This window comes from Haemaphysalis longicornis, unplaced genomic scaffold (assembly GCF_048455015.1).
Source record: "Haemaphysalis longicornis isolate Haplotype H1 unplaced genomic scaffold, Haemaphysalis longicornis Haplotype H1 scaffold_10, whole genome shotgun sequence".
NCBI classification, from domain to species: domain Eukaryota; kingdom Metazoa; phylum Arthropoda; class Arachnida; order Ixodida; family Ixodidae; genus Haemaphysalis; species Haemaphysalis longicornis.
Window position 1 is genome coordinate 124451947 of NW_027526204.1, and position 69947 is coordinate 124521893.

Consider the following 69947-nt stretch of genomic DNA (forward strand, 5'->3'; position numbering starts at 1 on the left):
ATTAGGTAAGGCGAGCGAGTCGAATATTGGGCTTGTTGTCATTTTTTTGTTTTGTTTGCTGTGTTCTGCAACTGGTCTAACGATGGAAATGGTGTCCAACGACCCTCATTTGGAGTGTTGGGGGAAGAGGACACGTGTGAGACGCTGCCGTCTGCGACGTAAACGTGCGACCGGTAGCGCGCGTGTAGGTTCGACAACATCGGTCGAGGGATGTCGGTCGCTTCCAGGCAGACCGTATCAATGGAAGAAAAAAAAAAAACTCGCTACGGGTGACAAGAGACAGTACGCATTATAAGAAATAGACAAGACACAAATGGACAGCGCGTGGCACTTGCATGTACACTCAGTGATCTCTTGCTGGTCTTCGGTGATCAGTCGTGGCGGAAGTTTTTGTACGCTGCGGATGTTTTCCAAAAAAAAAAAAATGGCTACAAAGCTTGGGCAGAGTTAGTAATGCGCCTTCATGTCCGAATAAGCCCAGTATGAATGCTGCAGGGGAAGGATGGGTCTAAACGAGGTATCCGGTTCATAAGCTTTTCTCTTTCTTTTTTTCGTTGTGCAATCGCGTACTTACACGAGTCGGGCTCCATCTGTCGATCGCATAGTAGGTCAGAGAAGAAAAGGAGGGGAAAAAAACGCACATTATTCCCAGAAATTAACTGCAAGTTATAGCCGTCCTAAATTGCGTGAATTACGCTCTTTGACAATTGTTTCGGGTAGGATTTCCATGTAAAAACGATTGATTAAAATGCTTAGTGTAGCCATGTGAGCTCTGAAAGCTGCACGAGTTGGAATTGCGCTGCGAGGTACATTTATAAGCGGGATGAGGAGCACTGGACGTCGGCGGAATTGAAAAAAAAAACGCGTCAAACAGACAAGGTTGAGCTAGCTTTCTGCAAAGCACCAGCGCGGCGTCTCTAAGGGATGCCGTGATGCACTTATGGTTACCCACAGCTTTTATTTGACAGAAAGGCCGAAGCCAATGAGAGGGTGGTTGGGGCTGTAACCTATTAATCCTTTGCAAGAGCACACTAAAATATTCTTCGTCCATCTCGAACCCGCAACAACTGAGTACCTTGTAAACACCCTTGAATATGTGCAAAACCACGCCGCTCGTTTTATAACACCCGAATATAGCCCTCACCATCAGTGCAGCCAGGTTCAAGGGTGTTTGTAAGATATACTCTTGTTGCGGGTTCAAGATGGACGAAGAATATCCCAATTTGTTCTTGCATGCCAAAGGCTTCGTAGGCGAGTTATCTGGTGGACGGAGAACATGAGGTAAGGTATCTTCTGTTGAAACTTGACAGCAAAGGATTTGGATGCTTCAGCAGAAAGTTCTTTTTTTTTTTTTTTTTGATAGGCTATGACCATGACGAGTTTGCTCTAAAGTGTAGATAACGGTACGATTCGGTTAAGGAGGGGGTTGAAGCTTGTGTATGAATTTTTAAGCACTGGAACGTTTGCGAGATATTTCTACAACTTTGCATGCCGTATTGTGTAGTTTCGTTAGAGATTGAGAACATTAGCTTTCTATTTTGTTACTTTGCTAAGGTCCCTTTGAAATACTTCTATACATCACCGTTAGTTTCTATGCGGCGATGGAGGACACAATCGTCTGCAAAAGCAAAGGTTCACGAGGAAATGCTGTTATGGAGGTCGTTCGTAAAGAGTAGTGGGGCGAGTATATAGCCTTGAGGCACTCCGGAGATAACATACTAGCTGAGTGGTGAATTCTGACAACAGTCCGAGGTGGGAACGGTTAGTAACAAATGAGTGAGTCCACGATAAAATTAAGGGGTCCACACAGGCTTGAAAGTATGGCTAATAAATGCTGATAGGGATGGCGACCGAAGGTTTAGCAAAATTGAGATTGATGACGTCAGTTTGATGCGCAAAGTATAAATGGGGGGGGGGGGGGGGGGGTGAATCAGGTGAATTTAAAAAGTTGTCTTTCACATTAGTTCAAAACCGGACCGGAATCGGCACTGATTAGGAAAGAAGTCGTAAACGTCGAGAGGGCATGCGATTTTTAAACATCGCTACGAGAAGGCGCATGAACAAATAAGAGTATATTCACAAGGCAGTGGGAGTTAGCTTAGAAGCCGTTAGAATGCATATACACCGGCGCACAGCCAGCAATTTCTCCCTTCGTTCTTGGCCATCGTGGAAAACTTGACGTGTTGGTACATAATCTAAGCAAAACAGCGCAAAAAAGACAAAGACAGCGCGGACGCCACGGACTGCGCAGTCCTTGTCGTCCTCGCTCTATCGCTTCGTCTTTTTTTTGTGTTGTTTTGCTTAGATTCTTGGCCATCTAGTAGTTGTGCCAACCATGCATTATCTTCACCGCGGCCGACATTGCATGGAGATTTGTCATTCGACATGGCACAGCCAAACAACGTCGATTCGTCGTGATGTCACGGTATGGCTTGTGCTTGGGTCGATGTCGACTGGAGCGAACGTATTCAGAAAGTCGCGTCGATCAGCTTGCGCAGGACGCGATGAGGACCCCATGAGGCGACAGCAGTTTCGTGGAGAGGCCTACATTACGTGGGGCCGCAAGAACATCAGTGACAGAGCTTTGTGGTGGCCTTGCAAATTAGTGAGATGAATACGGGTTGTTGTTCGTCGGTTCGATAGAGAGTGAGAGAGAAAGGTGCGTTGCGGATAGTTTGTAGCCATTCATGAAGTAAACTTGAATACAATGCAGTATGAAAGAGTAGGTATCGGAGGAGAGAACAGGGTAGAGGAGAACAGAGTGTGAGTTAGCGAGCAGCGTAAATATTCAAGTTGGTGAAACTGCGGTCACACCGAGGGGCAGTGTTGGGTTTCAGCCGAATAAAATGTACACGGGAGAATAACTGGCGGTGTCGTGTCGTGCGGTAGAGTCTCGTCCTAGTCATAGTGATCAGATGAACCATATTGGGATGTTGCGATTTACACTCGGTGCGTCGGCTTGTGTTTATGGAAGGACGAGCGTGAAATGTTCTCGATAACTTTGAAGCCATCGACCACGGTCTGTGAATAGTTTTCCAGGGGCGCCGCGGTGAAGAATGTTGGGGTACTAACAGCCCGCAACGTCCTTAATCGAAGGGTTCGATTAAATGCGCGTGATGAGCGACTACAGCGGCCCACTTAAACGAAAGTGCAGAGAATCGAGCACGATGTATGGGTAAAAAAGTCTTGGATAAGTACGTCAGATGAAGACATGACGCCTTCGCATTCAAAGCACGTAAGCAGACTTGAGTACCCCGAGGAATATTTTACAGTATTTACAAGGCAGCAGCACGCGCCGAGACCGAGAGAGAGAGAGAGAGAGAGAGAGAGAGAGAGAGAGAGAGAGAGAGAGAGAGAGAGAGAGAGAGAGAGAACTTTGTTACACGCAATTCACGTCCGAATCGTGAAAGTTGAGGGGTGCGGCACAGAGTCACGTCATGCCGTCGAAGTCATCGGCGTGAACAACTCCTGCACGCAGCCAACAATTTCTTCTTCGTTATTGGCCATCGAAATCGGTCCTGCCGCTCAGTTGCGCCAATCGTCATCTTCACGCCGACATTGTCTGGAGGTTTTCCTTTAACAATGCTATATGTTCTAGTAATTTACACGCAATGCACCAACCAGTTATGCATCCTTCCAGCCTATCACCTTGCTCAGCTGCATCTGAAAGCTAATAGAAAAGATATACCAGGATGACATAATTTCTCGAGTGCTAGGAAGGCTTATCCCCAGGAAATGAATGGTTTTCGTCAGAACAGATTACCGATAGACAACACCATTGCTCTAGTTCCCTTCACTCGAAGAATCACTTAGTTCTGGCTGCACAGCAACCGCTATTTTCCTGGACACAAGGGCCGCCTTTGATTCGGTCATCTACACAGCAATTCTTTCCGCTCTTGAAGACCATATGGCTTTGGGGGCAAGATACACACATGGATAGCGGACTACCTTGACGAACGACACCTTTTCATGTCCACTTCGGAAGGTTCAACTTTTCATTACGCCATGAAAAAGGGTGTACCACAAGGGGCCGTACTAATTGTCCGTTGCTGTTCAACCTTACCCTAATTTCACTCAAGAGAATCCTGCCGCGTGGAGAGAAGAGCACGCTGTACGCAGATACCTGTGTGTGGTGTGCTTCTCGTTCACGACGGTGTACACAACAGCGTTTACAGAGAGTACCAACTACCTCGCAGCCCGCGGCCTTCAACTTTCTCCTGATAAGAGCGTGGCCATGGCCTTCACAGGGAAGAATATGCATCGCTATCCATTAATACTAGGCGGGCGCATACTTTCGTACGAGCGAGTTCAAAAATTTTTAGTTTTAACAGACCACACCTTGACCTAGCTGGTCACGCGAAGTCAAACGGATACGGAACCGCATTTCTTCTGCCGCTCAGGTTTTTAAACGTCTTATAGGTTCGCGCTGGGGCTGTGATTGCCATTCAATGGTTATTCTACACAAGAGCTATGTGGATGGAGTAATGCATTATATATCGTGCGTAAAATATCTGAGACAAGCAAGAAAAGCCTCGAGGATTCAAGAAACAACAACCTACGCACTTGTCTTGGACTTCTGAAGGGACCTTCGAGCGTTGGAACCGTAGCAGAGGCGCGTTGTTTGCCTTTTGAAGTGGTTAGACAACAGGAGACCCTTCGAGTGCACTTGAGGCATAGGGCGTAGTCTTTTTAGGGCCAATTCTTGGGATACAACATTCAATTTGTAGGGAAGCAAAGCTCCAAGGAAGTAAATGTGGCTGCATTATTTGTGAGGGCTGGGTTGGAGCAGACAGCTGTATGCTTTGGGCGAATCCGGAGCGACTATACTGGAGGCAATACTACTTAAAGAAGTGATTTATTGCGGGCCCAGTCAGAAATCCTCCACATCGTTTTAGACTGCATGTATAGAGCGCAAGCTTAGAACATTCATATTTAATGATGGTTCATCAACCATACGAACTCTTGCTCTAGATTATACATACCATTAACAGGTGAAATGGTCTCATTTCGTCTGGAGCGACAAATATCTTCGACAGCGGCTGAGCTATGTGCTCTGAAGAAAGCAATCGTTTACATCCTGCGCCATGTGCCGCACAGGTGGAAAATGTGCACGGACTCCAAGGCAGCTCTTCAAATCCTATCGAGGAGAAGTAGGTTTTTCCACCACTAAATCGCAGCCTGTGACACCTTATACCTTCACCACCTTGCCTGCTCTGCTGCTGGACGCAGCATTAAATTGCAGTGAATACCGGGACACAGCGACGTCAAAGGGAACCGCAAAGCCGACGAAGCGGCGCGTAACTGCCTTCTGCACCAGAAATACCGCAAGGGTTTCTTTTTTTTTTTTTTTTTCACGAAAACAAGCTTCTGCAATGGCTCACCACTTTGCGGTGACTGAAAGAAACCGTCTATAGAGTAACTTGCAAAATACCCGCTACCTCGGGGCTGTGTCCCTCCCTACCTCGTTGTCGTTGTCCGCCGTCCGCACTCTAGTGCGCATGCGCGTCTCTTCAGCCTCGTCAGCGTATGGGATGACGTCAGCGCAGTCCACTATAAAAAAAAAGTAGTTAGGTGGCGCCCGGTTTCGATCCGACTACTCTCTGGCCGCAACGGGAGGTACGTGGCGCTCCTCCCACTGCGCTACAAACCGAGACGGGAACATGTGCTACGAACGCGCCTTATGTCCTTCACTCATTCAAACTACGTCAAGAAGCTACTGATACAACGAAGGCACGCGAAGCTGAATGTCAACGGAAACGACGAACTGAAAACTAATGGGAACTTCAGTCGATTACATGGCTGCTTCGCATGCTACTCAGGGTTCCCCTACGGGAAGTTGGTTTCACTTATTCAAACTACGTCAAGAAGCTACTGATACAACGAATGTACGCGAAGCTGAATGTCAACGGAAACGACGAACTGAAAACTAATGGGAACTTCAGTCGATTACATGGCTGCTTCGCATGCTACTCAGGGTTCCCCAGGGTTGTTTTCCATTTTTTTTCCTGCCGAGCTCTCTCTCTCTCTCTCTCTCTCTCTCTCTCTCTCTCTCTCTCTCTCTCTCTCTCTCTCTCTCTCTCTCTCTCTCTCTCTCTCTCTCTCTCTCTCTCTCTCTCTCTCTCTCTCTCTCTCTCTCTCTCTCTCTCTCGCGCGCGCGCGCGCGCGCGCGCCCGTTAGTAGAAGGGGGCTGAAATGGCGAGATTCGGAGCAACTGCCTGATTAACCTAACAATCCTACTCTATTTCCTGTCATTATGAATCATGAGCAATTGAATAGGCAAAAATATGCGCAACGTCTTGCTAGAAAACAGTTTCGTTCCTTTAAATATTTCAATTGTTATGTCTCCACATCCTGGAGCGCCTGAGGCACTGCTGTCAACTAATGTCGTTACGCCTTCAGATTTACTGGGGCATTTAGGGAAAGTTGCAATTACTGAGGTCGGGTTTTCTAGCGGAGGCAAGAAAAAATGCGAATTAGGCGCGCCTATCAGCCATCCTGATAAAATAGGGGAATATTATGGAACAAAAGCTTGATCAGGGCTAGTTGGTTGAACATACTGAATAAATTTGAAGTCAAAACAGTGTATTTAATCCAGGGTTTTTCACTATTAAAGTTTAGTTGGAAGTGGCGCCTGGTCTGTGTCTACGTGTTTCTTCTGGTCCCCGTTGTTTAGCGCCTCAAATTTATTCAGAATATTATGGGTAGAGCTGCTTTGTAGTTGTATAATAACCGAGGGGGGTGGGGGGAGGTTGTGTATTATTCTTTGTTGAAAGAACTTTTTTCTTTGGCGTACGCTGGCACATAATGATGAGGTGACAGTGAAGCCGATCTCCGTAGTCCGCGGTGCACTGTCGGAGCCACTGCGACTGCGCACAACCTGCTGCATGACTTCTGCGCATGCGTAGTGACGCCAGTCCAGTACTGGGTACCGAGGAAGGTCCAGCTCTCCAGTCTGGCATAGCTGTTGATACACAAGTTTGCGTATCGCATAGCCGCAAGTGTGCCCAATGCGCAGGCCGGGTCGACGAACCGGTCACGGCTCCTGGCGCTGTGCCTGGCGGTCGCCTGCGGCACCTGCTTTCTGGCGGCGCAGCTGCTTGTCCCGCCGCCGCCACCGCTGCCCATCTCGTCGACGTGGACGACGAAGGCGGCCCCGCGGCAGCCCACCGCCGCCGCCGCCGCAGCGCCGGCAGCGGCGGCGGCGGCGACGACAGAGGCCGGTTCCGACGTGCGGCGGCGGCTGCCGCAGTGCGTCATCATCGGCGCCCGCAAGTGTGGCACGCGCGCTCTCCTCGAGTTCCTGGCCCTGCACCCGTCCGTGCAGAAGGCGCCGGACGAAGTGCACTTCTTCGATGACGACGAGCGCTACGCGCTGGGCCTGGACTGGTACCGGCTGCGCATGCCGGCCTCGCGGCCGGGCCAGCTGACCGTGGAGAAGTCGCCCGCGTACTTCGTCACCGAGGCGGCCCCGGGCCGCGTGTGGGCCATGAACGCCTCGCTGCAGCTGCTGCTCATCGTGCGCGACCCCGTGGTGCGCCTGGTGTCCGACTACGCCCAGCTGGCGGCCAACCGGCGCCAGCTGCAGCGGGTCGACGCGCCGCCCTTCGAGCAGCTCATCCTCCTGCCGGACGGCGCCGTGAACGCCGAGTACCGGCCCGTGCGCACCAGCATGTACGCCGTGCACGTGCGCCGCTGGCTGTCGCACTTCCCGCGCCGGCAGCTGCACGTGGTCGACGGCGACCGGCTGGTGCGCGAGCCGCTGCGGGAGCTGCGCCGCGTCGAGGCCTTCCTGCGCCTGCCCGAGCGCATCCCGAGCTCGGCGCTGTACTTCAACCGCACCAAGGGCTTCTTCTGCCTGCGGCCGCGCCTCAACGACACGGCGGGCCGCTGCCTCAACGACAGCAAGGGTCGCCGACACCCGCACGTGCCGGGGCCCGTGGTCAGCCGGCTGCGGCAGTTTTTCGCGCCCTTCAACAGGGAGTTCTACCACCTCATGGGCCGGGACTTTGGCTGGCCCGAGCAGTAGCCCCTTCTTTCCCTTCCTCCGATCTCGCTCTCTCAATCTCTCGCTCTTCTGTCTTCTGGCTCGAGCTAGTGACGGGCGTTTAACCTCAATCTCTTTCTCCGCGTTGCGGCATACCGGAAGAAAAATACCGTGCACAAAATTTGAGCGTGTACTTCACTTCATGCGGCTAAGCTGAATTTAGCTCGTTCGGTCCAGGCTTCGGAAAAAGATATCTGCGGAACGCCGGTGATGTCGAACGCAACACGATCCGAATTTCCTGTGCGTGCACGAGTTGGAAGACGGTGCTGGGTAAGATAAAAAAAAAAAAGGTTGTCACCATTATCGCATTTCGTGAGCGTGACAAACAGAAAGTCGAGCAGAGAAAAGTCTCGTGCACAGGTTATCAATAATGCACTCTTACTCTAGCACTACATTTATATTTATGGATCTCACTGCGCATTCGTGTTGGAGAAAAATAAGGACCTCCAGAGGCGATGACAGCGAAAATAATGTCAGAAATTGCAAAACCTTCAGCGAATGATAAGCAGGGTTTCTTCAACGGCGTTTTTGCTTGCTCGCATGATTTTTCTTCAGGGCACGTTACACATACTGACTTCACAGGACGGTCTGAGTTGAAAAAAGAAAAAGAAGGGCGCAAAATCTTTACACGTGTCGTATAGGTGCTTTCTGGCACATTTTGTATACCCTTCTATATATACGGGACGACCTTTCACAAAGGTGACATGTTGAGAATCCCTGCGCATGAGTAGGGTGTCGATCTCAGTGGCGACAGGTGCGTGCGGTTGTGCTTGGACTTACAGCAATATGCGTGTGACAATCACATTACACGATGAAGCTACGGGTAGGCCTCCCCTGTTTCTACCCGCTTTTTTGCTTCGATCAATTGTTTTTCTCTGAGCGAGCTTGTAAAGAGCAGCCACTTCAGTTCATGCTGCAGCGTGTGCTAAAGCTTACTTTTTGAATTCAATTTATTTTTGGTAAAGAGTACGATTTGCCTCTTTCCCTTCGACACATCTTAAAGAAAGTGTTTCTTCACTCCTACTAGGTAACGTATTCTACAGTGGGTATGCGTTCGAGGAAAAAAAATCTACGTACCGAAAGACCCTCGTACAGCTCAAAGCTGGAGCTTTTAACTTCCGCTTTGGTATTTATTTGCGTACTTGGGATTAAAATTATCAACCTAACAAAACGTGCTTTTCTTTTCAGTGAATAATTTAGGTTATGAGAAGAGTTGAGTATATGTTCATTTGTGTTGGAAGCATTTGAAGGGTTGCGGTGAAAGGGTGGGGAGAAAAAGAGGCTCAGAAAATGATATTTTTGGCTGCCAACATTTGAAAAATTATATGTGCTGTGAATTTAAGCGTCGGTTGGAAGTAGTTCCAATTGAATTTTAGTTCTTGAATGAAACTGTTTGTTACTTAATAATTGAAATTGTTTATTTCATTAGCTGTTTCATCCAGTCTTGGACAATCAATCTCTGTATACAGTATGTGAAAAAATTTTGTTCCCGCGGAGATCACGTCTGCGCCATACATCGCGAGCACAGCAGTGCCGGCACTGGTGTCTTACGCCTTAAAAAAAGTGAATGTGTCTGGTAAGCAATTGCCCTCCCCCTCTTCACTGTTTCAACCCCTATTTAGATGCTTCTTATGTGTACAGCCTTTGTCAAAATTTTCCAGGCCATGCCAAAAGTATGTGGGGCACAATACATTAAGTACAAGCTTACTTTTTGAACGATGCTGAAACGTTTTTTTTTTTTTTTCAGAAAGCGGCAGAAAGCACTTTTCTTTTTTACTGTCAAAAACAATTTTGGTCGCAGTTGAAGGTTAAGATTTTACGTAGAATTCCTTGCGGTGCAGAAACCTCTGGCATGGCCTACAAAATTTTGACGAAGACTGTACATTACGATGTGTGTGTGCAGTAAACTTTCATTACAAACGAAATCACTTTATGTGAAGTATTTTCACAGTCCCCGCGGCAGTATCCACTTTTAGCGAATTATCGTTTATAACGAATTTTCCTCCCGGGGATTTTGCTATCACGAGACTTTACTGTATTCCGTCAACGATACACAGACGGGTCTTACACGGTGGCATGGTTTTATGCCGGAAGAAGTGACTACGTACGGACAAAAATACGGAGAAAAACGCGTGATTTGTATACATTGTTCCGAGAGGCTGGCTTCGAATGTCACTTTTGAAAGAGCCGCTCTTTTTGTTTCGCGGGGGAGGCAGTCGAGGTGTGTCGAAACGTCCCGAGACAATCATACGTCACTCTCGTTTTGTGTGGGTGCAGTCACTGTTGCCTATAGCTGTTACACGCGTTTGCCACGCAACCCGTATTTGGATGCCATTTTGGATAATTGATTTTACAGATGATGTAATATGTGTTGTGCGAGGCCTTGGCGGTTGCTACAAAGGCGCGTTCATTTTCAGCAGGACTCAGTGAAAACGCATTTAACAGAAGTGACAGCTGACAAGAGTTTTGCGCATTTATATGAGGAGCGTGTACTTTATCGATATATTCTGTATTACTTTCGGGAACTCCGGCTGAAAGACAATCATTTCGGCGACAGAACAATCAACGTTACGGTGTAGAGACGCCGTCGTACATACACACGCGTGGCAGACTATCATGCACCTGCACATGTGCAACGATTGCGCGTTTGGAGTTACGAAACTCGCTGGGGACACGCGCTTCTTGTCATTGGTCGCGTGTAAGGGGGGACACTTACGGAGATTGTGGGGAGTTACTGGGACGTATGGTAGATAGGGGACGTACTGGGCCGCATGAGGAGCTGCATTTCCTGTCGGCTGGTGAACGTATAAGCAGTGCGTTTCGGTGTCGATGAAGTCACGCGAGAATTTAATGCGTAGCATTCTTTGCCGAGTACCCCCACAGCCAGGACCGTGTAACGCCCTGCATTTCAACTAAAAAGCAGACATCGCGAAAGTTCCATCTGTAATCGCTATAATGGCGCACATGGAGATAACCGGTTGCTCGAAATTGTGAAAAACTAAATAATAAAAATATATAAAAAATACCGGAAAATTGCAAAACGTGTAACGGCCTGCATCTCCACAATAGTGCAGATTTCACGAAAGTTCTAACTGTAATCCTTATTGCAACGTAAATGGAGATAATTGGTCGGACGAAATTTTCAAAAATTAAAAAATAACAAAAATATTGAAAAAATGCGGAAAATGTCAAAACGTGCACGGCATGTCATTCCACAATAATGCAGATTTCGCAAAGTTCCGCCTGTAATCGTTATAATAGTGTAAATGGAGATAATTGGTCAAACCAAATTTCGAAAACTAAAAAAATAAGAAAAATATAAAATCATTGAGGAAAATGGCGAACTGTGTAACGCCCCGCATTTCCACAATAATGCCAATTTTCAAAAAGTTCGAAATGTAATCGTTGTAACAACGTAAATGGCGATAATTAGTCGGACGAAATTTTGGAAAACTAGAAAATATGAAAAACATTTAAAAATTACAGTAAATGGCCAAACGTAAACGCATGGAATTTCCACAATAATTCGCGAAAGTTTCACCTGTAATCGTTATGATAGCTCAATTGGAGATAATTGGCCGGACAGGATTGAGAACCAACAAAAAAATTGGCTGGAAGAAACTCACACCAAAAAAAAAAAGGCGGCATAAGAAAGCTACGCATTAGCAGATAATTCTCTGAATTTCTGCAGAATTTTTTTCCGAATGGTATTAGCGTGCCTGCGGATATTTATGTTGGCGCCATTTTGCTTTGTTCGGCGTAGTATGCCCTAAATAGTAAGCGTTTTTTTCACGCTGTCACGCCTTTAGTTAGATGTTTATATAGTTAGGGACGGTTATCCAAAATTTAAGCTCGTAGCCTCTTTCAGTTTCTTTTTTTCGTCTACAAACTTTTATTCAGAGCGACCGATTTTTCGTTCGAAACCATGCAGTTTATTGTACTCACAATAGACCTGTGCGCCGGTCAGAAATCGCCGGCGGCGGCGCGCCGGTGTTCCCACCTCCGGCGGCGGCGTACAAACGGCGCGGGGGTCCCCGGATCGGCGGCGGCGCGGCGCGGAATAGCGGGTGGTGGTGGTGGTGGTGGAGGAGGAGGAGGAGGAGGAGGAGGAAAAAGAGGAGGAGAAGGAGAAGGAGAGAGAGAGAGAGAGAGAGAGAGAGAGAGAGAGAGAGAGAGAGAGAGAGAATTAGGAATTTTGGGGAAAAGAAAATATGCAAAAACCGTGGGGGATCCGGACATTTATGTGTAGGACATTTCGGTGCAGCACGTCTCAGTGCGGACGTTTCGGTGCACGAAAGTCCCAGGCATTTCTTAAACATTTTAGCTTTAATACTTTAGTTTCGTCAGATGATATAATTTTACGTTCGAGAGTTGTGTTTTGTCCGCACTGCAAAGAAAAGAACGCTAAACAGAGGCGGAGCATTAGCGCCTAAAACCCAATTTCGAAATTAAATGTTAAAAATTACTGAAGTTGTTAATTTATTTCCCTTCTACCTCTTTTTTTTATTTTAGCATTCATATGTGAATAACTCTAATATTTTAATTCAAGTGTTACCGAAAGGCTTTGATTTCACTTCACCCACCGCTGCAAGACGCTGCTGCTTTTATTCCATTCCTATCTCTACCCCCCCCCCCCCCCCCCCTTCCCCGTCCGCCAAACCACCGCGAAAAGAAAGAAAGAAAACGAGCTAGCTTAAGCGCGCGTGCATCCATTTTAATAATTAATAATTTTCTCTGCCGATTTATTCTTGCAGTCTGTGTTGGTTCTACTCAAAAACTAGCCATTGATCGCCCTTAGGGTGGAGTGGCTACAGGGGTGGGAGTGGGGAGGGCTAAGCACTGCCGGGTATAACCAGCAGTGCTTATACCAGCCCCCTTGGTAGAGAGAGGGGGGTGTCACTTGTGCTTCAAATTGTAAACTGTGCATCGAAAACCTGAATACGACTGTCGCGGCTCTCGCAAAACCAGCCTATTCAAAATTTTCCCCTCTTACAATGGAAGAAAAGGAGGAATGTCTGCGGTGTCCATGATATGCGCGACTTGGAGAGTTAATTGCAGGTGGGACGACTGAAAGGAAAGACGGCGATTCCTGGAGAGGGGCGCCTTCCGTGTGGCCGCGACGCGTGCAGCCATCGAGCTTGTTCCTCGATGGGGGCGACAGGCGCCAACGATCTTGGTCATTGTGTCCTCAGCGGCTTTTGGGGTGGCTTTTTGTTGTGCACTAGAGAGGTTGTGTGAGCTCACGCCGAATGTATCGCTTTTTCTCGCATCAATGCGGTGACTCTTTGGAGAAGGTGATGGCCGCTATGCCTGTAAGATTTCCACGGGAAATTGAACATATTACTGAAAAAGAAATTTGGAAAGGGGGAAGGTTAAAACTTACTGACGGAGAGGGGAGGGGGGGGGGTGGCTGGGAGAATTAAAATATAATAAAAGTAAGCATGTAAAGCTAAAACGGAGGTTGGTTTGACCGAACAGAATTGGTGGTATTTGTACGCACAACCTGTACGCGCTTGATCAGCATTGAGGAGATATAGAAGCTGCAGCTGTTTTCAAAAGGCCCGTTCTTCCTCCGCGACAATATCCTAGACTTGTCCGTAAAAAAAAAAAAATCTGGCGAGAACAGTGTCTCCAAATTTATTTAAACATGACAGCGCAGCCTAAATAAACTCTTTATGAGATTGTCTGCATTTTTATGGGCAACCGAATGTTTGTAAAGTTTTGGATTGTGAGAGTGTGCATTTTATTTAGAAAAAAAATTACATAAAGAATGCGTAAGCCATCGTGAACATCGGCTAATTGTCTTTGCTGATTAGCATGCCCCAAAAAAGAGCGAATATAAATAATGTCTTGTCGTAAATAAAAAAAAAACATGGGCAAAAGCTGCAAAACAGGTGCTCCCTGAACTAAGTATTAAAGAAAAATACACAAATGTCCAGTTTCTAAAAATACCTGGCAAAAAATCGCGAACACGGCATCAATATTGAAATGCAATCGCTGCCCTAGGTTGTTGTCCAAAATCCATGTTAAGCGAAAATAAAAATATAAGGGCTGTTTCAAACTAACAAGCACCCGATAATACGGTCGCTGAAATGTTCGCGCAAGGAAATGCAGTGCGCCGAAACGTCCGTACACCGATATGTGCGTCCACCGAAATGTCCGTACTCCAAAATGTCCGCACCGAAACGTCCTGCACTGGAAGTATTCTAGTTCACTATACTGGAATGTCCAGCAACGAAATGTCCTAGACCTGGGACGACGCTGTGTGCTTCTTTGGTGGAGTTCCCTCGGCTTCTAGTGCAATTTTCACTGATACTGATGAAACCTCGCAGCGTAGAGCTTCTTTGACATTCCAGACACTGAGGGCTGTGTCCGACGAAGCTACTAAACCGACGGTTCCAGGCTTCGCAGTTGTTTTTTGTGCGGTTTTAATCCAATTACTTGCATTAAAATTTTTAATCGATGCTCAGCCCTACCATCCATCCACCCACCCACCCACCCACCCATTCACCCATCCATCCATCAAACCGTCCGTCTGTCGACCCAATTTGGTTTGTTAGGTTTTAGCCTCCAGAGGCGTTAATTTCTGCCCCTATAGGAATTTTAAAGCATTCCATCTCTTCCTCAACCCTTTGGCTAAAACGCAAAGGGGTAAATCAAGGAAAACATGTCGACTGGAGTATGGGACGATTTTTTTCCTATATGGTCACTGGAACCATTTTTTCCGTTTCCGGGGTTCACCCATCACGCCACGGTGGCTGCTTTTCAGATTGAGTGGAAAAGCGAAAACCCCCGTGTGTTGAGATTTTGGCGCACGGTAAAAATCCCCAGGGCATCAAAATTAATCCGGAGCCCCCCACTACAGCGCGCCTCTAGCCCATGGGGTTTTTTTACTCACAGGTGTCAAAAAACACATGGGCTATGAGGCGCTTCGGATTAATTTTGATCCAGTGCGGATGACCAGCTTCGGTTGGTGGAAATGGTCGTCGCAGCTGGCACCACGAATGGGGTCCTGAATTGAGGCCACTACTCCGAAATTTTTGTGCTGACGAAATTTATTCTCTCTCTGTCTCGCTCTCTATCTCATAGCCCATGTGTAGCTTCGGTGCGCTAAACCACACAATCAATCACTTTCACGTCACGCAGCACGCGCTATTATTATACAACTTTTACGTTTCAAAATCATAGCTTTTGTGAATCTTGCGAAGCGTGGACATTGCTCGTCGAAGCTCTGTTTGGACACTCATAGCCTAATTCGGCTGTAAAGAACTCACAATGAAGGCAATGAGTAAGAATGAATTGATAGACAACCCTTTGAATTTCTGTAGATTTTCTTATGGTACCTTTCACCATTATTTCTGAATTCTTTTTCTCCAAATCTTCTAGTTAACTGGCCTCCAGCGCAGAAAGGGCAGCATGACGTACGCTCCTCTGCCCTCAGTGATGCTATCTTATCACAGCTGCTCAAATACGACATTGGTTATCTGATGTTGTGCGGGTATTAGAATTTCCTTCCAATTTTGTGTTTCACATTCGTTTAAGTAATGCATTGCTGACGTTAATGAGTTGTGATTGCTTGTACCAGGCTCCCAGTTATTGCGGAGATCCTAGCTGCGCTTTCATTGACCCTTCCTGCGTACCAGGACAGTTCATTTATTGACCCGCTTCCCGTGCACTAGCTCTTCCCGTAATGACGCTGGCCATTCAAGCTTGCGCGCTACTGCGGCAGTTTCTTGTGCACTGTTCCCGTGCTGATTATGGGGTTTCATTCTTCGATGTTAGCGGCTTGTCCCCTTGAGAGAATCGACGAGTGGTGGGAGGAGCTGGCGCACTGATTTTGGAGACTTTTGTACTCCGGTCGTTCTCTTTCATCCGCATTTTTTCTTTTCAGTCTCTCTGCGACCGCTACTTTTGTGTTAATGCGTTATTTTCCTTGCAGTGTATACTTTTATCCCCGTTGGATGAAGATGTTATTAATACGCCAAGAGACCGGCCTTTATCAAGAAGGAAGGTGCTCAAACACTTTTGCTCATGTTTGTACAGCAGAATGAATATGGCTTGAGGGGGCTGAAGTTTGCGTTCGCTCCTGTCCTCCGTCCTACTTCCCTTTGGAGAAAGAAAGAGGGCTATTGACACAGAGAGAGTTGGGTGGGCCTGTTTAACCATGGATGCCTGAAGTAACATGGGTGCCTGGTCATTTTAGAGTTTCTGAGAAAGCGGATAAAACAAGAAAGATGTCGCGCTTGTGTGGCAGCGAGAGAAGCTGGGGTGCTTCAATAGGATTCCGAGTCAAGCGCGTCGAGACGGTAGGCAGTCACGCATTTATCCTTTGTTAACAAGGTCGCGGTACGCATGCAATGTAAGGATTGGTATGGGGCGGACGGGCCTGGATGAAAAGGTATTCGGAGAAGGAGGAGAAGGAAGGGGACTAGAAGTCTCCCCACAAGAGCAGCAGAATGAGCTGATTCCAGGCAGAAAGTACAAATCATCCGTTGATGCATGGTGGATCGCGATTATTTCCCTTACGAACAGCACCGCTGAGAGAGGCATTTCTTGCAGAGGGAGAAACGACACTTTCCAGCGAAGCGACGTATTTTCCTTTCATACTCCTTCGTTCTTCAGAAGAGTCGCCCTTCAGCAGCTCCCTTCAAAGAAAATAATAATAGGTGGGGCGGTGGGGCGCGGGGCCGGCGGCGCGCCGAAAATTTTGCCCGGCGGCGGCGGCGGCGTGCTCATTCCCGCGACTTCGGCGGCGGCGCAGACGGCGCGACCAAAACAGGCGGCGGCGGCGGCGTGGCGCGGCGGCGCACAGGTCTAACTCACAACTGCCAAACGCAGAGAAATGTTCGCTCGATGAAATAGTTACAGTAGGTGTCGCTTCGGTTGCTAAATTCCTGAATGGCGACTGAGAATATCACGTGATCGCCATTTGCGTACTATGGCGTACTATGTGTGCTCGTCGTTATTCAAAAGTCCCGCTGCCGCGTGTATCCTTTCCTCTGATTGGACGATACTAAAAATCTTCATCCAGCCGATTGTACAAGCAGCATAAACAATCACATGCCCCGTAGACCTTCCGGTTTTGCGTTGGTGGTTGTTCACGACAGATAAGGTTAAACAGACTAAGCCTTGTGGTTGACCGCGAGCCTTTGTGTGTGTGTGTGTTTGCGCTCTGAGACAATCAGTCTTGTAGTATACATATACACTTCTTGCGAGGCGACAATCAAGTGTTTGCCTTATATGCGTGGCATTTCCTTTTACCCGCAACTCCTCCTCGACCCGTATGCATCGCTCTGTATGCATAAGTCATCTCGCGAACTTTATCGAGACAATCACGGATTGCACCGGAAGCCATCTTCCGGTCAGCGTTATTTATTATACAATATCTATACTATACCTGTAGCATTTTTCGAGAACTTTGTGCATTCAGATGAGAAGGATGTCGCACTGGACGTTTATTCCAGACAATCATGTTTATCTCTGCGAGAAGACAATCCGTGCTGCAACTGCTCGCATGCGGCACTCTCGGGAGCCTTAATCATTGTGCTATAGTACATCTAAGGCCTAGAATCTTTTTTTGAACGCCGAAAAGGGTGCTAGAACGGTCCTGTGGCATTACAGTACGTTATCCTCTAAGGCACCGTGTCGGAACCTCTACAAGGCCTTTTGTGTACACCCTTTAAAAGGAGATGCATGGTTAAGGGACATTAGAAAGAATTCTTGCCATGAGGTGAACGCTTCACGGGGTACGTCATCAATAAAGTTCTATTTTTTGAAACAGACTCTGATTTCTAAGAGTGAGGTCATTCTTTCTAACCATCTACGGAGTCACAAAAATGTCCTGTCTCCGCTCCACCCATGTCTTCTAGCAGCCTCCCGTACCTTATTAGAGTGAGGATGACCAATCATCAGACGATAAGGGTTTGTCAAAAATGTTGCCAAAAATTTTTGTTCGTAACAAAGGATATAAAAGGCCGGGTTAGCGAATGTGCAATATGGTTGCCTGGCGAAGGCCGATATGCTTTAGAGGTTGTTCATGGCGTTGAACTGCAGACGCTCGAAGAGGACGTGGAAATGCTATGGGACGTTCTCGCACCTTGTGGAGCGTTGACGTATATAGATTCAGTTTGTGGCGGTGAGTGTACAGTCACTGCTTCGCGCTGGAGAGCAGTGGCGTATCGCCCTGTCTGTATGTATGTGTGCATTCGATCCGTCGAAACGCAAATAAAGGGTCAGCCCATACACTCTCTGTGGCGTCCATTTGCTGTCCTGGGCCGCGTAAGCGGTCAGGGGCGTTTGTCTGTGCATGTGACCACTTCCAGGGTGCGCACTACAGGATGGAACTGCGTATAAAAGAGACCGACTCACTACGTGTAGAGAAATCTTATACAACTATAGATGTAGCAGGAAAAATTGAATAGAGGCCAGGCCATCGCTTGGCGACCTATACAAACAGAAACTTTCCCTAATCCATTTCTGCGTAGCCAGAAATGTTTTTCCGGTAAAAAAATGAAGAGATCCTGCACCTCAACAAAATTGTGGTCATTTGCCAGTGTTAATAAACCGAATTTTTTTTTTGAAGTTATAGAACATATCGATGGGGTGTATAAATAGCACAGACAGAAAAAAAGGCGAAAAGAAAGGGGAGGGAAGTGTGCGGCGCTCAGTAATTTTTGGGGGTTGTTCTGACACCGAAATACACCCCATGGTTGCGCCCCTGTAGCTACTGCTACCCCCGGGACAAGACAATCGGCGGTCTTTGTAAAGCATTCGACAAAATGGAATATTTCAAACACATAATACGGGCATGCACGAAAGAACAGAAGACATATAAGGTCTATTGGGAGGCGGCGCATCTCAGCACCGAAAAAACAGTCTACTGGTTCAAAAAGCTGAAGAAGCCGCCAAAAGTCGACTTGCAACCAACGAATGACACGAAGGACACCCACCCCTTCCCCTCCTAGCTTCCTTGGAAACAAAGTTATCTCCCACCCTCCTTCTCTTTCTCTCTCTCTCTCTCTCTCTCTCTCTCTCTCTCTCTCTCTATATATATATATATATATATATATATATATATATATATATATATATATATATATATATATATACCGTAGAGCGAACAGACGAACGGGTAACAAACAAACTTTATTGACGTTTCGGCCTGGGACAGGCCTTCGTCAGAATGTATATATATATATATATATATATACATATATATATATTTTTTTTTTCGTGATTCGAATTTTAACATTGTTTTTGTAACAACGTGCATGTCATAGTTAAGCTGGCCCTCTTTCAGTTATTTTCCTATAGCTATAGGACTCGTGCAATCTCGTAACAAACTGGGAATGGAAGAACACTTGTCACAGGTATTTTTCAAATAACAAAAAAAAAGTCATATGAACAGTCTTGGCGCCCGAAATGTCAAAGTCGACTCAATAATCCCACACTGCAGCAGGATCTAAAAATGCAAAATTACCGCTAATGTAAGCATGCACGTGCTAAAATATCACTGTGCGATTTTTCTCGGCCGGTGCCTTTCTCTTTTCTTGGAGGAAAATGCCCTCGCAGAAATCTGAACGTATCATCGTTTTTCGAAGGGAATTCTCAAATGCTGCTTGCGAATGTCCATGATCGTGGATACAGTTGAAAGGAGTAGTGACACAAATTTTTGAAGGCGAGATAACTTCGGAGATGGATTGGTGTGAACACACATACATCTGAAAAATATCAGCGGCAATTAGCCTAGAACATATTTAAAATCAATTTTAAAGAGTTCGAAACGCAACCGAGCAGCCAGCGGAGGACCTCCCTCAATCGACGTTCTCTGGATGTGGAGTAAATAAACAACATCCAAACACGTCAGGAGTTTGTGTTGGCCGCTTCCGCGCACTGCCGGCGTTTCTCGCCGGCTCGCCGCTCCGATCGAAGGTTGGTGTTTTTGCTCTCGAGCTCTACAGCAGTTCCAAGCCCTCTATTTTTATTGCTTTTTATTGCACAGGACGCGAAAGCGCTCAGGGGACACCAAAAGCGCACTGAGCGAGCCGCATGATCGCTGCGCAGCGGTGACCATAGCCGCGAAGTGGCGCATGCCGGCGCAGGTAGCTCGAGCGATAGCTTCCGCTGCACGAAATGGGACTCAAGTCCCAAACAAGGCAGCACATGTCCGAGAAGTGAGTTAATGATGCGATGGCGAATTACATTAAAAATTGTAATCTGCACCACCTGCGAGAGCAGCAATCGAATATCCGCCGCAGCAAGCCTAACACATCTGTAGGCAGACCTGTAGGCAGACCGGCCGGCTGCTCCCAGCGCGTCTCCCTCACCCACTGTCTCGAGCGTCGTTCTCTAGCCGCGTCACTCGCAGCGCCTGCATCGCGTCCGCGGTTGCTTTTTAATTAAGCGGCTGACGAGATCAGTACGTAGGGGCATTTGCAGAAACTGCCGCCGACGCGGAATCGACAGTGCTACGCCAGCTCTACTCTGTGATATCCCTCCGACGGTCACGTGGGCAGCTTTGCTTATACCAAATCCAGTCTTTCGCGGCACCCGCTGAAACCGAAACTGCGACTGGGCGCATTACAAACGTCTTTAATTAAACGATCATCGCGCGCTGAAGCAAATGAGGTTTCTACGCGAGATAAATAGGTTTTTATCGCAACAACAACAACAAAAAAACAAGATGCAAAATTTTTGTGTCAGTACCCCTTGAAGTATGAATGGAGAATACGGGGGAGGGGGGTAGGAGTAATTTGCCACGGGTAACGTCAACACAAGCGCCTGATTTCACATTCGTAAAATAAAGCGCTCGATTGACACCACCGTGTCTTCTTGCATTGTACGAAATAAACATTGTGCCTATAAGCGCACGCACGCACTCACACACACACACGCACGCGCGCGCACACGGACATGCACGCACGCACAAGGGGGTGGGGAAGATTAGGATATAAACTCTCGTGACAAGTATGAAGACTTGGCAGGTTGCCCTTCGTTTTTTGTCAGTATGAATTACTTGCAGAAAGCCAAGCGGGCATCGCGCAAAAAGGAACCGTAATCAGGTAAAATTAGGAATCCGCACGCCATACCATACATCCACAGAGTGTCTCACAACATTAAAAAAGTATCAAGCCGGTACTATGTTAGCACGGTCTGTTCAGCTTCTTGTTAGCTATAAAAACTGTGTCCATTATTGTCTAAACGAAAAAAGAATTCGCTTAGACAAAGGCAGGAATAATATGCCACATAAAGTGCGTTTCAGGAGCAGTCTGCAAAAGTCCTCTGACCTGCAAAAATGTGTACATTGGTCAAAGCGGCAGATGTTCTATTGTCGGGGAGCGCGAGCGCAATCTTTCTGTTTAAAATACATCTGGGGGACATCTGGCTGTGCATTGCAAAACCTCTGGCTGCGTTCCCAATAATTATGCAGATACGAAATTCTTGGCACGTGCTACGGATAAAACAGAGAAAAATTATCGAGGCCTACAGATTTAGAAACTACGTGGAGGATTGTGTCAGCGCACCATCCGTAATCCTGCTACCCACAGAATAAATATTCTTACAAGGTCACATTGAAAAAAAGCAATTTTCTTCTTTTTAGGAACGTTTATGCTTCCGTTAAAAAGAAAGAAATTGAAACGCTACTGTTATCATTCTAGTTGACTGATTTTATGCCTTAAGGGCTCTGGTTTTATTCTTTAGTCTTGTGAAAATGACACGCGTTTTTTTTTTATTGATTGATTGTGGGGTTTAACGCGCCGACGCAACGCAGGCGATGAGGCGCGCCGTAGTGGAGGGCTGCGGATTAATTTTGACCACCTGGGGATCTTTATCGTGCGCCGAAATCTCGTACACACGGGCGTTTTTGCTTTTCGCCTCCATCAGAAAAGCGGCCGCCGCGGCCGGGAATCGAACCCGCGACCTTGTGCTCAGCAGCGCAACGCCTTAGCCACTGAGCCACCGCGGCGGGTGCGTTTTTTTTTTAGTTGCTTTGTTTAAATTACACGTTGAGTCTGTTATCCGGTGCCTATTGTTTTGTTTATCACGCCTTGTCGACTTGCTTTGTTGTGCTTGACATGTGATTTTTGGTACGCCGAAAGGGGTGGCGCGGGTGTTGACTGGCTTATGAATGATACCGGTGTGAATAAGTATATATGTGCGTTGTCATTTCATACAAAAATAAAGTTGTAAATTGCGCTCCTGCTGTCACCCCATTGGGGCTCTTCGATTTACCTCTCGGACTTACCGCGGATAGTCCGCGGGTAGTCCGAGGATTCCCCGAAGCCATAGAGATATATGGGAAAATCGAATGCCGGGCTGCTTCTCGGGGAGTCCCCGGTGAGTCCGAGACTGTAAATCGAAGAGCCCCATTGTCTTCGTCCTCGTCTTTTCGCGCAGTATAATTCCTTCGTGTGTCATCAACCAACTATACTCGGTGACCACCGGAAGTTGCCGCCGGATGTTTCTCCGCGCGGCGCAAGTAGGGCGTTACTGGGAATATTTTGAACATGGCGTGAGCCGTTCCCGTGATTTTTTGGACTTAATATGCTTATAAACGACTCCAGTGACGACAAACAAGCTGCGTGAGACAAGGCAGACGATATCACGCATTCATAGCAAACCCCTTTCAAAACGCGCGCGCACTGACGTCACGGGTCCGGCGCTTAGGCGGAGTGATACACTACATGAGGTGGTGCCGTTCTTGAGTTGTAACCGAGTATAGCCAGCTACCGAGTCCCAACCCGCCCCGATAAAAATAGTTTGTTAATGAACACGAAATGCTGCCCCACAATGGGCTTCCGCTAAAACGCTTGCCAAATGAGCCTAGACCTGAGGTCATACCCTACTCGCACCGAATGGCGCACAACCCTAAGAAGGTCGCTTCCAGGTACAACGTACCGGTTATGTAACGCCAGAGTAACGCCAGAAATGAATCGTAAAAAAATGGCACAAGAGACACGCCAAGCCTTTCATCAAGTGTGCGATAGTTGCTGTGTATGCGATTACTTTGGTTTATGGTAAGGTATATATTGGCCAAAGCGGCCGATTCATCAATGACCGCCAACGAGAGAACATGCCCTATCGATAAAAAAAAATGCAACTGGTTCGCACTTGCCGGTACATTGTAAGAATTTCGATTGTGATTGTAAACCCGAGCTGGGCAAGAGCAAAATAATTGAAAGAAGCACAGATGGGGCTGCACGCGAGGTTGCTGAGGCGTTTTTTTTTATAAAAAGAAAGGGGTCCATGTGCGCGTGAGGGAGACGTCGCTTTCTATCTATGATAGGGGAAGTGATTCTAAAAAAAAAAAAAAAAAACTTTTTACTGATGTACGCGCTCTGCCAGATTCCCGTGGTTTATCTTTTCTTTCTTTTTTCCATAGTGTATGCCTGTCTTATATATGCTTGTCCTCTTTGAAATAAACTCTTGGTAGCGCCTGTGTCGTCGGCCGCCACCTTCGTATTATTTGCGCTAAGCTACCTATTAAACAGTAATTACCCTTGAACTTGAAGAGTCTAACATGAGCAGCGAAGCCTCCAGCGATGACAGTTTGGAGCTAGGCGCTTGCGCACAGACTTTCTTCAGAAAACCCCCCAACGACAACATCGATCGCCGGAGCTCGGACGTAAAGGTAACAAACAATACTGGTAGAACGTTTATTTGCCTTGCATGCTGAAGGGACGAATCTGAAGTGTAACTGCAAATGTGGTGAAAATTGCGAAACGGTGCAGTCATGATCAGTTGCGTTTCTGCTACATTAAGCCGAAACCAGCCGAAACGTGGTCTGAGAAAACGAGCACTCGACCTTCACCCGAACTTTCGGCACCGAAACCGCCGAAACGTAGTGCTCCAATATCGTAGACAGCAAGATATCATGGCATTTTATTCAGTACAACGAGGGAGACGAAGTGCTGCGGTGCTGCCTTGTTACTCTTATAACACTGATAAAGTAAAAACCTTGGTTTCATAGCGTCAACTTTGTTGCAACTGTCCGCGCAACGGCTGCTATTTAAACTTCGCGCCACTTGGAGGCACCAACCTTTGACATCGGCGTCATCGCATTCTGAGGCGAGATGCCTAATACCAAAACTAAATAATTTATTGCGCAGTTTAATTTGATTTGATAAACGTGATCTATTATCGCCGCAAAGAGTAGACAGCACCCCAGTCGTTTCCGATGTTGTTTATCTGACTCTGCGATTGGTCGAAATAGCAGCGAACTCGTTTACCCGCCATTTTGAATGCAGCTTGAGGCTCCGGGCGCCGCTGCGATGTCTGATTCGGAAAGCGTGCCGGTCGAAAACAACGTGAAAAATGTGAGTGAAAATTTGCTGATGCGCGCAGTTCTAGCCGCTCTGGCTTGCCGAACGCTGCTACCGACGCAGTGCGCACTGACAGCGTTCCGGAGCGGAAGCCGTTCCGGACCGGCGGCGCAGTTTCCGCGGGTTGGGTTAGGACTAGATCCCGTTGAAAACAATGGCAAAAGGTGCGCGCGGATAGAGCCCCTAGGCCTAGCGTACAGCCGCTGCGTGTCTGGAGGGGGACCCCCGCGCAAGGACTTCGCATTCGTAGCTCTCCGCATTGTTTGTGCGGCCGTCGCGATTAAAATCGTCTTTGTGGGTTTGTACGGTGTTTAACCGAGGCTGTTGCGGTTGCTATCAGAGCGCTGCGGGGAATTAATAAAGAAAACAAAAATCGCGGTCCCATCGGCGGCCGTTGTCGCTGATATGCAGGTAAAGCGGACTTCCGTAATATGACTGGCGTGCGGCACTGCGCTATTCGTTTCGTGTATTCACCTTGTTTCTAATGGCTGAGCGTCAAGGCGACGGTTGTATACGCTTGTACTGTATGTTCGCTTTGCCAGCCGTATCTGCTTGCTGGCCGTTGCCTTATTTTGCTGATCCGTTTCGCGCCGTACCACGTGTTGATAGCATTTCTACCTGATCTTAAACAGTTTTGCCGGACTCTTTGTAAATACTTGTAAATACGTGGTAATATGACAAAGATGACTGCGTAAGCCGTAACTCGGCGTTTAACTTGTCTGAGTGACGGTCCGTAAGAAAACGTCGAGTGCTCCTGTCACGGAGTGCTGGTGATGTTTATTTGGAGTACTTCAGTCGCTTTGAAAACGATTTCGTTGCCCACGGTACCTCATTTTCATTTTTTGGTGTGTGCCCTCTATGACCTGTCAATCATTCCTTTTTCCCAAACCGTCGTTTAAATGTGAATAGCAACTGTATTGCGAAATTGACGCAAATGTAGTGCCGTGCGGCGGATGTTGTATTCGTTGCGCCGGTTATTGTTGGTGCGCTCTAAATTTAACAAATGTGCAAGATAACGTTGGTCGTACTTGAAAGGCGGTTACGTACGGTTTACAGGATCTAATGTGACAACTTTTTATCCATCTGCAGCTTAACGTAGTTTTTTTTTTTTTGGTTGCCACATTTCATCTGCTAACATGTAATCAGCAATTTTACAGCTGAAAACGAAGCATTTTCTTGACACCAACAAGGAACGAAAGATTTCGCCATGCCAGCTGTTTCTGCACCTTTGCTAAAACAAGTGCTATTGAGTACATGTATTTAACGACTTTCTTTATTTTTTGTGCTTTGTTGGATGTGAAACTAAACACAGAGGCAGTTCATGTAGGGATAATTTATAGCCTTTCCAACCATTATGATAGTTACTGTGTTATTTTTATGTCTTCGCAAGTAACATTGAAATGTGCAGACCACACTGACACTGTGAAGATGGGACTGGCGTGCCATTTTGCGTAAGATTGGTGGACGTTGGTACCTTTAAAAACTTGTATCCTAGAACATTGGCCGTTTCTAGGTTGTACTGGGGTTAGGGGGCATAGATAAATGCCCCTGCTCTGTCTCCTGTGTCAGTGGTAACATTTAGTGGAAACCATCCGCTTCGCATTTGATGTGGCTCGTAACGGAATGCGGGACCGTTTTCTATTTGTAGTTTTTAGGACGGTTGCACACAGTCGTCAATGTAGACAGACATGTCACCCGTCTTTGCGGTCAGCTGTGTTTTTCACTGTTGTTCACTGGTGCATTTTCACAGGGTTGACTTTTGTAGTAGGATTGTGATAGGGTAATGTCACCCTGAATGGTGTGTTCATCAGTAAGGCCAAGTGTGTGTTCAGTGACCTTCTTTTGTACAAAAGTGATGTATGTGCCTTTTGTAGTAAGGTTTGTTTCATTAAATAGAGAGAATGCTGAGAAGCAGGTGGTTTTTCTTTTTTCCCCACAAATGAGCCGCATGTATTTAGCACATTTTATTAACCCGGAAAGCTTTCATAGTTGTAAAAAAAGAAAGCAAAATGAGGGGACATTGTTTAGTGAATATCTTTTCTTTGCAACATCCTCTCAAAGCAAATTTCGATTAAAGATTGCAGCAAAACTTACCTAAAAATGCCCAACATTCACATTGTGCAATGAAAAGATCGCGTACAGAATTTTTACAAGCAGTATTTTAGCATTAGTGGTGGTTGGTTGAACACTCGTAACATGGTTTTGGAGTGCAAATAATTTCAAACAAGTGATTACTGTTCCTACAGTGTCCCTACATTTGCATAAACCTTTGGATTAGCATATTTGTGCTTTCGACCTCTTGCGGAGATTGCTGATGCTGTGAGGTTTATAAGCTCTGTGCGTATTGGAGCTGTCCACGCTTTGTGCTGGAAATGTATAAAGTCATTGTCCTGTAGGCCTCGCAAGTAGTTTGGTGCGTTCCGGGACAAACCCAACCTGTTTTGCCTTGTCCTGCAGGCTCCTGAAGAAAAGAAGGCCCCTCCTGAGGACAAGCATGAGGACGGTGATGATGGGGCCGAGGAGAGCAGTGAGGAAGAAGAGGAGCGCAAGCGTAAGCACGAGGCTAAGGCTCGGTGGGAGTGGAGAATAGCCCCGTAGGGTGTGTTAGGTAGAGCACTTGTCTAATGATAACTTGAGCTAGTTTGTGGCAGCTTTAGCGAAGCGAGGTGGTTGTGTGGAGGTGGCTAGATAAGCTGTAACATGGTCTGCGAAATCGGTGTTCAGAATCACCAGATACAGAGACAGTGGAAATAGTGGCTGAGGCATTGTGCTGCTGAGCCCAAGGATATGGGCGTCAATTCCCAGCCACGGCGGCTGCTTTTCTGATAGAGGCAAAAAGCGAGAATGCCTGTGTGTCCGAGGTGTCGGTGCACGTTAGAGATCCCCAGGTGGTCACAATCAATCCGGAGCCCTATACTACGGTGTGCCTCATTGTCTGTGAAGTGTAGGCGCGTTAAACCTTATAATTCACAGGGTTCGCACAGGTTCTTGAAAACCCTTGAATTTAGAAGTGTCAATTTCAAGGCCTAGAAAGTCCTGGAATTTTTAAATGGTCCTTGAAAACCCTTGATTTTTCTGGAGAGAACCAATGGCCCTGTCTTTTCACAAGAATTTAAAGTGTTTGTCGTGGATTTTAGGTGTTAAAAATGTACAGAAACATTGTAACAGTCAAGTTTCAGTGTATTGCGTGAAATTACGAGTTTGGTGGATTCTCATTATTACGAGGTGACATTGGGACCAGTACTCCTCACTAGAATTCATGTCACGATACAATCCAGTGAAAGCCGGCTTCTGTTCTCTATCTTGCATGTTCCATCTAGTCTGTGGACGGCCGCTCATTGCATGCATGCCTCATACGCTCCATGTGCGTTTGCTCTTATGTGCAAATGGTGGACGTGTACATAGTTCGTCCTACCTTGCAGCAACACTTGTTGATTTTAATTTCAGCTGATACTCTTGCTGAGAAAGTAGGAGATGCAGGCAACATTCACGAAGTTTTGAAGCCAAACAGCCTCGGTAAAACACCAAGAAAAAAGAAAAACCTCCAAATACCAACTATGAAATAGAAAATAAAGCTGGGGGAGCATTCACGACCCCATTAGCACTTATCTAAATGTGCACTAATATGCTTAGGTATTGGGCAGTAAAATTTTGGATTGTGTTGAAAAAGTTATAAATAATCCCAGATAAAACATTATATGGGGACCTTGAAAATGTGCTTTCTGGTCCTTGAAAACCCTTGGATTTTTGCTTTTGAAGCCCGTACAACCCCTGAAGTCAATCAACCTTCCAGGAAGTGCTTGGGTAGCCCAGAAGTCTAAGCCAAGTAGGATTGATCCCAAAATGGCAAGGCAAATTTGTACATTCACATGTTTTGTCTTCATAACACATTGGTCAGGTAGAAAAGCATCTTGCATATTTGCGCGAATAGAGATGATCTTTATAAAGTCAGTGTGGACATGTTGGGCATTTGCAGTATTAAAGGAGCCATGAAGAGAAAACACAAGTTTGGTTCATTCAAAAGATTGTCTCGTTAGAATCATACTGACACCACTTTTAACGTAAACTTCGCTCAAATAAGCTACATAATTAGGAAAAACGGGAATGGTCATGCGACCCACCAGCTCATTTCCCGCAACAGAACCTGTGATGTCACATGGGCTAAGCTCTGCGATTGGCGGAGGCTGGCAGAAGCAGACGCAAATTAGGTAGAGCTCACAAACTAGACGAACGAGCGATTTGCGCTTAAATTTAGGGCACATTCTTTACAAAGCAATAGGAATGATGGGACAAACAGTGGAAGTTACGAAAGCACATGTAAACATAGAAGTACTGATGCGTTCTGCTGTTCGTACTGCGCACAGCATGCTTTGGTTTAGCTGCACAGCACTATGGGGCTTGGGGTTGTCTCAGACGACACTGGCCGATTGACGCAAGCAACGGTGTCTTACGTGACCCCATTTGTCGAGCGAGCACTGTTTCAGGGAACGAATATTTTCTCCCAGAACAAAAACAAGCCAGGTTTAAATGCGGGCAAAAACAAACCAAACGCTTGCCACGGTATGGTGGCGCCATCTAGGTTACGGAACGTAAAGAAACGCGGGAACAAACCAACACCGCTACAGGGTGGAGACAACCTTTGAACGGTCCCGTGCCGCCGCAATTGGGCCAACAACGCGTTATTCTTTTCGTTTCCCACGAGACCTAGCAACGCGAAACAGACAATATGATTCAAACTTCTTCAGTAAACCGTGTTGCGGCGATAATTTTAGCGCGGTTTTGACACAATGACATGCTTCGGCGACGAGCGAGCAACCGAACATGGCGGCGCCAGCGTTACGTGTCTCTACCCTGTACGGCGGATGCGTGAATGAAGGTACTCTAGGCTGCAGAGCGGTCGGTTCCCGTGATGTCACTTGGGACCACGAAAACGCACGATTGAGCGGGAAAATCAAAATTTTAACCTAAATTGTTTAATTTCTCAGTGAATAAAGCACCGTTTGTATCCCGACAAGCGCTGGGGGCACTATAAAACACGAAATCTTTCGAATAAAACCAACTTGCATTTTCTCTTCATGGCTCCTTTAAGCAAGCACGTCTCTTTGTCTTCCAACAAGCACTATGTGGATAATCGAGCATCTGATTGTTCAATCAATATAGGTAAGGAGGGAAAATGCCAGGGGAATGTGTTTAGAAAATATATTTTTTTCCCGTTGTGGCATTCTGTCTGGGGTAGTGCTATGCTTTACGTCTACCTTGCTGAAACATCAGCAGTTTGGAGAGGAGGTTGGTGCCGTATGAAAGCAGTGTGGGGCGTGGCACGCTAGTTTTCTGATGGGATTCCTAGTTGCAGATGTGGGAGCAATGTTGTTGCAGCATTTGTAGTAAGGGGTCTGCCACGTACCTAGCCATACGTGCACACCGTAAACAATTTCACCTGTGGGGAATCTGTTTGAAAAAGAATCCAAGGTCCAGGTTGTATGTGACCTTGTCGTGTGTATGTTGGCTACGTGAGACGGCTGGATCTTGTAGGTGCTATTGCTTGCTTGCGTCTTCTACTTTGTTATGGAGAGGCACTCGGCTGTTCCTTCTTGAAGAGCTCCTCTTTGGTTAGCGGCTGCTTGCGAGGCCCCCTCTCGTCTGATACGCTGAGTGCCTCAACATCCGTTTTATGGGAAGTTCACTGCTGTCAGCGTGACTGTGAATTTGAAGTGAATTTTGAATGATTGCTCTATATATTAAGGTGCAAATGGGAAGTAGCGCGTACTGCAGCGACTTTTAGCTTGTTTCCTATGAGGCCAGAAGGGTATCGCCGACTGAAGGATGCTTTGCAGCACAAGCTCTGAGCAGCCGAAAGAACCGCGAGATGTGCGTCTGGCCTCGCTGCTGGTGCCACCCTGAAAGAGCCGCTCGTGCTTGTCTGGGCAGACGGCCTTTGCCCCTTTTGCTTGGTCTTGAGAGCTGCTGGGTGGGCTCTTGCAGCGGGCCTGCTGGACCTCCCCGTGGAGCTGTCGGGCTCTCGGCAGCGCAAGAAGGTGGAGCGCCTGGACGTGAGCTTCCAGACGCCCGTGCGCGAGCGGGCCCCCTTGGCCGAGGGGCAGGGCACCCCGCTGGGCCAGTGCCCCCGCATCGAGCATAACCTCAACCGGCAGCTGGCCGACTCCCTCAAGGGCCTGCACCGCATCATCTTCAACCGGCCGGGGGCGGTCAGCGCTCTTTTTGCTCTCTTCTCTCTTCTCTGTACTGATTGACGGGCACCACTTGGAGCACAACCGGATTCTGTTCTGTGCTCTCTGTTGCAGCCCTCGGAGATCAAAAAGAACCTGCGCAAGTTCAGCGGCTTCCCCTTCGACAAGGACTCGGCCGACTACGCCAAGAAGGTCAAGATGGTGGCCAAGTAAGCAAGCCGCTGGGGGGGGGGAGGGTTGTGGCTTTGGACTGGGTAAAGCTATCAGGGCACAGGCCAAAATGCCAAATTTTGTAGTTTTCAGTCATTTGAGTAATTCTTCTGCGTACAGTTTAGATATTGCAGGGGTTTGTTTGTTTTCAGTTGCCGAGCTTGCAGGCTGCTTGCAATGTTCGATTTTAAGGAACTCGGAGGGATGAAGACTAATCCTTACAATAACTTTTAATTGGGTGTAGTGGTGCCATGCAGCTTGAAATCTTCTTGCTTTGTGTGTTTGCACCGGGAATGTGTGAAGTTTGAGGACTTCAGAGAAGGGTATGCTCACGGGGCACCATATGGGGCACCAAATGCACATAACGAGAAATGGCTTGTAGAATATTCTAGCATTATGAGATCATGAAATGCATTGGCGAATGTGGATAAGGAAGCAGACATTGCAAAGGGAAGACGCAAAGAAAAAAGCAAGAGCCTTCTTGATGCCTATCTTTCAGGCACATCCACGACTGGCCTCACTTTTATTATTAATTGTTTGTTTATTTATTTATTCAACATTCTGCCAACGTCCACCGTTTTATAGAAGTAGCAATTGCTTGGTGAGCTTCACTACTCCTGTCGGGTAAACTATCCTGATTTTGATTTTAGTGACGAATTGCAGCGTCTATGCCTTCTTTGTTCCACGAGTTGAAAAACTTCACTCGCAAGTTGGCGTCAAAGGTCGAATCTTGAAAACGCCCTGGTCGGCCCGCAAATCAGTGTGGCGTACCAAACGTGCTTGCAGGCTGACAGCTGCTGCCCAGAAGGAGGTGCTGGGCGTGCTGGACCTGGAGAAAGGGGGATCTGCGGAGGACCGCGTCGAGCGCATCATGAGCTTCCTGTTCAAGCCCTACAACAACGAGAAGCCCCTGCCCAAGAAGGGAAAGAGTTGAGTGACCCCCCTCCACTCATCCTCTTCCCTCTCTGCTAAGATATCTCTTGTCTGGGCAACTGTCGCCATATTTTCTCAGGGTGGGCCCTAGGAACTATGCCAGTGTGTGTGTGCAAGAGAGAGGGGGAGAGAGCAGCTTCCGCCTTTAATTTTTCAAGTCCAAGAGGAGCCGCGGCTATGTTTTTAAAAACATATCTTTAAACACCAGTTTGAAAGTGACTGGCTAGGAAGTTACTGGGGACGGAAGCTTCAGTCTTGCGAAATTTAGCGAGCGGTTCTTTTGTTACACTCGCAGCTTCTTTGAGCAGTGCTTTAGCTTGATTGGTTAGTGGGGCAAAAAGGGAGCGAGTTGTGCGGTAAAGCTTTTGCAAAGCACAATGAAAATAAGGTTCAGAAAGGGCACGATAACGGGTTTGGATAACGGGTACCTTGAGCGGTAGAGGCTTACACTGCCGAACTGTCTCCCCCTTTTTCAGGAAAGTCTGGCAAGAGTAGCGACGACAAGGGCCAGGCCAAGAAGCGGAAGACGGCGACCCCCAAGGGCCAGAAGAAGGTCGGTTCGTAGAACTCTTCCACAGACCCACTTTTTATCGTAGTTGTTGCGCGGTGTGAAAACTTTTGTGCTAAAACAGGACTGATGGCATGCAGGGTCGGGGGTAGATGGGGTTTAGAATCTAACAGAGGTGAGTAAGCATCGTCTGAACAGGCTGGAATTGTACTTGCAGGGGAAGGGGTCACGGAAGCGGCCAGCCAGTGACGAAGATGACGACCTGGAGAGTGAGCCTGAGGTAGGTTTCTGAGACCAAGGCGCTTATCCTTATGCTTGCCTTGTTGTGCTGATATGAACGCCCTCTTTGAGCCGTTTTTAGAACAGCAGTTTGTGCTAATACAGCTCGGACCATTTGTAACGTAACCGCCTACAGTGAGGGACGGGTCATAAAGCAGGTTTTTGTGACCACCGGCTGGTCTCCCATAGAACTCTATGCATAAGCATGCTGCTTAAAATGCAGTTAGTAGAAGCACAATACTGTTCGTGGTGCCCCCCCTCCCCCCCCTTTTTTTTAGGGCGCAGCAAGGGCATCGGTTTAGGGTCATAAGAAAGAAAAAAATATAAAATCAGCCATCTGACACACACTTTCTGCTCTCCGGTAGCTTCGGCAGAGAAAAGCAAAAACAAAAGGTACCTTTTAGTTTGCGTCTTTCGTTTGTACTTAAGTGACAACCACAACTGCCCTTGCTTGACGCACCTCGGAAGATAGCCAGCACCCCCCACCATGCAGGAAGCTGTTTCTTTTTAAAACGTGCAGATAAGCAACCACCCTTGTTCTTGTTGAACATCTGGAGATAGCAAACTGTGATGCCGAACGCTTCAGCTACCTGTACGGTGTGCTGATAAGCAACCTCCTCGGGATCGCTAAAGCAAGCTGGGGTGAAAAAATAAAAAATAAAATTGCGTTTGCGTTCTTATCTCCTGTTGACCTCGGACGTCCCTTCATAGATGCCAAGAAATGCAGCCGTGCTTCCTTATAACACAAACACAAAGGAAGTTAAGCTGCGCTCGCGGGTTGTAAGACCGTGCGCAGTGGCTGACGTGACGGGGAAAAAAAGACAAAACAAAAGACCGCGCCTCCCTTTTTAGGAGGCCTTCGTTTGAGCGATGATAGAAAAAGGAATGATTGAAAAGTAGATTGTGATGTGGTTAGATTCACGCATGTATTTATATAAAAGTGCAATACCACTTATAGTGCGGATTTTCGCAGCTCCCGTCACATATGTTATAACCAGTCTACTCTGTATATGGCAGGGGGAATCGTGACACTATTGTCTAGGCAAGCCAGAGTTCAGCGAGCGTGCCGTCATGTATCGGTGGGTGGGAACGTTGCACTTGTCCTTGGCCAACAGGCTCAGAAGTTGCCAATAGCAGCAAAAAAAAAAACAAGTAACAGATTATTGTAAAGGATTATTTAAAGTTGTTTTATTAGTGAAAAGGTTGAGCTTTTAAAGATTTCGGGAACCATAGTTGAACCCCGCTACAACGAACTCCACTTTATGAAATGTAAATTTACAATTCCCCGTCAGCTAGCCATAGAAGTCAATGCAATGAAGTCCTAGCCATTCACGATGCTTAGTTTCCCCGAAAGTGACCGCTGTGCACTTACACCACTACCAATAAACAAAAAACAAATGCATAGACGGACGCCATTGCTTGCTGGTGATAACGATCTGGCTGGCCATCTTTACACGAGGCGCAGGCCTGGCTCGCTAAGCCGGAGCTACAGCCAATCTGTATCCAGTTGAAATATCACCAATGTGACGTGCTCGCGCTGCGCCGTCATGTATGGGTTGTGAGCAGCTGTCGTTGGCGTTCCTTTTCTACCATTCTTCATGGTCAAGAGCAAGAATACTGTTTGCGTGTTTAGTCTTTAACGCTTGTCATCCTATCTTAATCGCGAGTGTGCGCTCGGGATAAATTCAAGCTCGTGCGGCTTGCCTGCCATGGTCAGATGATGCCACCGTGCTCAGTCAGAGGATAATAACTGGCGCCGCTCCTGCCTCTAGCGAGAAGGGGACTTCCGACAGCCTAGCAGCTATCTGCAAGTAATCAGCTCGGTGGACACGCCTTGTTGTACAGCAATATGTTTTGTGACTGCATTTCTCACTGCCCCCCTGCGCTCTTTACGTGTGGGTAAAAAACGGATAACCACTGGTACGTTTGTTATCCAAACAAACGCAATGTAACTGTGCATCACTTTTTTTCTCAACATTGCATGTCAATGTTGCGAATAATGTAGGGGGCTAATATTCTTGCCTTCCCGTGATGTCTTGGGGCAGATTTCGCCTCAGCGAAATTTTCAGCGTCCCATGAATTTCGTTGTAGCCTGATATTCAACTATATTGTTCAGCTTCATGCAAGAGCTGAAAAGGGTTGAGGGGATGCAAAACGGCACAAGATGTCCCTCACCCCCCCCCCCCCCCCCCTTTTTTTTTTTTTTTTTTTTCGCGCTGTTACACTTCAACATGAATACTGCATCGGCACGATTCGTGATCGCAACCTTTGGTTGTGATGAGCAGGTTAGTTTACTTAGGAAAATTCGAAAAAATAATTTGATGCCGGTTCTACCGCGCAGATGTAAGACGTGGCGCCACATACGTGACAGAAATTTTATTCAAATAAGATTCGTACAACTGCAGCAGCACAAATCCCCTGTGCTTCATAATCTTCCTCATTCTACCGGGGAGTTTTTAAGTTCTCGAAAATTGCGCGCTCATGTCTGGGGGACGTCCAGTGTGCATTGTGCTGCCCGGTTCCCTCGCTGCCAAAAAGTAAAAAATACATTGCGCACGTGGACGTTTCATGGTGGTATCTCTTAGGAGCCATAGCGACTGAAATGAGGTACTAACTGCAGCCCCAAAAATATGTGCATCGGCTGGGTACGGTAATGCCCGTTGAGTAGGAGGTCTGTCTTGGTGCCTTGTCTGTCTTGATCGTGTTCTCTCCCGTCTGCGTTTTTCCGTGCCTGTAAACCTGTTCACTCCGAGTGCACCAAAATTTTCTCACGCGATTTTTTTTTTAACGGATTGTGTTTGATTTTATTGGGTTAGATTTAGTTCAAGTCTGTGGTGCTCGCCGCCTTGAAGCGGAGTTCGGTTTCAAGTCCGATTGTAACGGCCACACAAATCTTTAGCAAAATTTGTGTGCAAAATTTAGCAAAACGGGCACTTTTAGCAAAAGAGATGCGTGTTAGAATCGTGCAAATATGGTACTCGCCAACTCGCCCAATTATCCGTCTTGCATTCATGCAAGACACACAAGACAAAAGTGTTAAGTTTTTTGCTGATCTTGAATTCAAGAGCAAAAAGAAGCCGTGTGACTAGCCAGGACAAGAGAGGAACATTAACTGCAATGTTGGTGCCCGTGGTTACATGCGATTGCAGCAACGAATTTCCCTCTAGTGTATATTAGTATGAAACTCGATTGTTTTTATTAACCACACATCGTCGCTCTCGTGCAGAGTTCCGCAGAGGACAACGACGCCGACGAGTCGGATGAGCCGGCCAAGAAGAGCAAGCCAGCACCCAAGAAGCGGGCCACTCCCGCCAAGAAGAAGAAGCCGGCCAAAAAGGACGAGTCTGAGGAGGAGGAGGAGGAAGAGGAGCAGTCGGACGAGAAGGACGAGTCCGAGGAGAAGGAGGAGGAGGACGAGAAGGACGAGTCCACGGAGAAAGACGGTGGCGGCTCCGACGGCGAGAAAGAGGAAGAGTCCAACGAGAAGGACAAGAACAACGACAAGGAGGAGGATGGTGAGTCTGAGGAAGAGGAGGAGGAGAAGCCCAACAAGAAAGCGGCTGAGTCGGTAAAGAAGGCTGATAAGAAGTCTGAGCCTGCCAAGAAGGCTGAGCCCGCAAAAAAGGCCGAGCCCGCAGCAAAAAAGGCGGAGACGCCCACCAACAAGGTGGAACCCGCGAAAAAGGCCGACTCGGCGAAGAAGGCTGAGCCCGCCAAGAAGGCAGAGTCCACAAAAAAGGCCGAGCCGGCCAAGAAGGCCACTCCTGCCAAGAAGGGTCGCAGGAAGCAAGGTGGGCTTGGTTTTGTTCCGTTGCCTTGAATGCAGGGTTCGCACAGGTCCTTGAAAAACCCTTAAATTTAGAAGTGTAAACTTCAAGGCCTGGAAAGTTCGTTGAAAACCCTTGATTTTTCTGGAGAGAACCAATCGCCCTGTCTTTTCACAAGAATATAATGTGTTTGTCGTGGATTTTAGGTGTTAACAAATGTAAAGAAACATTGTAACAACTAAGTTTTAGTGTATTGTGTGAAATTACAAGTTTAGTGGATTTTCATTATTACGAGGCAACACCGGGAGCAGGCACTTCTGAATCTAATCCATGTCACGATACAATCCAGTGAAAGCCGGCTTCTGTTCTCTATCTTGTATCTTCCATCTAGACTGTGGTCGCTTGCTCATTGCATGTGTGCTGTGCCTCATACGCTCCATCTGTGTTTGCTCTTACGTGCAAATAGTGGACGTGTACATAGTTTGTCCTGCCTTGCAGCAACACTTGCTGATTTAGTTTCAGCTGGAACTCTTGCTGACATAGGCGATGCAGGCAACATTAACCAAGTTTTGAAATCAAACAGCCTGAGCAAAACTCCAAGAAAAAGAAAAACCTCGAAATACCAACCGTGAAATAAAAAATAAAGCTGCAGGAGCATTCGCATACCCGTTAGTGCCCATCTAAATGTGCACTAATGTGCTTAGATATTGCGCAATAAAAAACTTTTGCATTGTGTTGGGAAAGTTATAATCCCAGATAAAACATTAGATGGGAACCTTGAAAATGTGTTTTCTGGTCCTTGAAAGTCCGTGAAAACCCTCGAATTTTTGCTTTTGAAGCCTGTACGAACCCTGTGAGTGGTAGGGATGTGGAGGGGGCTCCTTTTGTTGTGCCTCGTAGCTGCCGAGTTCACCTGCGCCGTGTGTGTGCTCTCTTCCTTCTTGTCTAGAATCGGAGGACGAGGAGGAGGAGGAGGAAGACGAGAAGGCCAGCACCGATGGCAAGTCGGAAGAGGCGGCTGCTCCGCCGGCTAACAAGGCCACAGAGCGGACAGAGCCCACGGTGAGTGGGGAGGGGTTCAGAAGTGCACCCGATGCGCGCACGGCATTCACTGAGGGCTAATCGTCGTCCTATTGTCCACTGGCTGCATTTTCTGGTCCAAACATTCCCATTGGTAGTGCTCACGGGCATTTTGACGAGTGGGTGCTTTAAACCAGATGGCTGACATGGAAAAGTCTTCGTGGGTGGGTTACTTTTAACGACGACGGTCTTTCTGGTCTGTCTTTCTGTGACTCGATTCAGCCACCCGGCGAAAGTGAAACAGTAGCTGAACAATAGGTTTACATACCCGCAACCAAATCTAAATATCCAAGTCCGGTGTCAATGTCAACCTGTCAACATTGTTGAACAAGAACAAGACATTATGCAAATATAAGACAGCAAATCAATCCGTAAGTGATACTTGCAGTGTTGCTTTATTAAAAAATTCGCGGATGCTTGGTTTTTGCGATAGCAAATCAAATGCTACATGAACTAGAGAAAACCGTCGCTCGCAGCATTCAAGAAATCAAACGGCAACAGCAACGAAAGGTTCCACTATATAGGTTCCATGTTCTGCTTGGCACACTCGTGGAGTAGTGCCACATGGTTTTATAAACGCTGTAGTATGGTGCCTTGGTTCACGTGCGTCTCGGCAGCGCTGGAATCGAGACACCCAACTTAGAGCAGTAAAACATGGTAAATTTAAATTGACTTGAGCAAACCTCTAGCATGTTATCTTGGGAGGAACGAGATGTAAGAGGAACAGCATGAGAGGTCAGCGGGAAAGAGAAGGGAGGCATTTTTTACTTGGCAGGGGTGCCAGTCGACTATCGACGAAAGGAGCAGATACGCGGCCATTTTTCTCTAGACCCCACAGGGATTCTCACGTCTTTGCATTATGAGAATTACGTCGGCAAACCACGCACACAGTCGCCACTTCTTGAGAGAGCTGGTAGTACATGGAGCAAGAGTATATAGGAGAGGAAGCGCCCATTGCGGCCGGCGCGATTGAGCGACCAGATAATGTCACAATGATAACTACGGCAACCTACAGAGCTCCGCAGCTGCGGCGGCGAACAATTTGACAGCGGCACCTGGTTGAATGTATTAAAAGCAATACAGTTGTTAGCAGCATTCGCCACAAGGCGTGAATCGCTATGCGCTCGAGCTGCTGCGCGACACGGTTACGGAACGCGTGTTTATCTCGGACGTAGCGCGTGCGCGTCATAAATTGGCCGGTGCACTCAAATCGCTTCGAGCGTATCGCACGCGAGATAAGGCCATTAGTTTACAGGTTTTACATTTTTTTGCGTTTAGAGGTTTGTATTTTGGGCTTAATGCTCGCGCAAGATTGCTTACGCATTAAAAGAAAATGCCCCTTTTATTCGCTCGTACCGGCCAGTTTAAATTTGACCGAAAATTAATCGTGAAGGCGGGCTCTTCAGCCAACAAAAGCACAGAAGAGCGCGCACACTCTCACTTTGGCCACGAATGTTTCGGCGGCCCGGCGAAATGGCGACGCGATGCCGCGGTTGGGTTGGACTGGACAAGCGCGAAGAGAACGCGCGCCGGCCGTGGCGATGACCGCGCACTTCCTTCGCTTGCCGCCAGATGCCGGAAACTTGACATTCGCCAAGTGCTTGCGATGTTATCAGGCTGCCCCAGGAAGCTCAGTTTCCCCTTTTATTTTATTCTTGCTCCGTGTGGTAGCACTAGACTGGAAGCACCGAGATGGGCACCCTACATTAAAGGACTCGTTTTTATTCCTCGACACTCCTGCCTTGGTGGTGTAGTAATGCCAGGGGGTGGTTGGTGTGTCCTCTTTGGGGTGTGCCCAGGAAGAAGACATCAAAGAGCTGATCAGAAAGATCCTGGACGGAGCAGACCTGGAGGAGATCACCATGAAGAAGGTCATTCACGCGGTCAGTAGAGCCATTCAGTCTCTGCCTGCCTACATGCCTTCCATCTTTCTCCAGCCTACTCGCATGCACCTCAAACTTGCGTCCTTTTGCGACGGTGGTATTTGCCAGCTCTCCGAGTCTCATTATTACCGTATGTTTACCGCCATCAGTAGTTGTCGCAAGTGATGAATGCAAAGCGGCTTATGCAGAATGTCGGTATAGGCATCCGCTCGTGATAGCATCTGCAAGTTTCACGAAATATTCTACTCTTGTGCTAGGTTCTTTTGGGGAATTTTTTGTGCGTGGTAAATGCGTGGGACAGCCTTGTGGCACTTATGGTTGTTAACCTAGTAGTCTTACTTTCATTTCAACATGTGCGTTTCCCGTATTTATTTGTGAAACCAAATTTTAGGCTCTGTTTCTAGGTTTGCTGTTTTCAATTGTGCATACGGTTTCACGTGGAAAGGATTGCAGAGGTGTGTGCTTGTAGTGCTCACTCACAATTTGCTACAGTTTGTAGCAGAGTGGAGAACCGGCCGGTACAGTACACAGTAGCCGACTGGTGTGCGTGTGCATAGGTGTACATATTGCATACTGGGTGCTGTCCTGGTGCCGGTTTTCCACTTTGTTGCAGCCGTTTACAGTGTTGAGTCACTTGCCAGTTGGTTCATAAGCTGTCCACATGTGTACAGCGCGTGGCCTGCGGTACATGCAGCGCGGCCCGTGTACGCCCTTGAAAGCTAGGTGTTGCATTGTGGTATACCGCGAGGGTGAGAGCGTTTTACTAGGGATGGGCGAATATTCGGTATTGTCGAATATTCGATCGAATAGCTCTCTATTCGTTATTCGCTTCGATCCGAATGCACGTATTCGATATTTTCGAATTATTCGATGCTCCCGAATAGGCAGCTAAAAGCCACAAGCTTTTCGGTCAAGCTTTCCGAGAGTTACCCCAGGCTTGGCTCAAGACCCACCGACGCGGACATTTCTATTATCAGTGCCGCCACTGCCGAGTTGCTGCCTTGCCTAGAGGTTCGACGAAGCTCTCGGCCGCCAGCACACTTTAGGTTAAAAAAAAAAGGCGGCACTGAAACGACACCACTCCGAACATAGCGGCACCAAGCCAGCAGACTTGTACAGGCCGCCATTTTGAATAGGCATGCCGCCATTTTGAATAGGCTCGCACAGCGCGGCAGTACGCCGCACTAAGCGAGCCTATTCAAAATGGCGGCCAGCCACTTGCGCTTAGCTTGGCTATGGCCGAGGATACTAGTGGCTACAATACTTCTTTTTTTAGCGGAGCTTCTAGGCGGCGCTTAAACTTGTGAATGAGCAGCCGGCGGAAACTGCTGCACCTAGAGCATGTGGCGCAACAGGCATTTCTTCATGAAAACTTGTGAATACAGCAAAGGAAAGCTGTGTGTAAGATTTTGCAATAAATGTTCAACTGGTAATAGTTTTACACAATGCTGTGCCTACGTGAGTTCTAATTATTAGAAAAAATTGTGTGCATTAGTCAGGTCACAAGTTGCTCATTTGTCTTTGTGATTTGCAATGTGTATTATTCGAACTATTCGATTAGAAATTATTCGACCAAATCACTATTCGCTTCGAACCTCAAAATCTATATTCGCCCATCCCTACGTTTTACCCATAGGCTTGCTGCTTCTGGTTACCAATAAGCGGGGCTGTGGTTCCCCGCAGCGACAGCGGTGCGCTGCGAGCCTGGAGCGCGTTTGTGAGCTGTTGGTAGCCGCCCAGCGGTTCGCTCAGCCAATTTCGCGACATCGTCTGCTTGGGTGCTCTTCTTACGCGTGCCCTTCCGATGCGACACAGATAATGTGCATGCAAGGCACGGTCATGCTTATCTGAATAAAACGAGCGCCTGCACGAAGGAACAGCCAACTTTATTCCATGATATAAACTAAAAAGAGAGGTGAGCCGACGAAGTACTAATGCACTGCACCACACGCGAACGTGCCTGCAAAGGCGTCTTTCCCTTTTTTTTAGTTTACATCCTGGAATAAAGTTTGCTGTTCCTTCGTATAGAAGTTCTTTTATTCAGATGAGCGTGACTGTGTATTACATGAACATTACTGTGCCGCTTTGGAAGGACACGCGTAACAAGAGGGCACGCACATGATGTCGCGAAATAGGCTGCGCGTACAGCCGGGCTCCTACCGTCAGCGCACAAATGCGTTCCAGCGCTCCACGGGGAACCACAGTCCCGTTCATTGGCAACTGGAAGCAGTAAGCCTACGGTCAACACGCTCTCATCCCCGCGGTATACCACAATGCAACACCTAGCTTCCACGGGCTTCCGGGGGCGGCGCTGCATGTACCGGCGGCCACACGCTCGCAGTGTCGCGTTTCAATCCGTGAGCACTGTACCTAGTTCTAAAATGAGGGGCATGAAATGTGCACCCCCTGGAGCATCATCGTTCATGAACATTTCAAGGGTGCAGAGTGGTTGCACGTGCTGCACGGTGTGACAGCACTTTTCCTGCTTCTAATGACAAGGCCCTGTTAGATGACGGGGCATGTTGTACTGCTTCATGTTTCTCCCGTCGGTTGGCCGATAACTTTCTTCATTCAGTATTGCGGACCTGCTTGGTGAAGAAAGAGTTTAATTAAGTTCCGACCATGCAACCGTCAACCATCTCTTTCTCTCTCCCCGGCTTTGCCTTTGGCAGGTCTGTCCGAGTTAATTCCGCACTTTTGTTGCTGAGTTTGCAATATGTCTGTTTTTTTTTTTTTGTTTTTTTCTGTTCCTTTCTTTCTTGGGGGGTTTTGTCAACAACTTTCTTCGTCCTGTTCTGTGTGTGCAGGTGTTTGCCAAGTACCCCAACCATGACCTGTCTGGCAAGAAGGAGTACATCAAGTCAACAGTGCGATCGGTAGGCATGCCCGACTCTTAGGCTCTTCCGGTTTGCCTTTTCTTGGCGCAACACTAGTAAAGGGCCACTGCTGAGTTAGGGTTCTCTTTTCCTTTTTTTTAAATTGTCTTTTCTTTTTGTTTGTTTCAAAACCGTCTTTTTTTAGCTAGATGCCAAAGGGCTGCCAAAGCCAGGGCTTTGCTTCCGTTATTAGGGTGCTGCCGTCCGCTCGGGTCCTGTGTTTTACCATGTTTTTGATGGTTAAAATTTTGTATTAAGACCCTCCATGTGAATGCAGTGCCGCCTTAAGGGTGTACGACACAAAACTAATGCCGTATTCGGGTGATCGAAACCAAGCACTCAGTTTGTTTGGTTGGTAGTCTCGGAGCATTGTCCTTTGACTCTGAGCGCCTCCGGAGGACTTGCTCTCACTCCGAAGTGGTGGTGCCTCAGAGATCTGAAAGTGAGCGGTCTGACACCGGCTGCCGCTTCGAGTTGCTTGAGCTACCGCTTGTTACAGTGTCTGAAATGAACTTCAAGCAACAAAGAGAGTTCCACTTGTGCAAAAGGTGCCGATAGAGTGCGAGTGGCAGCACAAATTACCATTTGGGCCCCTTATGAAAGCGCCGATCAAGTTTCTGCCACGGTTGCTGTGATCACCACTCGAATGCAGCATAAGGGTGAATGAAGCTGCTCAGTGAAGTCGAAGGGAGTGGGGGTTGGGGCAGCTGCTGCTTCTACTTGGGCAAATAAATGCTATAAAATGTTTGTTAATTGATTACTAGCTTATGTTCCGCTTTAAAACATCAGTGAAAGTAAGGTGAACCAGCATTTTTCTTTTTTTTTTCTTTACAGCTTTATGCGGCACGCCTGTGTTGCTAAGCCATTGGGGGTGCTATGTCTTGCCTTCATCCTGAAACAAACCCCACTTTCATTCCGCAATCACTTGGTTGGGGTTGGCGCATTATGTGATCCTATTATTGGCTGTTACACCAGTTCAATCCAATTTTCTTCAACTGCTTCACTTTGTACTTAATGGGCATTAAGAAACATTTGCACTATTAACATTCAAAATGAGCAAGATCAGTAAACTACTCTTGAATATGCACTTCTCTGGAAGTAAAATTGCTTTCAAGAACCTTGATTTGAATTTTTTTTTTTTTTCTTTAATAATCAAGGTGTGTCTCTTGGCGGCGGAACAATTGGTTGCATACATGTGAGAGGCGTGTTGCCGTCAATAGTTTTGACGGTGGCTATCATTATACGGTTCGCCTCCTTTGCTTATTCAAATATTTGGCTGAAGTATGACTGGCTGGAGTCACGTGGTACATATTTTAACTTGGTTTTATTTATTGCGCCCGTGAGATGATCGCTCTGTAGGCAGCGCCTTACTAATGGACGTCAGACTGAGGTAGCCGGAAGTTTAACGTGCAGCAGGAATTCGTGACGTCACTTCACCTGTGACAGCAGTGATCGCAGCGACAGGTGCCACCGCTCGTCAGAACGCTACTCTCGGGGAAAACAAAGTTCCACATCTGGGAAAGGGGCTGATAGTATGGGCAAGAATCTCATCTGCGACGCTAGGAAAAGCAGTAAATGTCCCCCACTCCCTTCAGGTTGTTCAGCCAAGGCTGCCCTGATTTCTGAAATGTGAGGCCTTGCCGATGGAGCGATCAGTGGTGATTGGTATGGTGAGGCAGAAAGTATCCTGTTCACGCGGCTTTTGCTTCGATTGTGCAGAAAGGGGGGCCAAAACATTCGTTTAAATTGTCGTCATGGGGCTTAAAAGAACTTCACAGCTGTTAACAACACGACGCGGACATCAAAAAGGTGCTTGTAGACTTGCCCCTGTGTGATTTTAAATACCAAAAAAGAGAAGGGGGGAGAACGAATTCCATGTAGCTCAATTCATCACATTCTGTGTGAACTGAGGTGAACTGAGTTTAACAAGGTGCTCCGTGATGTTAGTTATCCATTCAGAGATAAGGCGAGTGTCGAAATTAGTATAACAACACTCATTTAAAAAAAAAAACATTACACATGGAAGTAGTTTGAACGGCCCAGTCTATTTACAGGCTACCTGTACAGTACCGACGAATAAAATCGGTTGAAGCACTACAAAGAGGACGGGAAAATTTTATGTTGGTACTCCTTTAATTGTGTTTACTACAAAGCTGGGGGAAAAGTCTCGCATTAGGATTACCGCAACTCCGTATGCGCTGTTGCTTCTCACAAAAACCTGCTTCTTGGGCCATAAGATGTCATAAGTAGCCTTTTTTGTTTGCTTGTTTGTTTTTCCTAAAATAAAATTTTTTTCAGAGTAATCAATGTGTTGTTGCGTAGCTTTTTATTGGGCCCCATTATAGGCTGAACAGGCTAAAACGAGCCACAGCATAACCACAGTTTTCTCTAGTAGTATTAGCGGTAACGTGGATGTAACGAAGCGGTCATTTTTAACTAAGTAACATTGGCTCCTTTTCAGCTTCATAGTCTTCGTGGCCCTTTCTTTACCGGTCACAGGAAGTAGTGGTCTATAATGAAAACAAAATATTTCGGGCGATTCTTTTTTCCTTTCTCCCTTCCAGCTCATCTCATGATTGGTTGGTGGCCCCCAAGTCCTTTGCAGCAGCAGCACTTCACCAAGGGATGGTCTCCTAGAGGATTCTTTTTAACAACTCTTCTGTTTGGACCGGTATCGCTCGTCGCTGGGGAAAAACGCGCATACTACCCGGAGTGCGGCCGCATTTCACTTGCCATAGTTCGGCAGCCACAGGTGGCAAGCTGGCTATGTTCCGTTGGCTGCGCAAATTGTTCATGGACAACTGAGGGCTTTTTTTCTTTTACGAAGAACAAAACGGGGCGTGGATTCCTGTCCCTTCGTCGTCACACTTATTTTTTTTCCAGCCCTCAAGCATCAGAATGAAATTTTGACTCGTGCTTTAGCCTAAGCTTGCGTGTTGTAATGACGCTTTAAGCTCTTTTTCTTCGTCCTTCACGTTTTTTCGAGGCCATGTCGGGACACTTGTTTTCCCCTGTTGCATTGAACGGTTGGTAATTTTTTTTTACTTGTATCCTTGAGCAAGAGCTAAGCTTCTGTGCTTGCAGTTATGTGACCTTCATGAAACTATGTTTTCGTGTCAAGTGCATTGTACATAAGCCATTCACTCATTGTTGGTCTGCTGCAAATGTAGGAGCGTAGCATTTTGAAGAAGCGTAAAGAGCATCGGCTCGACTGGAAAATGACTTTAGCGTGTATCGTAGTAGTGTAGCAGCCACGAAGCCTTGTTGAAACGCCTGCGCTGGACGGACCGTTCCCATGAGTGGAAATAAAATGGTTTTCATTTTGCATAGACGAGTCGTTTGTGTTTTTTCTGCCATTGCACTGATAAACTCGGTTACATTTGTAGAAAGTCAGCATTGCTTGTGTGAGCGACGCTGGCATACAGCGGGGCTATGCTGAAAGTAAATAATGTGCTGAGGGTATCTTATCCTGTTTTGTGCATTCACTGGTACTAGAAATACCCTTTGTTTCTGTGGAGCATAAACGTGTGAATACTAATCGCAATATGGAAGAATTTGTAGCATCCACAGTGCTGCGCAGAATAGGTGACTGGCTGCCAAACTTCTTAAATGTTTGGCCACTTAACCTTTGTGTTGACATGGTCGAGACAGGTGCATAACAAAGAACGCCATAAGCACTGCCTTCTGGCTTTTACACCATTTTGACTCCCATGTTTCTCCGAAAGGCCATGTTGATGCCTAAGGCAAAATGAAAACTATGCTTTTTTAAACTGAAGCTGGGGTCCGTAGAAAAAAATTCCAGACATTGTGTCTCAATCGCAATCCATCTCCTTCCAGAAGCTGTTGGGGTGACGAGGTAATTGTAAAGTATTGGAGGAAAAGAAGTCGTGTAACAAAAAGCAGCTACAACCTGTTGTGAAGAAACAGCAATGCTAAAATTAGATGTAGTATTGTAAATTTATTGGAACCTACAGCGAAATTGCACCTGTTGTGATTCCGATTTGGAGGGCATGCCTATTACAATCAATCGTGGCAGAAGAGGACTGGAAAGTGCGAACAATATGTTGGTGGAGGGGTCGGAAGGAGCAGAGACAGGTGGGAATAAGATCGGAAAGGTAATCCAGCTAACAAACGAGAAAATTATTTCAATAATGGAAGGGAATGCGTTCTATGAGGCATATGCATGCCGTGGCCAAGTTTTGGATGCGGCTAAACGCATCATCTATACCACAGTAGTTTCAGCCCGAAGTGGAGGGAATTTCCACCTTTCTGAAGCACGGGATTTTATAAATGAAAGTGGTCACAGGTGTGGCGAAAAAAGTTGCAAGAGGCGATTATCGTCTTGCTGAGAAGGAAAGCACAAATATGGAGGAATGGCCCCTGTTTTTTTTGTCATTTTGTACTGCTCGGCATTCCTCTAAACCAGCTCCATAATTTATTTACCCATATAACTCCTGTATAAGATAATATAATATAACTTCTATTGTAAGAAGCAGTTTTTGGCTGCCCAGGAACCGTTCAAAACTTTTGCACAGGCCCTGGAACAGTTCCACAAAGCAGGAGAGATGTCACAATCAATATGCGCTGTAACATTCTGAATGTAATTAGACGAAAAGCGTGATCCTGGGTTTAGAAAGGGATAAATTAGTCATTGATTAGACATCGAACGGGAATTTGTCATCCCTTTGAATCAAGAGAGAAATCTTTCCTCGACTATGTACCTTTCAAAATTCATAACTTTAGAAGCCCACATCACATCAATGTTTTCACGATACAAAAAGTTTGTAATCAACGAGTGTCTATGCCTGTTCATTAATCGCGCACAATCGCGTGAAAGAGGCGCAAAATATTCTACGAGCTAGGGTGCCTCGATGCCAGCGCCGCCGTACATCCAGGCACCCTACTACGAACTGCTGTCTCCCGCCGCTAGGGGCGTCACTTTCACCTGGCCCCGTCGAGGACTGCCGTCAGCGTAAGTGCATGTGTGATTCCTTTGTTTAACGATAGCCGTCGATTTCCTGGCGTAAAATGTTTATTGTCGCTTGGATGAGGTTGATTAACACCCTGTTCACCGTTGAGAGAACGTACCGGTTATCTCGTAGAGTTAATATAACATTATTGCATCCTAGGACTAACCTAACGTCGCGTTCTGAAATCGATTTGGTCATGGATCTCGAAGAAGTACTGCCGCTATTAAAGAAAAAATGGGGATAATTCAGAAGTGATTGACATTAAACGCAGCTATTTATTGTGGATGAGACTGGAATACTGTAAAGCCACTTAAAAGTCTTGTCATACCAGAGGGACATTGCTGTCAAAAGACGGCGATTATTTCCTCCCAGGGTACGAGGAGTTCATCTAAACAATTCCGTTTCGCTCCAAATTGCGGAACAAAGTCTTCGTGCTACCTTTATGCTGTAGGCCCAAGATACATGCAGTGGCACCAGTGATTCGGCATTTTGCAGTGTGTATTGCGAAACGGTCGAGCGCTTGTCAGGCGACGATTACTCAACATTACTGCGCCGCTTGGAGTTCGTTTGATTGTACCCGTACAACATATTTGGTACGTCCACGTTGTCTCCCGTTGTTGCTGTGCCCATCACGAGTATGTGACGAGCGGACTTAGCATGCAGTCATGCTTGCTCATGAAGAACCACGATAAGAGAACTGCTTCGAAGAACGATGTTCCCGGTGTAATGAGATTAGCGACTTCGCACATGCGTTTTATTCTTGTGGATCTTTGCCAGAGTCGGGCGGGTACAAATGTCGTTTAAACGTTGTCACCGCACTACAACCATCTGTTCCAAGAGGGACGCACCGCTAGAGAGGCAACGAGTCTCGTTCAGAACCGAATACCGTAAATTAGCCGTATCTTTTGATGTGTCTGTTTTCATTAATCTCCGGAATGATCCAGGAAAACTTTCGAAAATTTAATAAGTCATCTCCAACTGGCTGGTGACGGTAATTGTGGCCAAAGGCAAATGTTGGGTATATTCGATCCGCCTTCACCATGGGAATCAGGGTGCAACACCGCCATTTGTTTTGGTGGTGCAAGATGAGTTCACAGCTTTTGCCTGAACTCCTACAGAGAAAGTGCAGACGCAGAGGAAAAAGTACAGCTCCGGTTCTGCTGTCCACGCAGGATGGTGGAACCGGCACTGAACCGGTTCAAGAAATGCTAGCTGAATTGAGTGAACCCATTTTTTATGGCATCCAATTAATCCCCGAGAAGTTCCCGGCTAGTTTTCAGAGGCGATAACATCTCCAGAAAGATTCTCAGGGTCTTTATACGTTATCTGATGCAGGAGCAGTGGTGACCACGCAATTTTTTTCGCGATTGGCGAACGCGCAGGGTTGTCCCAGGCTGCCAGGATGTCGGAGGACAAGCCCATGGAGGAAGGTGGTGGCGGGGGTGGCACGGTGTACGGGGGCTGCGAGGGTCCCGAGGCCATGTACGTGAAGCTGATCTCGTCGGACGGCCACGAGTTCATCATCAAGCGCATGCACGCCCTCACCTCGGGTACCATCAAGGCCATGCTGTCCGGCCCGGGCCAGTTCGCGGAGAACGAGACCAACGAGGTCAACTTCCGCGAGATTCCGTGAGCACCCTTCTCCTCTTCCCTCCTGTAGCCGAGGAGATCGGTGCCTAAGCACACTCAAACAGCGCACCAGCTACAGTGTTGCTTTTCCGCTCAGGACACCAAATTTAATGTCATTCAAAGTGAATGACATTCGGTTTGGCCATGCGGGTCTACACGGCGAATCAAATGCCATTTGATAGTGATAGTGGTGACGATTAGTGAGCTCGCAAAATCACAAAATTATATTTCAAGCGCATCTAGAATGTTCTCGTACATAATAGTTTTTTCTTAAACATAAATTTTCTCTTTTTTTAAATAAAAATAAGAAAATCACCAGTTTAGGTGACATCAATAGACATCACAACCCGAGGCAAGTCCGCAAAAAATCCATATGGAGGTAGCACACATACTGGGGACGAGATTTTATTTTTTTGTTAGCACTTGTCTGGCTTGCTTTATTTGACAAACAACATAAAGGAGAAAATATTTAGAAACAGTATTCACTCATTTGGCTGCTGAATGAGCTCCCGAACCTCAGTTAGCCGCTAAATATCGTTCGCCTCAAATGTCATTCGGTATTCTCGTGTAGTGCCGAATTAATGACATTTAGAGTGAATGACATTTGCTCTAAATGTCATAAGATCTGCCGTGTGACAGTGGTATAGGAGGAGAAAGAACTTAGCTTCCTGGGGTGACTGGATAATGTCACCAGCACCTAGCGTTGCCTAAGCTAGCAGAATCTGTCGCGTGAGAAGAAACCGTTCAGATGCCACGATTGGCATTCTGCTGCACTGCTGAAACTTAGTGTTGCCATGGGGTTATGCAGCCACTATCTCACCGATCGATCGATTCCTTCGTTGTCACAGCTGCGACGCTTCACAGTCCACGTTAGTTTTTGTGACCTTATCTGGTCGCTTGCCCCTGCCCATTGCAATGCGTGTTTTGCCTCCTGTGTATATTCTTGCTCCGTGCCCAGTGGACTCCCAGCACAGGTGAAAAGTGGTTATTAAAGCAACCTGCTCACTTGCCTCTGCTTGGGGCAAGAAGCCTGGGCATGTCAAGGACTGTCCGGCATACCACTCTTAGGGAAAGTAGAAGCATTCTGAGTGTCCGTAAGACGGCCGCATCTATTCAATTTTAATCTCGTCTCAATCCTTGGGGTTTTGTGGAAGAAATGGCAGTTGGGTTTGAAGGTCGTCACTCCTGTTGAGAGCACGAAGCGTTGAACCTTCATTGTCATTATTTATTAGACAGTACACCCACGATGTGCAGTGCAAAAGCTACCGCATGTGTTGCAGCACACAATTCCTTGATTTTACGCTTAGTTTTGACATTTTTTACGAAATTTGTTCCTACCTTTCTCACCAATTGTATTGATGGGATAAATGAAGGGGGCGTTAGTGGAGGAACAACTTGTCCTGTTTTGCTAGTGTAAAGTGCCTAGATTAAATGTGCCACACGCATAGGCGTATCCCTTTGCTCAGAAAGTGATAAAAAAATGCGAGCTTATGGATAAAGCAAAGGAAGGGAGCAAGACAAATTTATAGGGTCCGGCCACTTGGCCGCACGATGATCTACCTGCGCAGCGGTGTTATCCAAATTTATAGATCGCAGGCATGTGGACAGCAGCAGTACAGATCACCTAGTTTGCTTCGCCCCAGCTTGGTGTGATCTGTCTGCGCTGCATTTCCATATTTTTCACGCTGCCTCGGACAACCGTGGCTCGAATTGAAAAAATTTATCCCCCAAGGCCTGCCATAAGTTTTGTGTGGTGGCGTGCGAGACGAGACGCTGTTGTTACCATTCCACCCAGGCCTGCTGCGCGCTTCTTGTGGGTTTTGTGAAGCAGCAAGGTGATCTTGTGACAGGGCTCCAATGTATTGAACGCGTGACCATCCTTACCATTCCGCAAACCAAGTTTCACATCGGAGACTGTGCACCTGTTTACAATTGTACAAATGGAGCTGGCGCCGCCATGCGATTCCAAAGCTTCTTTTTATGGTTTCTAGATTTTAGTAGCTGTCTCGTTTAGGATGCGTCATGTGCAAGAAAAATGGGCCCACAGGTGGTGAAGATAAATTGTGGCTTTATTTTTTTTAAAGCAAAAAAACAAGGTAACTGCTTGTGGACACGCACATTATGGGTGTGCTCCAATTAACCCTTTAGGTGGCTTTGTTGGCGTCTTCGTGGACAGTCCGCCATGTTAAGCCCCGTTCCAATTCGAACAAAGCCGGCAACGAAGATTGCTTCACAGTCAGCAACGATGCAGGCTACCTTCCTGTCTAAACTAAGAAGTGACGCCAACGTCTTCTTTTTTGCATATTAGTGTTGTGAGAAAGGAACTTGTTCTTTTACGGAAATATTTCGTATAATTTAAATAGTGGTGAAGCTGCTGTTGTGTACTTTTTAAATCGCTTAATGTTTATATTAGTAACGCTGATATCGTTTTACGAAACCTGCGGCTTGTGTTTGTCAACATGTCTGCTTCGAGGTTTTCGTCCGCGTTGATGACCGCCGCGCCGTTCCGATACTTGTTCCTTTGGATGTCCAATTAGACTGCTTTGTAAACTGTATACCAAGCTGTCTGTCAATTGGAATGCAGCCTTTAAGGTGTGGTATTTGAGTTTAAAGAGCGGAAAAGATGGGTGTGCGGTTATGCTTTGTAATGTGCAACAAGCAACCAGTTTTCCGGGAGCACTCAAGGTGGTGCAGGTTTTGTGGGGAGGAAATGGAACGACTGCTTGAAATGCAGTCGCACGGCTACAAAACTGGCTGTGGACTCGGCAGTACAGGTTCTCACATTGTAATGCATGTAAAGCAAGAGAAAAACGGCATGCTGTAGTGCTGTAGACCCTCTTCACAATAGGAAGTACCGAGTCCTTTCTACGAGAGACACAACCTTCAGCAAATGGCCCCTCCCGTACGCCGCTTTCCAGGTCCCACGTGCTGCAGAAGGTCTGCCAGTACTTCACGTACAAGGTGCGCTACACCAACAGTTCCACCGAGATCCCGGAGTTCCCCATCGCTCCCGAGATCGCCCTTGAGCTGCTGATGGCGGCAAACTTCCTCGACTGCTGACAACACCCCTCTCTCCACTCAACCATCTCCCACCCCCCTCTCTGCCCTTTTTTTTTTTTACTCGTTTCATAATAAAGTTTGTCTTGCTGTGTTGCCTGTGATATGCTTCCTGTGTAGCGGAATATCACGTTTTTTTTTCTCCTCTGCTTCACTGGACAGCTTCAGATCACATGCATACAAGGAGTTTTCACAGTGTTGAGAAGATATCTAAATCTGCAGCTGAGTTGTTCTTGTTTACCAATGAGAAAGAGACTTGCCAAAGCTGACCTGTTAAGTTTGCTGCCCTCCCCGCACGCATATTTAAGCCATGTGAATAAAGTCCAGATCGTTATCATTCACCGAACAGTGTTTCTTGTTTGGCCTCTCTTTTTTTGCTGCACAAGGAATGTGTGGTCATCTTTGTTTAGTTTCTGGTATAATGCTTCTTCGGACTTCCAGGCTGGAAGAGTTCGGCTTGCAGCTTAAAGGGTTTATTAGAAAGACTGCTTAGTCCTGATAACAATGATACCAATATCATCGCAACCTTAGAACAAATAATGGAGATATTGAAGAAAACGTGTGAAGCAGTCGCGACCCCCTTGCCAATTTCCCGCAACTTTTCTAAGACGTCACGAAACCTTGTTTGTGTGATTGGCGGCCGCCTAACTGACCTGTCGCGATGACACATGACTGGACGTCTGTAATGGGGCCTCTAGTTCCATTTGACCGCATCACTTGAATGCTAACGTGTAGTTAACGCACTGAAAATTGTTTTATTGTTGGCCCGTATGACGTCATTCTTGCTCATAACACGTCACTGTGGCGTAAAATTAAGTTTTTAAATACTTATTGCTTCTTTTTCGTTAAAAAAAAAACATCTGTGGCTGTAATGGAGCTGAGTGAGATACTGAATCCTAGTTCTTTCAACTTACACGAAGTTGTATTTTCTGTTCATGGCTCCTTTAATCCGGGAACTGCACAAACTTTGCAATGCAGTCTGGTCTGCGCGCACAATAGCACTTGCAGAAGCATTGGTGAAGTTACTAGTAAGTTATTGTAGCAACCTTATTAGGTTAAAGCTGATAATGGTGTCCAGTTTGGAGCTTTCGTTTGGCCAATTTGTACTTTCAAAGTTCATTTTTGTGCACCTTTCTCGTGGATTTGCCGATGGCTTTGATGGCCCACACCTGACTTAAGGGGGCAGCATTTAGTGGATTGTGGGCATCTTTATTGTGTGTAAACTGTATCTGGACAAAGGGACTGATATGGTAACCATAACAAGATGCAGAGACGTGATTTAGGCCTCGGACAGTGTCAAACAATGGTAGAAACTAGCACATATAATGGAATGAAATGCCATATGGCGTTTATTAAATTTCTAGTGCAGTTCCCTTTCCACATTGCATGGCTGGTGTCTTCACAATTTGCAAGCGAGTTTCTTGGCCACAATGTTTGTTGCACATCTGTTCACTCTCAAAGGAACGGGGAGTCAACACACACAGCTTTCCCTGACCAGTTGAGAGGCTTGGCCAATCCCCTTCTCATGCAGGGGTTTGGCCAAGATTGCTTTGCAGGGCAATTTTTTCTTTTGAAAAATAGAACGACAAGCAGTAGGATAAATATGCCAGGAAATGGCTAGCTACTTGCCTTCATTATGAATTATGTCAATGGTGCAGCCCAGTGCAGCCTTGTAGTGAAAACCTAGGACTTGAATAAAGGAGACCGCACATTGCAAACTGAATTAGCAGTGATTGCATGGATGCGAGTGTTTGCACGTAATTCTGAAACATCATGTGCCAAAAAAAAAGCTATTTCTATGCAGCGCAACTTAAACCTGTGATAATCCCAATGCAAAACGTGCATTACCTAGTCTCACTGATTCTAATCGGTAGGAATGACCTACAAAAAGACTCGCTGCATGGACAGCCTAAGCTGAAACAATGGAAACACGAAGAAGAGACACCTGCCAACTTGATAGTTAGTCAAGAAAAAGACGACACGAACATACCTCAGAAATATATTTTTGGGAGGATATTTAAGTCGTTCATGTTCACATTGTTTTATTGCCCAATTACTAAAAGCTTCGCTCTGCTCCCGTTCCACCTTAGGCCGTCCATGGCTGTACCTACCTCTGCAAGAGAGGAATCGGCCACAAATCCTTAGTTATCCAAATGGTGCCAAAGAAAGCCCTCTATGGCACTTTCACAGGGTTTTGTTGTGCAGCCAAAGAACTCCGGCCTGGTCAAAAAAAAAAAAGGCACGACATTGATGAACTGCCTTATTGGTTCATAGTGGAGGTTGGCGACTGGGCTCGAATTCTCTTGGTTGCATCCCATGAAAGTTTCGCCTTTCAGCACGCTTCACTGTTTAGGCCATCCTTTGGACTGGTATAATGCCCTTTAGCTGGTTTCGCCAAATTTATAGTGCCTGCTTTATATATTAAGGAGGCACTATAAAATTCTTTTCAATTTATAGTGCCTCCAAATTTATATCATGCGTATGGTTCAAGACTGTGTTGCTGATACTAGTGTTCTTTTACCCCTGATGCCGCACACATCCCAAGAAAGTCGATATTCTAGGGCATGGCCATGAAAGTAGATTACATGCCAATATGCGGCGCTTTTGCCGGTGTGTCTCAACTCCCGGAAAACACTGCCTGTAGTAGCTAACAATTTACGGTTCCACCCCAAGGATTCGGGCCACATGTCCTTCCAGTCACCAGCTGTCACAAAACTACCAAGGCAAATGAACTAACGCAGATGTCAGAAAATGCTATCCGAATGGTATGAATAACCACAGCGCATCACCTTATACTTTGCACTTCACCTGAAGGTTGTGCTAAAGGGTTCGCTTGTCTAAAATTAAAGCCATTCCACTCGATGTGAAAGCTATCGGAAGTGCAGAGCAGTGATTTGCTATAATGGGCTGTAGCGCCGTTATCCGCTCACTGCTACAACCCAATGAAATTCAAATTTCCCGCCTTCGCAGTGCTCGCGCGCCCCCTGCCTGAAACTGTGCCAGCGGGAGTTCTGCTCTTTTTGTGCTTGCTTTTCCTCCCGCACGTGCCGGCGTTGCACTGCCACTATTTTTCGCTTAGTATCGTAAAAACCAACCTAACGAGTGTTCCCAACTAAATGAATGTGGGTGCTGCCGGTTAATTACGTATATTTTGCCTCAAATGTACCTGCAGTTTTGTTTGCGCTAAACAACGGGAACATGTATGACAAGCGCCCATGGTTCACAAGTTTCGAATGCTTATGACTATATAAACCGCTTGGCTTTCAAAGCAAGCTTCTGGGTTACGCCGCGACGGCGGAACACCATGTGGCTTTACTTGGGACCAACGAGCGAGCTACGACAACAAGGCAAGCCTCTAAGTGCTTCGTACTTAAAAGGCTTGACCAGCATGCCAGTGCCAGTCGGATGAAGCCTTAAAGAAGAGGCAGTTTGCCAGGAACCCTGGCATAGCATTGCTCGCTAAATGTCCAGGTCATGACGCCTTCTACCTTGACACAAGTCCTTTGCGTACAATGTCACTGGTTTGTTTATTCAAATTTCAAAATGAGTCCTGACGGAGTTACATGAAAATATCGAAAGCAGCACACTCCTGAAGAGCAGTTACCACTGGCGTTCTCTCCAAGGCAAAGTAGTCAGCACTGGGGTGATGATGCCGGCTTGCTTGCCTGCACTGGAAGCACACACAGCGAAAAGGACTCGATCAGGTTTTCCATTTCTTACAGCTAGGCTTCTATCCACTTGCAAAGCTCTTGCGTATCCTTACAGATAGTACCCTCAAACATACTGCCATCCTACACACATGTGCGCTTTTATTTTTTTCAATTTGACGTCATCACCATAATCATCCACATTTGATGCATCAAGTCAAGCAATCTGCTAGGCTGACCTCACCAGTTACATTAAAGGGACCCTGCAACACTTGCCACCGACTACTAGTACTGTATTTTGGGATAAAGTCTATTGTCCCAGAAATCTCCTCCTGCAAGAATTATGAAAATCCGTTCATAATTAACGAAACTACGCGCGATGAGAAATCGCACATAATCGTTCCCTCTCAACTCTAGCGTGGACAAGGCGACGAAAGCTGCGCGCTCTCTCCCGGAGAGGGGGGCGGCTCGCGGCGTTCTCTTCGGCGGCCTTCGATATATCACATGCCGGGTAGTTTTCACCTTTTATCTGCAACGCGGAGGGGCCTATTTCCGGTCTGGTGCCACAAAAAAGCAGGCATGGGAGCCTGCTCGCAAGTGCGCGCTCGGGCTGGTAGCGCGTTTTTGAAGCAATAAACGTTTGTAGTCGAGTGGTCCCGTTGAAAGGGAAGTATTGAGCTCATCACTCAAACTCCGCGCGCACTCAAAACACAAAACAAACGGCAAATCTGTGCCTACAGGTTCAGGCATAGAAGAGGTTCGTACACAGCGATGACGACGACGAAATGGGAGAATCTAGCCGCGAAGTTGACCAGTGACAGCCGATCGGGAAGCCATGGCCTATGTGACGTCCCTTAGGCCATGCATAATGAGGACAACTGAAGAGAGAGCGGTTGGTTTTTCCGCGTCTTACACATCGATTTGCGCGCTCACCGCTTCACGTGCAAGTGTAATATTTGGCTCAGGTATTCCTGGCAGTGTAATCTAAACGTCGCGCAGGTTTACTTGCACTGCTCAAAGAGTGTTGCAGGGTCCCTTTAAAGGAACCACAAACAATACGGCCTCATCGGCACATTCAAGCATTCGCACTTTCAAGCATGTCTAAAAAGAAGACCATAAACAGTTTGGTCAAACAGTTTACGACGTCATTTTGCGGATAGGGTCATGATGGGGTCTTTCGCGCTGTTTAGATTTGTTGCTGAACTGTAGGATACTTTTCAAATCCTAAAGAAAGATGTTTACCATGCAGCTGCACTGATCAAGAGGTCAGATATGGCGAGTTATTCGACGTGAATTCTACAATCAGTTTTCAACATGGTTGTTGCAAGGGAAGTGGTGCTTTTGATGCAGCATTCTTTGGTGATGAGAGCACCTAAATGTGTCAAAGCTGACTGTAGTTGCAAACTTAATTAAGTTCAGGCTCATAATTACCCAACGTGTGCTTCCCCCTTACATTCCCTTTAAATCTTACAGGGTAAACTAATACCCCTGTCAAACGTGCCTATTTAAGTGCACTTCCGCCGAGTGCACTCGGGCTTCCCAAGTGACACTTAGGCTGCGCGCTGCTAAACGACGAAATAAAGTGACCTTGGCCGTGATGTCAGTGACGATAGCCGGCGTAAATATTACGCAAAATTACTCGAAATCCCCCCTATTTATCACGTGAGGAATATTGTAAACAATTCGTTGGGTTTGAATTGTTTAAAATCGCAATCGGCGCATCGCACAAGACCACAAAAACAGAGTCGGGACGGCGACTGAACACCGGCGCTTTTATCTTCAGTGTTATTCACTGCGCAGTGAATGACAGCTGCATTATTGTTCGGGGGAAATTATCTGAAAGCGTTGAATACAACGGAAATAGGCTGAAACACGAACACAATCACAGGGCCACAAGAAACCACCAACGAGAACGCCGCAGAGAACGGCTGCCATGGAGCAAAACACCCACCAGGCGGCGCTGGCACGTTGTTGAGAGAGAGGTTATTTTCTTATTTTTCGTCGCTGCTTCAATTTTTGTAAAAGTAAATAAGCAATATATCTATAATTAACTTTTACGTTACTTATTATCATCTAAACGCTCGCGGGTTTACGTTAATTTTTCCGATTTTCGGACTTCTGTTCACGAGATTACTCACTCGGCGAGCTGGCCCCGGTAAAGTGTGTTTGGGGACCACACTCAGCTTAAAGTGCGTTCCTTGTAAAGTGTCATTCGCGTTTGCCGTTTAGCTGCTCCCAAATGACATTTTATCCAAGTGCACTCCGTGTAAGTGCACTTAAATAGGCACGTTTGACAGGGGTATAAGGTGGAGATTTGGGCATGGTGTTTGACGTTAACCGATACAAAGCCAGTACAGGTAGAAGAGATGTTACAGAAAAGACGGATCGCCTACGAGTGATGTGTAGGAATAGGTTCGTAATCGAAGTTCACGTTCCAGCCACTATCTGGGTGATGAAAGCAAGCTTACAAGGCTAAGTGCACAGGGCTAGTGTGTATACTTGTATAGTGTGTATACTAGTGTGTACACTGCAGTCAGCAACAGTCCCAATGCTGGGGCAGCTAACCACCCACTGCAGAGACTGTGATGTAGAATCAAACCTTTAACACTTGTTCCATCTACCAAGAGTTCCACTTGGTGTGGGAGTTGTTAGTTGATGGATACCCTTCACAAAAATGGACAAGTCAGAAGCTGCTGCCCCAGTAAAAGCAGCCAGACCCAACGCAAGCAACTCGCCCGTGAACAATTACCGGAAATTCCTCAAGCGATTTCTGCAAGCATTTCGCTCATAAACTGCACGCAACGAGCAGGGCTGTAGCTGGACATTTGCTTCATGGGGGGAAGGTTCGTGAGCCATCAGAAGGGAGAAGTGTTGCCGAAAGGAACACCGGGGCCGTATTCTGAGTCCCTCCTCCACACTCCATTTGCTCCCTCCACTCGGCTGAGGGGAGCATTCCGCAATGCTTATGCAAGGGGGAATGGATTTCATGGATCTCCTCCACTGGAGGCTCGAGGGGAGGAAAGACTCAGAATACCAGGGTAAGCCTCACTTGCACGCAGCCTGGAAAACGTTCTGGAGGGGGCTCTGTACATGGCGACGAGCTAACAAGAATCCACTCCATATGGATATGCACAGTATAGCCCAGTTATAGCGAACCCAGTTTTAACGAAATAGCAGCTATAATGAACAAATTTTCGTTTCCCGTTACAATTGTATACATAGATTTTGTGTCGTTATAGCAAAAAGCGGATATAATGGACTGATTTCAGTTTCCCCATGTGTTCGTTACAAGTTGGCTCGACTGTAAATGTAGAGTGCACCCTCACGAATAAGAGAGTGAGGTTCAATCCCTTCCCTTTCCCTACGCCTGGACCAATGCCTGTGACACCGTTTAGAAGCCCTGTGAGGCCTTGCGCATACATCCACTTGGTAGGGCTGAATACCGAGACAGTGCTTCTGAACAGTGCTTCTGAAAGAAGCACTGTCTTTTCCACTGTCCTTTCCACTTACTGCGGAAAGGGTGGCAGTGGTGGAGATCATCCGGGTGGTAGGGGCAGATCCAGGGCGGCCACGGCCAAGCGGTCAGCTTCTTCGTTGCCTGCCACCCCACTGTGTCCTCGGACGTGCACCTGCAGGGTCAGAGTCCACTTGCAACAACACCCCAAGACAGAGCTTCACAATAGGGTATACCCAAGCCTTTTGGTGAATGAGAGAGACTCGTATCCACTCCTGCCACCCTTTCTTATTTCTACTCTGCAATTCAGAAAATTACATAAAAAACAAGTGCGATCGAACCTGTTTGAAATGGACTTGGATGTGATGAAACAAACTGTATATCAAACACAAGAAATGCACTATTAAGGATACGTGTAAAATATGCTGCTTACAATGTGTGTCAGGCTCTGAGTACCTATAATGAATGCCAAAATGTGCTGTTACGTTTGATTTCAATGGCAGGATTCTCCACAGCACATCGTTAGAAAAATCAAAGCATACAGTGACATCCAATGCGATGTTTCTCATTGTTCAGGAAAGGAGGGGCCCCTGTTGAGCCTTTATATTTTTGCCCTTAGACCAATACAGTCAAACCTTGCCAAAACGAAGCCCCGCGAGTACGAAATTCCCGCAGCAACGAAATGTTTTCAGATCCCCAGCAAATGTCCGTAGAAGCTCACGTGTTTCATATCTCATGGCGACGAAATGTTCTGGAAAGCGATCTCGCGTTAACGAAATTCACTGCAAGTCCGGGCGACATTTTATCTACCCATTTGAGGCTAACAGTGTCCAAAAAGTGCACAAATGCATTTTTTTCGGCCTCAAAGTGTGTAAACTTTTGCCACAGCGCGCTTGCATGGCCACTGCCTTATTTCTGAGTGGAAGAAGGGAGAATAGTGCCGACGAGTTTGGAACCGCCTGCAGCTCACTCTACTGTTCTGAAAAGCAAGGACGCCTCTTTTTAATGGCACACGTGTGCAAAACAAAACAGTGATGATGGCTGTGGCCTTTCTGGACATCAACAAAGCGGTGCTCACTTAGTTTTGTGGACAGCATCGGAACAATAAGCTGCCACTGTCTGGCAAAGTTAGCCAACAGAAGAAGCTGGACTTCAGTTGCATACTCGGACACACTCTGTGCCGAGGACGAGGGAGAAAAACGGGCAGACAAGGCAAACTCGTGGGATGTTTTGGATGCGTTTTACGTGATTCGGTCACTCTTAAGCGCGCATGGCTAGCAATGGAGCACCTATCGTAGTGCGAGAGCTGAGCTGTGAAGTTACTACGAGGAAAGGCCGGCAAAGTAATGTAACCGACTTTCGAAATAAATTTTCGGTTTGCGGGCGATTTCCCTGTTGTTTATGTTTCATTCGTGCGACACCGAAATTCCCGCAAAAGTGAATTTTTTGGCTTTTCCACATAGATTCATTATTGCAGAGTTTGACTGTACAACCTTCGTGCTTCTTATTTTGCCTACTGACCACACAGTCACATTCCAAGTACTTGCCTTCGTTTTCCTGCACCTACAACAAGATTACATCAGCATTGATCCAGTGTTGTACACGTTCCTCTAAAATAGGAACGAAACCTCGTTCCTCGTTCCTTCCCAATTTTGAAACGAGTTACCGTTACAAGTTCCTTTATTTTGAAAGGAACGCGTTCCAGTTCCAGTTCAAAAATTGGAACGTTTTGTTACTTTAACGTTACATTCGATTTTTTAAATTAAAATATAGGGTCTGATAGGTAAAATAGAGTTAGAATTTTAAAACTATAACCGAACTACGTATATTATACGAATATGAACACCGCCGGCAGCAGATTATCTAGAAATAAAAAGAATCCAAAGGAACGCTCCCTGACAAATTTTTTTTCAGGAAGCACCGCACAAACCCCAGACATGTCTAACTGCGTTTTTGGTGCTCGTCTATTATAGGTGCAACACATATAATAGACGCAGTAAGGTTCCTGCGCGTCAGATGTGCAAATACAAAGTTACTCACGTGCAGGAAGATAATTAAATTTCTTGCATTAGGTTCAATATTACAGTTTATTTAAAATACTTTACAGGACCCTTTGCAGGATTTGGTTAAGGGGGTTACAAAAGTGAAGCGTTGCGGATCGTACATCACAAATTTGCGAGTAAGAAAACACATTGCAGCAGGCGACAGAATCCAGGTTGGTGCCGGAGCAGGCAAGATGGCGTTCGATGATTCTTAAATGTCTGGTACACCCACGAAGACCCAACTTGCTACTTGCTCAAACAAAACGAAAACAAAACCAGCTATCTCTCTCTCTCTCTCTTATGGTCAGTCTCGGCGCCGCGCGATTCCTGCGCCCCCGATAAACGAAGTTCACATAAAAAACAGAGAAATGCTTAAATTATCTCAGCTAAACCAGAGTCTTCTCTGGCTAAACCTAGCTAACTCACGAGGGGCTCCGCGTTCGCTCTGGTTCTGTCAACCGACCGGACTCAAGCTTCTGTGAATGGACTTTATAGTTCTCGCTCTGACTGTACAAGAACACCAAGCACTCCGGTTTTATTACACTAAAACCAAGTCTCGAGGACCTACTAAGTTCTAACTAACACACACTGGGCCGCTGATTGGCCAGGTCAACAAAACCCAAATATTTGTGCACAAACAATCACGTGATTCACACTAACAGTCTCACTCAATCTTCCAGGTATTCATCAAGGCACAAGTATAACACAGGTTTAACTTGAAACCGACCAACTACAGCAACTCTGAGCGCTGGAAGTTGACCTTCGGGCGGCCTCTCTCAGGTATTGTCCATACGGCGCGCGACGAAAAGATGCCCAACAGTGACAGAATTACTGCCCTTTGTCAACACGACGCATGCAATACAAAAGCACCTTGCACTCCCGTCGGCCCATTCCCGCCAGATCGGCGACAGACCGCGCCGTGACGAACTGCGCGCGTACTGTGTAACTTCGAGCAGTACAACATCCCGAGACACTGCGGTGCGCCCAGCTCTTTTGAGAGCCGCCGACCCTTTGAATGACCTCCCAGCGAGCGCAACTGCCCCGACAACAACGCACCCGCGCCTCGCGAGCACTAATGCTGTAATTACCCCTGACAATATACAGAAGGGGTGGTTTCACAAGGAACCTGCGGCGCCAACAAATCTATCGGCCAAACGTGCATTTTGGCCACCCCAGACAAACGATGAAAGGTGAAAAGCATTCTTGCGGCAGCGCTGTTCACCCGTCGAACGCCGCGTAAGATCAACCGGCATGAAAGCAAGCCTAAGCTGCGAACCACTGCGTGGTTATTTTTCTGCCTTTACCCTTCGAGGAAGCACAATCCGCTGAAGGGCGGGCAAATTGGGCAGCTTATAGGAAGAGAAACACGACGACTTGTGATTTTTGTACTCGAGCTTTGGCATCAAAAATAGCCAAATCCTGGCAATGTAACGGCAGGAACGCCGTTCCTGCCGTTCCTTCAAAAATCTAACGAGTTACCGTTACAGTTCCACCGATCCTTAATGGAACGGTGGCGTTCCTTTGTTCCTCCAAAAAGGAACTAGTTCCAGGAACGCCATTCCTTGGAACGCCGTTACGTACAACACTGCATTGATCCCTATGTTCACAGGCTAGAACGTTTTCCCCCCCAGAGATAAAAAAAACAAAAACAGAGAGGCGTGCATCAGACTGCAACCAAACTAATTTTTGTGGCAATGAGAGCATAAATTCAATACAGGGAACACCTGGACTTCGGATCCACTTTATAGGTTGTATTCACTGGCAAGGCAAGCATGCAGGCAACCATGCGAATGCACTGGTTACGTCGGGCTTTGTGGGATGGCGGTACTTGTCTGTGCTAATGTGTGTTGGGCGTTCCAAACTCTGCCCCACGGGACGCAAAGTAATGCCTCAACTTCAATGTGAGGGCTATTAATAACATCTATGTTGACACCAGCGTTGAGAATAGAGTTGAAACGGAGCAAACGATGCACGCCGTTTTTTTTTTTTTTTTTTTTTGTGCGGCATGTGGGCACAGTGGCACAAGCCGCGCCATGTCCGTGGCCGTTTCCAGTGTTACCAAGTGAGGAAATTAACAGCTAAACTTTTGAGTGAATACCATCTACAGGTGACATTTACCAGATTTGCGGGATTGCCTTTTGTAAAGCTGTGAAACATACAGTGTCAGAGGCATAACATCTAGTCTCGTTCCTCTTGGTTTTAGGAGTTTAGTGAATGAACTGTTGTTTAGAAATTATCCTGCATGTAGAATAATTTTCAACTAAAATTCGCTATTATACAAATTTGGCAGCACCAAACTACTGGCCACATTGAACTAATTGTAGGAACCTTCTGGTTTGCTGCACACAGATTTGGCTGTAGCTTGCTCCACCTATGTGAAAGACACAAAGGGTTTCATGTGTAGGTCATCGTCGTTGGCTGCAGCCCAGGATACGTGGAAGCCACTGGAATATGGGGTTGAGCGCAGTCATGGCCCGCGGGTGCAAGTCGGCTGGGAAGCCAACGAGCTAAAGGCTCTGCACTGACCCACTTGATGCGCAGTCCTTCTGCAGCCTTGAGCAATTCCAGGAAGTCTTCCTTGTTCTTGACCGCCTGGCCGTCGGACAGCTTCCAGCCTTTCTTGATCCAGCCATTCATCCACTTGGTGACGCCTGCGCGGGCGAAAAGTTGTCGTGCGTCACAAAGGAAAAGTAGCACGAATATTTACTCGGCTAAGATGCATCTCTGTGCAAAGTGCTTTGAGTACGGTGCAGTCATTGGCGGATCCAGAGGGGGGGTCCGGATGTCCTGACCCCTCCCTTAATACAGTCAAACCCGACTATATCGAACCCGTTTACATCGAATTATCCCATATATCGAACAATTATTGTGCACTATAATGTTACCGGGAGAATATATAGCAAAAAGTACGGCTACATCGAACAAAAAAGGCAGCCGCAACCTATATATCGAACTTCGGCAGTGCAAGATTGCCCCCGAAGTTGGCTTTCCCGCGCGGCAGCTGGGCGAGCTGCCTACGCCTCCTCCCCCAGTTTGAAAAGTCACTTAGCCCAAGCGCTCGCGCTCTCGCTCGCTCTGACAGCCACCCCCTGGAAATAGTGGTTGGACCACACTCTCCCGCTGTCTCGCCAGTCTCGCGCGGCGGGTTCTCTCTCCCCTCGCTTCTATGCATGCTTCCCTTTTCGTGTTTTCGCGGTTGACGACCCTGAGCGTTCTTCGCCGCCACTGCGCGGCAATAGAAGGCTGTGGGCTCAGCTGTTTCGAGTCACTTGACAATGTTGAAAAGTGTGTGCTCAACAATGCTTCGAAAATGATGAAGCAAAAGAAGATCGGAGACTATTTCTCGCGCTAGTGCGCCCGCGGAGCATGTATCTTGCAAATAAACAACAGTTAGTGATGAGGTACGTTCTGTGCATTGTCAAATTCTTTAAACATTATATATCGAATTATACGATATATCGAACTAATGACCGTTTTTTGCAAGTTCGATATATCCGGGTTTGACTGTATTTGAATTTAAACCTCCAAGACGATGACCACTCAGGTCGCAGAAAAGGGTGAATTGATGACTTGTTGTATTCCTTGTCTTTTTGCTTTCCAGAAATTTCAGTGAATAAATAAGTATCCTTCTCCTCCTCCTCCTGCTCATCATCATAATCATCATCATCATCACTGATAGGAGCTGACCTCCCTCTCAGAAAAAGCCTGGATCCGCCCCTGGGTGCAGTAAATCTGAAGACAGAAGACCTAGGTATACACATACTTAAATTTGCTTCTGAGATTGCGGGGTGCAATAGTAAGAGGTAGCAGCTATGGACAGCATCAAATTTAATGCGGTACGTTTGATTCGACTGCACAATGAGACTAACAGGGGACACTGCTTAAAACAGCTTCCTTTAATTGTTAAGTAAACTCTGTAAAACTTGTCAGACTTGCTGCCTTTTTTTCCACTGATTTCACTTATGGCATTATTTTTTGAGTAAGTCAATTAGCTACCAAGCTAATGGGTGATAATGAGCCATTTTCGGAGGAACAATAGACAAAACAGTGTTAGTCACAAAACTTTAATCTTTATAATTTCTAATACTGTGAACCCTGGTGAGTGCAAAAAGAGCATTTTCTTTTTATTTGATGCACCGCTTGGAACTAATTTTACAGCTCATTAAACTTTTGCGGCACCAGTGGCAAGGAACCATTTCAAACACCAAAGTTTAATGAGAAAATTAGTTCCAAGCGGTGCATCAAAAACATGATTCTCATTGCACTCGCCAGGGTTCATAGTATTGGAAAATATAAAGATTGCAGTTTTATGACCAACACTGCTTGTCTATTGTTCCTCCAAAAATGGCTATCTCTAATTATCTTGGTAATTAATTGACTGACTCAAAAGATAATGGCATGTTGGAAATCAGTGGGAAAAAAAGCAGCGAGACTGAGTTTCATGGAGATTACTTAAAAATTAAAAAGAAATTGTTTTAAGAGCCAAGCTACGGACAGTACAGCTCAACCTTTTGTTCCTGTCAGAACTTCTACCGTTACAGGGCTGTTTCTAATGAAGAGACCTAGGATCATTCTTTCCCCACTTCTCCCAGGCCCCAGGGGACTTTCCCCAAGTCCTAGGGAACTTTCCCCAAGTTCCCTAGGTCCCCTCCGTTCCTCCAGACTCACTGTTGATGAGGAAGGAGCTGTCCGTGTAGATGGTGAGGTTACGGCTGCCAACATTGCGTGCTTGCTGCATGGCGCGAATGGCCGCCTGGGATGAAAAACATGTGGGGCTCTTCAGTTATCCATCCGGGATTCTCTGCGGACTCTACGAGAATCGATCCCACATTCATTTTTTCCACAGACATCAATGGCAGACGACCCACAATCTATCTGCAGCGAGTTTGAGACTGATAACCAAACAGCTCCAGTATCCCTCTATGACCGGCATTCCAACCTGGAGTTAAGTTACTCTAGTTTAGACTAACTAGAGCACACGCTTGCATTGATGTTTTAGGCGGGCACACTAATCACCACTTCTTTCTTTGGGCCGTACGTTTGGCAGAATATTTTGTCTGCTTGCAAATAAATGGACCCCAACTCACTATGAAACTCACTGTACCCAACAATGTGTACTGCCCTCACAAAAATTCCAAATATGCTGCTTCGAACAACTTCGCACAAAATTGGTCGCACATCACTTCTCGAAATGCTTTTGTGCTATGAAGCAAGAACACACAGAAAAAGCTGATAAAATACAAGACGCACGTGTGGTGAGCGATCAGCAAGTCAAAACAAGAAGGCAAGCCATTTATTAAGTGCATGCAGGCGTCGTTAAACTTATTCTGCAAAGGAGCTAAGTACAGCAGCCACTTATGCACTCACACACCTAAGGCACTAGCAGTCTCCCATTCCCGGAAGCTGATTTCTGTGGCCCAAAATCGGGTAAGAAAGGAATGCAGTATAATATAGACAGTGTGTAGCATAAACATACATCTTTCATTTTTGTCCCCAAGACTAGCAAGAAAATTTAACCGTTTGAGGGTCAAATTTTTTCGCCAACTGCTACCCCTCCAGTGTCAAATTTTTTTTTATTGCTGCTATAAATTCTTCGGACAAATTTATTTTTAGAAAAAAATTGTAATTTTTTTAGGGTGATCATAAAGTGACAAAAAAAATCGTTCGTGTTGTTAAATATGCGAGGTTCATTCATGAGTAACATAAGAAAAATTCTAAGCAAACTTCGTGGGCGCAAGATGCAGGATGAGCGCAAGAAGTGCATCAATTTCGCCAGCGCAAGAAGCGGAAAGTGCCCGGAGGACGAAACCGAAACCAGCTGCCCACGTGTGAGCCGATGCGCAAGTGATAGCGGGCGCACCACTGTAGTAAAGCGTAAAAAAAGAAAAGAACAGCCATCGGCACAAGAAAAATTTCACGTATTTCCGCGCAGTGTGGCAGCACATGCCCAGCAAAAAAAGAGAAATATTGAAAAAGGCGCGCTTTTTGAAGGTGTTTGCCGGGAACGTACACGTACGTCATTGACCCCGAAAGGATTAAGAAACTGAATAGACACACAGCATGTAAAAGGTGCTAGAATACCCTGTAGGTTCAGATTCAGCCTGATGTAACATTGCTCTTTTTCCTTGCTCGTTTTATAACGCCAAGAAGGAAGGAAAAGAGAAAATGGCCGGAAGCGCCGCGGCAACATACATGTATCTCGGCTCGGTTGTTGGTCTGCCGGCCCGCCAGCCTCTCACTGACGTTCCTGTACAGAACAAAACGTTTCAAAACTCGTTGCAAAGCCCGCTGTCCAACTCCTATCCTGAAAACTCGCCTCTGCTTACATTGGGTGGTTGGGCCCCCAGTAGACCCCTATGGCCGCCTTGGGTGTGCCGTGGAGGCCACCGTTGTTGGAGCAGGCACCATCCGTGTAGACGTGCAGCATGTCACTCGGCTCTGGAGAAAAAAAAAAACTGAGATGTTTACCTTTTTTTAATCGTAGAATGAGATGTTTGCCTGCCAATTCCCCGAGAAAATCTGTCCGCATTGAGTAGCGTCCCGCATGACATGCGTTCATGCGAGCGTACTCATCAAGATTCGTTCCTCAATAACGGCAGCGGCAAGTCACGATTGATACCCCCCTCCTCACGACAGTCTTTACATACAAAAGACGGGATCATGGTTTTGCTATTGACCCTACCCCCTTAGTCAGCAAAAGGGACAACAACACAAAAAACAGCCCTCCTATGTCCTAAAAATAGAAATGACCGTCAACAAACATCCAATAAAAACTCGCAGTGCTACAACTTACCGCTGGCATCCGGACAGAACCGCTGCACTTTTCCAACTTCCGCGGGTTCATCACGAGCTGCGAAAATAAAACAAGCCAAAAAATAGTCAAGAAGTCAGACTCGAGAGCCAGTGGCAGTGGTGACGCCAGAAACGGCCCCTCACCGTCATTCTTGCGCTTTCGCCCTTGCAGAGATTTGCCGACTGAGTGGCAGCTCACTCCGAAGCTTCCTGCACAGTGCACTGCATCAAACACAGCTGCATGCCCGGTTGACAAGTGAGCAAGGGCAGCTTTGGTTGCAACTTCGCTGTTGTGGGAGTGACAAGTCAGGCAGGTCTGAACCGGGGCGGGCGGGTGCAACGCGGCTTACCCGAACCGATGGTGACCTCCCCAGCTGGGTCGTTGTTGACAAATGCCCAGGCCTCCTGCTCGGTGCTGAACTTCTTGTAGATGGGACGTGGGTAGCCTTTGACCTGGCTTTCGCACTCTGGCCTGCAATTAGATCAATATGTACAAATACACCTGACACTCGCAGTTCAGGCAACAAAATTAGCATAAAAGTGTTAAAGCTTACAATGGCGTTCCTGCCAGTAAAACGAGGAGCAAGTAAATTCAGTATGTCGACAGCACGTTGCATTTGTCTCTGCTACGTAAGCCACCGAATGCTCAAGCCATAAATGTACTGCTTTTAGCAACAACATGTCAACAATTTATATGCACGTGTTTTTGAGTAAGCAACTTTAGGTTTTAAAACACCCTTTTAAGGATTTTTCCCACCTTCTTTTGGGTGTAGTCTGTTCAAAGATGTGACTTGTCATCAATGCAGGAGTCAGGACTTTTTCGTCCCAACTGTGTGCGATGTGCGTTGCCTAGATATATTGGTGAGTTGATGGCACTGCTTGAGTACCAAGGCGGTCGTCAGTCCGTAGCTGAAGCATCTCAGCCAGGAACGATGTAAGCAGCGCCAATTTGAATTTTCTGCGCATGTTCGTGTCTTTCGTATTTTCTCTGAATGCGCGCAGTTAAGGGAGGCGGGTCAGCGGATTAAGAAAAACTACTCAGATATTTTCTTCCCCTTTTTTCTCTTTCCATTTGCTTTTTTTTTTTTTTAACCTGCGCCAAGATTTTTGTACACTGACGCTCCAGACGTTACTGCCTTTTTGCCTCCTAGTGAACGGCTGCCCGGCGCAGTGACATTTTGTGTCTGGGGACGATAGAAAACGGTCGATATGGTTTTTCTGTCTCGCTGGCTTTCAGACAAGCACAACCCCAAGCTTTGCAACGACAAAAAATGCAGACAACGCAACGCCAACAACACGGTACGACCCCCGCTCACCATGTTAAAAAGACTCCTTTCTGACGTCCGTTCCGGACCGCGTAATAGAATTGGCCTTTCTTGGGCATCAGGTCCAGTGCCAAAGCAAGTAGCCGCCTAAGCACCATGCACGCTTTGTGCCAGTCAGGTACACAGATGTGCGCTCATTCAGATGTCAACAAACCAAGCGGAAACAGCGGAAATCACATCCACCACCTACCGGAAAATTTTGCCACTAGGGGATTCGGGAAGCACCGGAAGCACAGATGTTGGTGGCGTTGGTGGCTGCTTTGTGAAGGGCATGTAGGAAAGCATGGAGGAAAGAATACTTTCCTCCATGGAGGAAAGGGTCGCGCTGGGCATTTTGAAAAGACAAAACATTTGTGCGAAACATAGAGTTCTTAACTCTATGCTGCGAAAGCGCTATTGTGGTCGAAAATTTCACGTCCGTGGCACAAAAATATGGTTGACATTTAAAGCGCAAAAATTACACAAAGGACGGAGGATGGAAACAGAGACAAGCGGTTGTCTCTGGTTGTCGTCCGTCCTTTATGTAATTTTTGCGCTTTGTATATTACCAGCGTCCTTCAATTCAAAACACTGAAGGACTCTGATATATTACCCAGAAGTCCGCCTTCTTCAGTGGCGAAAACTATGGCCAACGAAACACACAAAAAATGGCGCATCTTGCACTAGTGGTGCGAGGCTGAAGAAACAACAGAGCTGGCAGCCCCTCTCCCTTCGTCGGAGACACGGCTGTTGCTTCACATGGGTAGAGTGTACTAGAAGTTTCTTCTAGTACACTTCTAGTACACTCTAACATGGGTATCGTTCTGTCCGCAGGCGTTTACATCTCTCGATCCCAAAGTGGACTGCGTTAGCACGCGCTAGAACCGGCGGCAACCGGCTTCGCGAATTCGGCATCTCTAGTGTCTGCCGCGCGAGTGGTCCTAGCTGTGCTCCCCCCTTAA

The 69947-nt window shown here is 46.8% G+C and overlaps 4 protein-coding genes across 7 annotated transcripts; 3 read left to right on the forward strand and 1 right to left on the reverse strand.

The window, feature by feature from the left end:
• The first annotated feature begins 3211 nt into the window (after nt 1-3211).
• On the forward strand, nt 3212-10962 carry LOC144160076 (heparan sulfate glucosamine 3-O-sulfotransferase 1-like). Its single transcript, XM_077691685.1, has 2 exons — nt 3212-3235; nt 7016-10962. Exons 1-2 carry the CDS (start codon nt 3212-3214, stop codon nt 8024-8026), a joined length of 1035 nt encoding a protein of 344 aa, XP_077547811.1. The 3' UTR covers nt 8027-10962.
• Nucleotides 10963-24205: 13243 nt separating this feature from the next.
• LOC144159246 (uncharacterized) lies at nt 24206-45417 on the forward strand. 2 transcript variants are annotated; one of them, XM_077690617.1, is made up of 12 exons: nt 24206-24360; nt 26824-26917; nt 30349-30572; nt 30669-30763; nt 31551-31693; nt 32174-32250; nt 32423-32485; nt 35711-36275; nt 37201-37313; nt 39131-39214; nt 42022-42090; nt 44655-45417. In XM_077690617.1, the coding sequence occupies exons 1-12, from the start codon at nt 24286-24288 to the stop codon at nt 44664-44666; spliced, it is 1614 nt and encodes a 537-aa protein (XP_077546743.1). In that variant the 5' UTR covers nt 24206-24285; the 3' UTR covers nt 44667-45417. The 2 variants fall into 2 exon arrangements, with proteins under 2 accessions (XP_077546743.1, XP_077546744.1); XM_077690618.1 differs by lacking the exon at nt 24206-24360 and adding an exon at nt 24757-24777.
• A 1490-nt stretch (nt 45418-46907) lies between these two features.
• Nucleotides 46908-52092, forward strand: Eloc (transcription elongation factor elongin C). 2 transcript variants are annotated; one of them, XM_077690619.1, is made up of 3 exons: nt 46908-47062; nt 48443-48689; nt 51608-52092. In XM_077690619.1, the coding sequence occupies exons 2-3, from the start codon at nt 48463-48465 to the stop codon at nt 51747-51749; spliced, it is 369 nt and encodes a 122-aa protein (XP_077546745.1). In that variant the 5' UTR covers nt 46908-47062; nt 48443-48462; the 3' UTR covers nt 51750-52092. The 2 variants fall into 2 exon arrangements, with proteins under 2 accessions (XP_077546745.1, XP_077546746.1); XM_077690620.1 differs by lacking the exon at nt 46908-47062 and adding an exon at nt 47512-47653.
• Nucleotides 52093-55254: 3162 nt separating this feature from the next.
• Rnh1 (ribonuclease H1) lies at nt 55255-69213 on the reverse strand. Of its 2 annotated transcripts, none has more exons than XM_077690621.1 (10): nt 68998-69213; nt 68032-68153; nt 67826-67918; nt 67683-67739; nt 67216-67327; nt 67082-67136; nt 65558-65642; nt 63416-63540; nt 58904-59022; nt 55255-55416 (listed from the first exon to the last, which is right to left on the reverse strand). In XM_077690621.1, exons 1-9 carry the CDS (start codon nt 69102-69104, stop codon nt 58930-58932), a joined length of 849 nt encoding a protein of 282 aa, XP_077546747.1. In that variant the 5' UTR covers nt 69105-69213; the 3' UTR covers nt 55255-55416; nt 58904-58929. The 2 variants fall into 2 exon arrangements, with proteins under 2 accessions (XP_077546747.1, XP_077546748.1); XM_077690622.1 differs by having other exon boundaries at nt 67826-67891; nt 68998-69211.
• Between the last annotated feature and the right edge of the window lie 734 nt (nt 69214-69947).

Coding starts and splice junctions, on each gene's coding strand:
- LOC144160076 (XM_077691685.1), top strand. CDS start 3,212: ATGACGCCTTCGCATTCAAAGCAC. Junction 3,236..7,015: donor CGCCTTCGCATTCAAAGCAC/GTAAGCAGACTT, acceptor CCCAATGCGCAG/GCCGGGTCGACGAACCGGTC.
- LOC144159246 (XM_077690617.1), top strand. CDS start 24,286: ATGCAGCTTGAGGCTCCGGGCGCCGCTGCGATGTCTGATTCGGAAAGC. Junction 26,918..30,348: donor GGAAGAAGAGGAGCGCAAGC/GTAAGCACGAGG, acceptor GGGCTCTTGCAG/CGGGCCTGCTGGACCTCCCC. Junction 36,276..37,200: donor GAAGGGTCGCAGGAAGCAAG/GTGGGCTTGGTT, acceptor CTTCTTGTCTAG/AATCGGAGGACGAGGAGGAG.
- Eloc (XM_077690619.1), top strand. CDS start 48,463: ATGTCGGAGGACAAGCCCATGGAGGAAGGTGGTGGCGGGGGTGGCACG. Junction 48,690..51,607: donor GTCAACTTCCGCGAGATTCC/GTGAGCACCCTT, acceptor GCCGCTTTCCAG/GTCCCACGTGCTGCAGAAGG.
- Rnh1 (XM_077690621.1), bottom strand. CDS start 69,104: ATGGTGCTTAGGCGGCTACTTGCTTTGGCACTGGACCTGATGCCCAAG. Junction 67,328..67,682: donor GTTCTGTCCGGATGCCAGCG/GTAAGTTGTAGC, acceptor TTTTTTCTCCAG/AGCCGAGTGACATGCTGCAC. Junction 59,023..63,415: donor AAGGACTGCGCATCAAGTGG/GTCAGTGCAGAG, acceptor CTGACCCTGCAG/GTGCACGTCCGAGGACACAG.